General features: G+C 42.6%; 1 protein-coding gene across 4 annotated transcripts; it reads left to right on the top strand.

Annotated features, from left to right (window-relative positions):
* The first annotated feature begins 36,412 nt into the window (after positions 1 to 36,412).
* LOC115197413 (ras and EF-hand domain-containing protein homolog) lies at positions 36,413 to 70,958 on the top strand. Of its 4 annotated transcripts, none has more exons than XM_029758911.1 (18): positions 36,413 to 36,505; positions 45,936 to 46,228; positions 52,216 to 52,327; positions 52,581 to 52,782; positions 55,065 to 55,211; positions 56,434 to 56,524; positions 56,712 to 56,807; positions 57,822 to 58,009; positions 58,497 to 58,568; positions 59,134 to 59,182; positions 59,403 to 59,488; positions 59,910 to 60,267; positions 61,053 to 61,185; positions 62,327 to 62,408; positions 66,084 to 66,198; positions 68,131 to 68,232; positions 70,159 to 70,235; positions 70,711 to 70,958. In XM_029758911.1, exons 1-18 carry the CDS (start codon positions 36,484 to 36,486, stop codon positions 70,796 to 70,798), a joined length of 2,313 nt encoding a protein of 770 aa, XP_029614771.1. In that variant the 5' UTR covers positions 36,413 to 36,483; the 3' UTR covers positions 70,799 to 70,958. The 4 variants fall into 4 exon arrangements, with proteins under 4 accessions (XP_029614771.1, XP_029614774.1, XP_029614775.1 ...); XM_029758914.1 differs by having other exon boundaries at positions 36,425 to 36,505; positions 45,800 to 46,228; XM_029758915.1 differs by lacking the exon at positions 36,413 to 36,505 and adding an exon at positions 36,796 to 36,925.
* The last annotated feature ends 1,131 nt before the right edge of the window (positions 70,959 to 72,089 follow it).

The raw sequence follows: 72,089 nt of genomic DNA, 5'->3' as shown, positions 1-72,089 counted from the left end.
CAGCCTATTTCTGCTGATTGAGTCCAAAAGGATTTCTGCACCAGCTCCAATAACAGAGCTTTGCTTGTGATGTACTTCCTTGTGGAGTTTGTGCTTCATTTGCCAAGACTAGAGCCTGTTTAAAGGCTGTTCCATACAGCACTCAACATGATTAATACATAGAGAGAATGCTCACACATCTCTGCCCTTAACACAACTTCTGGACCAGAAATTGCGGTCAAGAACAGGTCATCCATCATGGATTAAAATTGAATTCATATAAGGTGATTACTTGGGAGGTTGTGCATGCCGCTTACATATGAATAGTCTGTCATATTTCTTTGAGTTGCCCAAGTACATTCATTACATTCACTCCATTAATAGAATTTCAAGGTCATATGTATGTTTTTAAATGCCTCTTTTCCTACTCTAGACTCTGGAGCAGTTGCTTAAGTTAAGGAATGCATCAGCAAAACTGCAGGTGAAACCTTTGAAAATCCGTAGAAAACCATGGCAATGCAATTGGCAACAGATGATGACTGTGATACGGTAACTCAGTTACGGTACTTAATGCACTTAATTTGCTGTTGCTAACACTGGATAAGTGAACCAGATGGATTGGCAAACAAATTAACCAAAGCAAATGTCATAGCTGCCACTGCTGCTGAGTGGTAGCATAAGGCCATTTTGAAACAAGGTTAACGATATTAAATTCCTGTGAGATTTTTAGGGCAGATGTAATCACAGTTTGATCTCTATATTTAAGACAACATCACATAAACCGTGGCCTGTCCAAATCAGTGTTTTAAAAATCTTGCGTAACATCCAGCCAGTGTAATCTTTTTTGTTGTTGTTGTAGGTCTTCATGATATACACATGGTGGCAGCTTGTTTTGAAGCTAAACGAGAAGTGTTTGCTGCAACGCTCCCCAGAATGCAAGAGAGAGCATCCATATAAACCAAAGCTGAAAGTCCCTGCTTTGTTTTTACTGTTGGGTGGATGGCTCCAATGCATGATGTGGTTCTCTTAAAAACATATTGTGCAGCGAAAACATATATATTATAACCTGACTGAACAAGTCCCTAGGGTTTCATTAATCAGAAAACATTTATACATTTGTGCTGATTAATAGGTCATTGTCAGAGATGTTCATTGTTCACTGTGTGAGTGATTTCAGATCCATACTGTACAGTGGAGACTCGGCTGCATCCTAAACACTGTAATGAGTTTCAACCCAATATGTTGCATTTGAGTGTGACACTGACAACTGAAATGTGCTTATGAAAAAATATGGAACATAATATCCTAATCTGTTTACACTGTCTTGTCGCACTTGCAACACTGAAGTTATGTAATGCTATACAGCAAATGCTCCAAAACCAGTACCACACTATGCCACATACTCATCATTGTTAGGCACTTTGGACAGATTTATGTTTGGGTACACTGAAATGTAGGGTTGGTGTCCTAGCTTGTAAAAATATAGTTGTGACAGCTCCCATTGCACTTCTCATGTTTTGACCAAGAGTCACAATTGGTCATTCCTGACATGTCTGGAACAGTAAAATATCTTGATTGACCGAATTTCAAACATAATACGCTAGCTGTGGCATATACATTTTTTCATTATGGCAGTGAGACGCCCAATGTTGACAGCTCAAGTCATTTAAGCATACATCATTTATAAGAAAATCTGATAAAGTTAGATAGGCCGAAACAACTCACAGAAGTAATGTAACTCCAAATAAGTGTAGCAGTACATGAATGGGCTCTTACATGGCACGAAGGCAGCCACTTTTATATTCCTAATATTCATGTCTGCCAATAACTACACTCCTCAGCCAACCATGTCTGGACTAATCAGCTAAGTTATTGCATTTCAACACATTTTGCCATGGTGCAGTGAGAAAAATGTGTTTTGTAATGCTATTCTCAAGATTATTTCACGAGGCTAAAAGAAAATGTTGCAGATTTAAAGCTAATTTCCTGCAATTTACACTTTTTGCCATGGGGCAGATATTTTTGGTTGTTGCTGGTTTATAGCTCATCTGATGCGTTTGTTCACATTTGGCCATGAGGCTGAGAGAAAATGTAGCAGATTTAAAGGTAATTTCCTGCTATTCTACACATGTTGCTATGAACATGAGAGAAAATGTATCAGTTTTAAAGTGAAATCCCTGCAATTCTTCACATTTTGCTATCATATACTATCTGGGGCCTCCCCGACCTCCAGGGGAGCCCCAACCCATAATCAAACAAAAACATATTTTTGGTGGGTTGGGGGCCCCATGGAGGTTAGGGACCCTGGGGCACGTGCCTTGCGTGCCCGTTTGGTAATCCTGCCGTGCAGCCAACAGCAACTCCAGCTAAAGCCATTTAACAGAGTTAGTGACAGTATATTTATCTTTTTTTTATCATCAAAGATATTAACACCACCAAAAGGGTGTAGTCCAACCATCCAACTAGGTATTCATAGGTTACAGCTACCACATTAGGCTACCTGCCTTGAATACTAAAATAACCAAATAAGCCAAATAAAGTTGATATTAAAATCTACTGTAGTTCTTCCAGTGGTAAAGACACAGAATACCCACTCTGATATCAATTATTTCTAGGGCAGAGAAGCAGTTGATTGTGAGGAGTAAAAGTATGCCACCCTCTGGCATTCCTACAGCATCACTACATTACTATTTGCAACTCAAACCACTACCGTAACCTCACAAAGGTAGCTAGGAGAAGAGCCAGTATCTCATGGCCAGTGATAGCATTAGAAGTGTCTCCAAGGCGCAGTAAGAACTGAGTAGGATTCAGTACCATTCTCTCCTCTATAAACGAGAAAGTTCATGGTGAAGGACATTTCCGCAAAGAGGGACATCATGGACTGCTGAGGTTGATAGATACTGTATATGCATCATAGTGATATCAAATCTACTTCTGAAATATGAAGCACAGTTACATACGTGAATGCATGCTTAAATCTAGAAAACTCTTTCAATGCATTGAATTATTACAATGGCTTTATCTTCTGGTTGAGCTGCTAGGTCGTTCCACCAAATGAGTGTCTTTTGCGTCCCTTTGATATTTTAAGTAGAACTTTTGCACCAGTATTGAATTTTAAAAGCATGTTATATTCAATGAAGTGCCCTTTAATACACAGTGAATTCGGAAAGTATTCAGACGCCTTCCCTTTTCCAAATTAAGTTACGTTACAGCCTTAGTCTAAAATGTATTAAATTATTGTATCCCCTCATTAATCCACACACAATACACTATAATGACAAAGTAAAATTGCAATTTCTTTTACAGAAATACCTTATTTACAGTTGAAGTCGGAAGTTTACATACACCTTAGCCAAATACATTTAAACTCAGTTTTTCACAATTCCTGACATTTAATCCTAGTTAAAACCCCCTGTCTTAGGTCAGTTACTATGATCACCACTTTATTTTAAGAATGTGAAATGTCATAATAATAGTAGAGAGAATGATTTATTTCAGCTTTTATTTCTTTCATCACTGTCACGCCCTGACCTGAGAGAGACGTTTAATTTCTCTATTTTGTTAGGTTAGGGTGTGGGGTGGGCATTCTACGTGTTATATTTCTATGTTGTTTTTTCCTTTGATTGGCCTAGTATGGTTTCCAATCAGAGGCAGCTGTCTATCGTTGTCTCTGATTGGGAATCATACTTAGGCAGCCCTTTTTCCCTCCTTCAGTGTGGGATCTTTTTGTACAGCTCAGTAAGCCTGCAGTATGTGACGTTTGTTTTTCATTGTTTATTATTTTGATTTAGTGTTCTGAGTTAAATAAAATAAAAATATGAACACTTACTACGCTGCACCTTGGTCTTCTCCTTACTACGATCGTCACAATCACATTCCCAGGGGTCAGAAGTTTACATGCACTCAATTAGTATTTGGTAGCATTGCCTTTAAATTCTTTCACTTGGGTCAAACGCTTCGGGTAGCCTTCCACAAGCTTCCCACAATAAGTTGGGTGAATTTTGGCCCATTCCTCCTGACAGAGCTGGTGTAACTGAGTCAGGTTTGTAGGCCTCCATGCTCGCACGCGCTTTTTCAGTTCTGCCCACAAATTTTCCATAGGATTGAGGTCAGGGCTTTGTGATGGCCACTCCAATACCTTGACTTTGTTGTCCTTAAGCCATTTTGCCACAACTTTGGAAGTATGCTTGGGGTCAATTTCCATTTGGAAGACCCATTTGCGACCAAGCATTAACTTCCTGACTGATGTCTTGAGATGTTGCTTCAATATATCCACATCATTTTCCACCCTCATGATGCCATCTATTTTAGGAAGTGCACGAGTTCCTCCTGCAGCAAAGCACCCCCACAACATGATGCTGCCACCCCAGTTCTTCAAGGTTGGGATGGTGTTCTTTGGCTTGCAAGCCTCCCCTTTTTCCTCCAAACATAACGATGGTCATTATGGCCAAACAGTTCTATTTTTGTTTCATCAGACCAGAGGACATTTCTCCAAAATGTACGATCGTTGTCTCCATGTGCAGTTGCAAACCGTAGTCTGGCTTTTTTATGGCAGTTTTGGAGCAGTGGCTTCTTCCTTGCTGAGCGGCCTTTCAGGTTATGTCAATATAGGACTCGTTTTACTGTGGATATAGATACTTTTGTACCTGTTTCCTCTAGCATCTTCACATGGTCCTATGCTGTTGTTCTGGGATTGATTTGCACTTTTCGCACCAAAGTACAGTCATCTCTAGGAGACAGAACGTTACATATTTCTTGTTCTACTATGTAAATAATATTTTGTAATTATGCATTATAAAGTCACCTGTGAATACCGTGTTATTAACTCAAACCAAAATCTGACCTTGTTACATGTTACTACAAGGTGCCACTACCATTGAATCCACATTATAAATAGGCTCAGACCTGGTAACAACAATTGTAACAAGGAACACCCTGTCATTACCAGACACAACTACCAGACATTTTCAATTAATTTATTACTATGCTATGACCTGGCTCAAAGGCTATACCAAATCAAATGTAATGTAAGAACGATATAGTTACATAGGAGATACTTGAAGTTATCATGTACCTACCCAGAAGCAAGCAACTTAATATAAAGTGAAACCCAGTAGGGTATAACCTTTGTAATTACTATGCAGTTACAATGTAGCAACTTTTGCAGACAATAGGCTAACGAGGAGAAATTATGAGACAGGACAACATTAGGTATAAACCTTATAGTTACATTGTTCTTACAATGTAACAATCTTTATCAACCAACTCCGTAATTACAATGTTGTTACAAGGGATATACATGTATTTACAATGTACTTACCCAGGAGCAAGCAACTTAATGTGAAATCAAGTGAAATTTAAATTACTTTGTAGTTACAATCTGACAACCTTTGCAGACAATAGGCTAACCAGGAGAAAAAGGAGACAAGATACATTTTTTCAGTTTGACTATTCTTTAAAAATCGGACTCTTTAGGAATCGTTTTTATCCATTTTCGCATAAAATGACATACCCAAATCTAATGGATTTGACTAAGATTCATATTCAAACCCTTGAAATTGAATTCCCCATTTCAGACTCAAAGCAATAACCATATTAGTTAGTAAAATATACTAGCACAGGTTGGTAAAGCTAGCTAGTATTTCCACATTACACCTATTCCCCCAGACACTTACTATAGTCATCTTTTTTAACCTCTTGATATGTTTTTTATTATTGTTGAACATTTGCTCTTTATGACAGAATGTTAAAATGTGTTCACCAAGTTACACATCTCAAAAGGCACCGAATTGGTGGAACGACCCTGCTGTTTTATAAACAGCATGACAAAGCTCCATTCTCCCATTAATCCATGCTGACAGACCCAACAAGAAAATGATGCACCCTCACATCTTTCAACAGAACACAGGGTGTTGAAAATGCCCTGTCTTCCCTCATTATGCCGCCCTGTACATCAACCTTTTAAGCAATTTGGCCTTGGGTTAGGTCTCCTCCCATTTCGTTTGGAACTGTATCATAGGGAGTGTTCTCAAGCTCCTGTCTGACTGATGTCTCGGCCTTCATGAGCCTTAACCAACCAAAACACAGTATTGGCCTGGTTACGTGGGTCTGCCTGTCTGTGAGGTCAATGATTTTTACAAGGGATGCCACCCATAGAGACAGCAATGCCCACTCAGCGTACCAGTGGGTGGTCTCTCTTCCCAAGCAGGGCACAATCGTGGTTGAGAGAGCAGTTTGGGGCTGCCCATTATGCCCACAGTAAATGTGTTGAGAGATACATTGCCTATCACTCTGTAAAATGACTTTCAAAAAGCACTCTATACAGGCCTTTACCGTTACACTCTATTAGCCCTATACCAGTAACTAACAACCCCCAACATTAAATACATTGCTGTTTTGTTCTCCAACAGACTGAAGGTCCCTGAGGATGCTATGTGAGCAGTATTCACTGTGCAGTAAGTATACGCTATGTGAAAAAGCTGGTGTTTTGGCAGAGGTGGTGACTGTGGGCTGGAATGGAAATAATCAGTTGAAGCTGGCTGTAGAAAAGAAGCTGTAGTTCTGAACCGAAGCCCTGTTCTCCCCAGAGGGAGATATGGTTCTCACCATACTCTCATTCTAATAGCTTTCAGCCTGATACTAAACCTATTGTGACTTAAAGGAATCCAGCTACATTTTATATCTCCATGAGGAGAACAAAAGTGGGATTTACCAGTGAAGGAAAATGGCATCAATAGGTTGCCATGAGGAAGAAAAGTAAGAAATGCATCAATTGTCTTCACAATCGTGAAGGTCAATGACAACAACAAAAAATGCATATGAACTGGGGACATGCACAACTATTGTGAGTGGGTTGTAACAACAACCATACAGTAAATGACGATCCTACATCCATCTTTTTATAGAGGGCGTCTCTGACTGTTAGAACTTTACAAAAATTGCCCAGCCTGTAGCATACAGAACTGCATTGAACCCTACTGCCATGGAAACTGAAACCCTTATCAAGCCAAACAGTAAACCATTGACCCAAAGTACCCTTTAAACTTCTGATACCCTGATATCTCTGCTGTTGCTGGTCACAGGAGGCGGATTACATTTTTAGAACTTGGATCATGGAAACTAAAAGAGAAATCTCAGTGTGCAACTCAAGGTATGTACAGTATTTTCCACAGACCCTTCTGTTATTTACAGTCTGTTGCCTATCATTTGACAGGCCTGTGCAGCTCCACAGGTGGATTACACTTTGAAATGGACATACAATGCCATTTTGAAGTGGTGAATAATGTACTAAAGCATCATAACCCTTTTATGAAGCTAACTGTCACGGTTGTCGTCGGGAAAGGAGGACCAAAACGCAGCAGGAATGTGGATGCTCATCTTGATATTTATTGAAACCAAGGAAACACCAAAATAACAAACGACGAAGAACTCACGAACAACCAAACAGTCTTGTAAGGCTCACACACGCAAAACAAGAGACAATCTCCCACAAACACTAAACCAAACACATACCCATATATAGGACTCTCAATCAGAGGCAACGAGAAAGCACCTGCCTCCAATTGAGAGTCCAACCCCGCATTAACCTAAACATAGAACTACAACTAACTAGACTAAACATAGAAATACGTTAACAATGAACAGTGCCCAAAAACCCCGGAATACATAAATCAAATACCCTTCTACAAAAACACCACCCCGAACAACATAAAACAAATACCCTCTGCCACGTCCTGACCAAACTACAATAACAATTAACCCTTATACTGGTCAGGACGTGACACTAACGTTAAACATACCAACAAAGCAAGCAACCGTTTTTATGATACAGCCTAGCCAGAGAACAAGGCTGAGGGCAACATAGACTGCCTTCTCTAAAATCAGAAAACATAGGCCTAAATACCTATTTAGCATGATACCATATCATCTATGTAATTGTATACAATTCAACAGCACAAGCCATCTTCCCTGACCCTGTACTTACTCATGCATTATAGAGACATGAGACATTCAGGAGATCCCCAAACATTATTTTTTAAAACAGTATCCATGACCTTGTATCACTTCTTTAGTTTTTCACCCTCCCCACCCCCATATGACTGAAGTTGTTATCACTATAAGATATGGCCTCTCCCAACATCATATGGTATAGGAGTTAGCTTTATCATTTACATTATATAAACAAATCTGTCATTGTCGATAGCCTACAGTAAGTGTGAGGTTGAAACTGAGAAACCACTGCCAATGAGAAAGTAAACACCTGGTGTGGAGAGAGCCTAAGAAACAGGAACCGGTGGAGCAAGCAGCCTGAAACCCTGTGTGGAGGATAAGTGTCGTCTGTGGCCCCTCCACCACAAGGAGCCACAGGGCTTAAAGGCTGAGTAAGTCCAGAGTTTCTAATGGTGCTTTCATAACCATTTGTGCTCTTACCCTGCATTGATTCCTTCAACAGCAGTTACTATTCATTCCACTGTTCCATTATGAAAAGAATGGTGAGGCAAAGAAAGAGTCCAGGTCGTTAAGAACACTGAAACACTTGGAATTGGTTACAAAACTCTGTGTTTGAGAGTTACGGTGGTCCATAGCTCCAGGAGGAAGTATTTATAGTGCCAGAAAGCAGTTTGATCTCCAATGTACTTATCCTTTGAATCTGAAGATTATGTGATTATGTGGCTATAACAAATAAGAACCAGTAAGCATATGCGACAGCCATTTTGAAATTGTTGTGTAGCTTTTTCCACAGTCTTCATTTGAGTGAATTGAATCAAGCTCAATTTCAAATCAGTACATGTTGTTCTGAGTGGATAGTTCTGTGGCCTCTCAAGCATACCTAAGCAGACCCGAGACCTTGACACAGGATAAATCCACATACAGAATTCTACATGTGCAGTATTTCCAGCGAAACTATTTAATCAGTACTTTTGATGCTGGAAATGTTTTACACTCACACAGGAACAGTGAAGCGAAGCCTCGCTGCTCACTCCATTCTGTTCCCAGGACATTTTAGACTGAGATCTGGGGGAACAAATAAACTATTTATTTGGGCTAAAGGCTGTTGAATAAATCATCCTTTCATTTCTTACCGTTGAATACCAAAAGATGACAAGCTTTTAAAGCTGTGTTTACCCACACCCTATTAAAGAGGGAGGTTTTCAGATCTTGGTTGGTTAACCAAGTCAACTGCACAGAAACACTGACATACTGCTGACTGCAAGGGAAAAACACAATCATTTCAAGTTGTATAGTCCAGGAGGAGGGATACAGAGCTACAGTTATTTCTCATTCATCTATCCTTGATTTCAGCATTTTCCATTTTATACACACTAAACACGCCATCAATAGATCATCTGGTTTCTTAGGTCATCCATCTTGGCATACTGTATATCCTGGCAAACTGCATGTCATTGAGGGGCACTTTGTGGGAGTTGGGACACTGTCTGCAGACCTATTAAACTGGACATATTCCAAATCCAAGTCAGGTCAACAAGCAGACAGTGCCAGGGTACAGCAGTATTTGAACATTGAGGGTGAGCGATCAAACATTATAGTTGGCAATAAAAATATTTCCATGTCAAAAGTTCACAACGGTACGTCATTCACAAGTCACCATGTTAATCATGGCCTCTGCATTCAGACAGGTCACACAATCTACAAAATTACGTTGGCTATCGTTTCTGGTGCACCTGCAAAGTTTATCTCCTCATAAATCAAAGCCATGGCTGGAATGTTAGATCATGGAAACGGGGAGAATAACAGTACATTGGTGTGAGATATCTCCAAAATGATGAGACAGAACAGTAGGTTGATATGCAAGCATTGAGACATCTCGTTCTAGTCATTCATACAGCACCATGGGGTGATTACCAGATGAAGTGTTCAAATCTAATTTAATATGTTACAATTCAATTAGATATGTTGCAAGTTATAATAAAGTAAAGATATCACATGGATTGTCTGAGATAACAAGAGCCTTTTACTTCCAGTACATTAAATATAGAAAAGTGAAATATAGTTGTTCCCTCCTAAACCTTTATACCGTCAGGTGAAGCTTTTGTCCTGCTTTCAGCAGTGTTTATACAGAAAATACGCTTATTTGATCGTAAAATAAATCTCATGGTAGCCTATAACAAGTATATTAACAGAGGTATAGCGATGCTCCATTCTTTTTAGTCTGAAATTGAAATTTATGGCAAAAATGTACTGACACTTTGAGCATGACAGAGGTATGCATGAAATGGATCAAGATACTAAAAAAGTTGTGAGTTTAGGCTGTGAATTTAACCTGACTATGTAAAGTAATTCAACCAAGTCTGATAAAATATGAACAAGTGCCCTCTTGTGCAAATGAAAATATTCTAAGAGGGGAAAAAAACACTTTTATGTGCTGAGTAAAAATGCTGACTACACTACATCTCAGAAAGAGTGGTATCTGACTTTGAGATGCCTTTTGAAGTTGAAAATGCATTTAACAATGACCTGAATACACTGACCCAGGAAGTCCTTCTAACCAGTCAAATGGGAAATATGACCCATCGGGACGGAGTAACGAGCTGAGGCAGAATATAATTAAAATAACATATTAAGTCTGTACGATCTGCGAGAAGGAACAGGGACTATTTCATCTGGCTCGGTATCAGCGTTATAAATCAATCAGTTATTTATGGCTGGGCCTGTAAAGAATATAGTGAAGAATTTCATTTTTTTTACATAGGAGTACATTTTGAAATGTAGAAGGGACTTAAAGGAAGTTGTCTTGAACAGTTGAGGAAATAACAGAGAGTACCCAGCTGACCCCGGTCAACAGTAAGTGACATCATCAGATTTACATTACATTTTTGTCATTTAGTAGACGCTCTTATCCAGAGCGACTTACAGTAGTGAATGTATACATTTCATACATTTTTTCTCCGTACTGGTCCCCCGTGGGAATCGAACCACAACCCTGGCGTTGCAAACACCATGCGCTACCAACTGAGCCACACGGGACTGTAGTGTCAGATGTCAAATGTAGTGTCCAACGACCAACAACCAGACAGAAATATATTTTTAGTGGAATTACTGTATATTGGCTTCCAGGACAGTGCTTTACATTCCAATCACTCAGTGTTATACAGCGCTCTTCCTCACATGCATCCAAATAACACTCATCCTTATCGTCTTCTTAGATGTGATACCTGAAAGTGCAAACCACCGCATTTAACCATGGAAAGGTGACTGGGAATATGGCAGAATACAAACAGTGTAGTTATTCTCTCCGTAAGGCAATAAAACAGGCAAAACGTCAGTATAGAGACAAAGTGGAGTCGCAATTCAATGGCTCAGACACAAGATGTACGTGGTAGGGTCTATAGACAATCACGTACTACAAAGGGGAAAACCAGCCACGTCGCAGACACCAACGTCTTGCTTCCAGACAAACTAAACACCTTCTTCGCCCACTTTGAGGATAACACAGTGCCACCAACGTGGCCCGCTACCAAGGACTGTGGGCTCTCCTTCTCCGTGGCCAATGTGAGTAAGACGTTTAAGCGTTTTAACCTTCGCAAGGCTGCCGGCCCAGATGGCATTTCTAGCCGCGTCCTCAGAGCATGCGCAGACCAGCTGGCTGGAGTGTTTCCGGACATTCTAAATCTCTCCCTATCCCAATCTGTTGTCCCCACATACTTCAAGATGTCCACCATTGTTCCTGTACCCAAGAAAGCAAAGGTAACTGAACTAAATGACTATCGCCCCGCAGCACTCACTTCTGTCATCATGAAGCGCTTTGAGAGACTAGTCAAGGATTATATCACCTCTACCACTTCAATAGGTCCACTGACAATGCAATCGCAATCGCACTGCACACTATCCTATTCCATCTGGACAAGAGGAATACCTATGTAAGAATGCTGTTCATTGACTATAGCTCAGCATTCAACACCATAGTACCCTCCAAGCTCATCATTAAGCTTGAGGCCCTGGGTCTGAACCCCACCCTGTGCAACTGGGTCCTGGACTTCCTGACAGGCCGCCCCCAGGTGGTGAAGGTAGCAAACAACACCTCCACTTCGCTGATCCTCAACACTGGGGCCCCACAAGGATGCGTGCTCAGCTCCCTCCTGTACTCCCTGTTCACCCATGTCTGCGTGGCCATGCACGCCTCCAACTCAATCATCAAGTTTGCCAACGACAGAACAGTAGTAGGCCTGATTACCAACAATGATGAGACAGCCTACAGGGAGGAGCCCTGGGAGTGTGGTGCCAGGACAATAACCTCTCACCCAACGTCAACAAAACAAAGGTGCTAATCGTGGACTTCAGGAAACAGCAGAGGGAGCACCCCCTATCCACATTTACGGGACCGCAGGGGAGAAGGTGGAAAGCTTCAAGTTCCTCGGCGTACACATCACTGACAAACTGAAATGGTCCACCCACACAGACAGTGTGTTGAAGAAGGCACAACAGCGCCTCTTCAACCTCAGGAGGCTGAAGAAAGTTGGCTTGGCACCTAAAACCCTCACAAACTTTTACAGATGCGCAATCGAGAGCATCCTGTCGGGCTGTATCACCGCCTGGTACGGCAACTGCACCATCCGCAACCGCGGGGCTCTCCAGAGGGTGGTGTGATCTGCCCAACGCATCACCAGGGGCAAACTACCTGCCCTCCAGGACACCTACAGCACCCGATGTCACAGATAGGCCAAAAAGATCATCAAGGGCAATATCCACCTGAGCCACTGCCTGTTCACAGAGAGACTGAAAATATATTCTATCTCAAGGCCATCAGACTGTTAAATTGCCATCACTAGCATATTAGAGGCTGCTGCCCTATATACATAGACTTGAAATCACTGGCCACTTTAATAATGTAACACTAGTCACTTTAATAACGTTTACATATTTTTGCATTACTCATCTCATATGTATATACTGTATTCTATCCTATTCTACTGTATCTTAGTCAATGCCGCTCTGTCATTGCTCGTCCAAATATATATATATTCTTAATTCCATTCCTTTACTTTAGATTGTGTGTATTGTTAGATACAAGCATTTCGCTACACCCGCAATAACATCTGCTAATCGCGTGTATGTGACAAATAGAATTTGGTTTGATTTGATTTGACAATGACTGTAAAACACATTTATTCTGAAAAACAACAACAATTACACATTTCATGCTGGCTTTGCTGCCAATACATTTGACAGTTTTGCAAAACCAACCCACTGGGCACAGACGTCATTTCAACGTCTAGATTTTGATTTACATTTGGTTGAGTTGTCAACTAACGTGAATTCACTCTGAAATCAACAAAAACAATCACCATGTCAAAAAAAGAAGACTAAATTCCATTAAGTTGATTTCTTTTTGCAAATCCAATCAGTTTTTCACGTTATTCAATGTCATCACATGAGATGGAAATAATGTTGATTCAACCAGTTTTGCTCAGTGGGAAGTGTTTGCTGAATTTAGAGAGTCACTACAACTTATAGTGCCCTCTACTGGGGGGATCTATGAGATGTATTTTTATATAGGGAAAACTAGTGATCTCATCCCTCCATTCCATCCTCTACCTCATCAAACACCCTCACCTTTTCACACAAAACTGGACAAGGGACCAGTTGTAGAACTAAAAACAGACAACCTGTGGAAATATGGTGTACGTCAAAAACCCCAGCTAAATGACATGACTCATTGGAGGTTGAGAGCATGATGTCATGTGGGAGGACTGATGGTGTCACGGTGCGAAATGAGTGGCACACCAGGCATGACCTCATTACCTATGACCTTACACTTCAGTCGGGAAACATTTTAGTACAGTCAAGTAAACACATTTACACCACTCCCCACTTTCCCAACATATCCAGTGGGAATTGTCATTCTTCAAACAAAAAATGTGCCATGTTACATCTTACCATGCTACGATGCTGTAGCGTAGTGTTTAAGGGACAACAAATACTTGGCACACACCTTGACGAATGTAGAGTTTTCAACGTATCCAAATCCGAGGTGGGAAAAATGTAGAACTAACAACAAAATGATTGGGAATTTTAAATGTGAAATTCCAATGGCTCTAGATCATCTTGAGGCTTTTCTGGTTGTATTTTAATGTGGGTACAGGAGGACAGCGCATGAACTACAAGGACCTGTTTCTGTATAAGGGAGGGGTGCTACAGTTCAGGTTCTCCTCTGGTTAGCTTGACGTGCACAGCCAAAAATCATAAGCTAAGTTTAGTTTGGTTTAACAAGCCTCAAAGACACACTCCAGCTATTTCTGAACTATTCCTGTTGAAAAATCCCACGGCATGTTTAAGTACAGTAATGTACACTCACTTAAGGGTAAAAAACATGTTTTTTTGTTGGAAAATAGCGTTTTTTGTAGACACAAGCGCAAACTTCATGAAGGAGGCCATTCAAGGAGTTGGTCTAATGGTGCCTCGTGATGTCAGCGGTCTCCCATTGCTTGAGGAACAAGTGCTATGTCAGAGGACACCAGGAATACTAACTGAGATGAGCCATTTGTTAAGTAAAACAGGTGATAAATTAGCTAAAAAGGAGACTGATGTAGGACTTTAAACTATTTATCTTAAAACAGGGCTGTGACATGATTGAAATAACACCTGTAATTAATTTCTACATGCAACATTTATCTTGAAGCTGTGCATGCCAAAAAAGTTGTCTTCGAGTATGAGGTTTTGACTCCTGTGGGTTGTTTAAAGGGACTTTTGAGAGGTTGAGCCAAATAAAAGATCCAAATATAATGTTTTCACTTGCCCAGGTTATGGTTGGTGCTGAAATTAAAGGGATTGCAGAAACTCAGACAGATGTTTGAAATTGCACACTTAGAAACTAACTGGAAAAACAGTGGTGCGGGGCTTAAATGTTCTCTTCTGACATGGGGAACACTTTGCAGTATTCCCTCAACCACTATTTGACCCTTTAGATCACCTCAACTATAATTCAATAGTTTAGTGATCCTCCCTATATATGAGCCACGCTACAATTCCTACCCAGTGGGTTAACCCTATTGGCGTGATGCGTAGGATATTTGCCTTTCACGCCAGATGCCTGAGTTTGTTTCTCGTTCGCTACGATGTGTTGGGACCTGGCATTTTTATTGTTTTTTATATAAACAAACAAAAATCTGTAATTTACAGCTCACCAATTGCCACTGCACAACATACAAGTAATGAAGCGATAATGTGGTTGATTCACACTAGATTAGATACTCAGTACACTACGCATGCAATGTGCTACTAACCTCAGAGGCTGGAATTAGTCTATGGTATAAATACAGAGAAAGAGGGAGAGCTGTGGAGGCGTATGAGACACTGGAAAGCCTGAGAGGCCAAAATACTGTACTGAATGGTGGAACACACTAAGCAATGGGAACCATATGTTCTCAAGGGAGAGGCCTATGGGGAGTGCTGCTTACATACAATCATGTCTAATGGCCATAGTCCAGTTACAAGAGGCGATGGAAAACCCTAATGCTAATTCATATACTGTAAGGGTGAGCACAAATACAGGTGCCTTTCCAATCAATTAGCTGTAATTGCAGTATCCTAATCTAGATTGAATCCAGTGTAAGTGGCTGGATTGATAATGCTCCGTAATGGGCAGCTTTGTTCCATATCCCAAAGTAATCTGGCAACTCTGACCTTCCACATCGTATCTGCAGCCAGGCTGAAAATGGGGTGTGTAATAGCTTGTCTTGCACAATAAGACTGTGTGTGATAAGAGGCGATAGCAGCAAGGAAAGCAGCCTACTCTGCATGCAGTCCTAAGCGTTAACTTGGCTAGAGTTAGAAGCCAGGTTGTCACATGACTGCAGGCCAACCATGACTGCATCCTTCAATGTGAAATCAAAAAATACATTTCACCATTGTCATTGGATTTCGATTAAATTTGGGTGAAAAAAATACAAAATGCCCTTACTGTATGTTGATGACTTTTTACAAATCCAAACAGTTTTCCACATTGATTCAACGTATATATAACTATCTGCCCCTTACACAGCAAGCAAATTTAACACTGGGCCAGTGTCTATACGAGTCCACAATTTTCAGTGTTAAGTTAACACTGTGCTTAGTGCTGACACTGTTACACTTTGTCAGTGCTAGGGAATTAACATTTTAGCATTTAACACTAGGAAGTGTATAAAGTTTACACCAATGGTGTTATGCAATAACACCCCATATAATATTTTTAACCAGTACACAAAGAGATCCAACTCATGTTGCATTAAGGACATAACAATAATATTTGCAAGTCTTTATTTTCATATGCTCTTATGTGCTGATTTCAAAAGACTTCAGGACTGGCAGCAGACAATCTCAAACTTTAATTAACATATCCATTGACCACTTAAACTAGTACAACACTTCCACTCATGGCTGGCCAAAAACAATGACTTGAAAGCCACTCCCCCACTAAGCCACGCCTACATTATAATGCCTTGCCTTTTCGAGTGAATTGTAACGTTACCACCCATGACTGCTTTGTTAGTGAGAGAGACATGGTTGTTAAATTCGGTCATTTTCAATCCTGTGGATTTCACTACGTAAGTTCCTTCTGGAGGCGGATGTTATCATTCAAATCAAACTCTTTAGGACAATACATTAAATATATAATAATACCTTACTTTAAGGGCCAAGTTCTTCCTTAACACAGTGGTGTTAGGAACCTCCCTGGTTCACAGGCCACATCAGGCCTGCAAGTAACATTACGCTGGCTTACAAAGTGGTGTGTAATTCCTATTGCAATCCAGCAGGAGTTAGGACATCCAACAGTGGTCATTTTTATTCACCTGCAACCTGCATTCAGAATGACTGTCAGGATTAGAAAGATTGTGAGGAGACTAGCTAAACCATTTAAACTGGGACAACCATTTCAGTAACGGCTGCAATAAATCTAACAAAATTAGTGGATTAGTTTAGACACATTTACGTTATTTATCTTTGTGTAGCATAATATCAATCAATCAATCAATCAATGTAGGCCTTCATGCAAAAACAAATATAGTGAAAACAATCCTAAAAATGTCTACCTGCAGTAGAGCATGGTGGGAAATCTGATAATGATGGGCATGGTTTGATGGGAATGTTTTACTCTCCACGGAGTAAAACTGACATATTCACATTCTCACACTCAACACTGGTTATTAACACCAACGCTGGGGTTATTTTACACCACTGCCTGTTAATTTCACTTTTACAGAGTTAATTTAATCCCTGAATCAACACTAGAAATGTTACACAGAAAAATCAACACTACAGTATGTAACACTGGCCAATGTGCTGAGTACTGTACATCCACAAAGTCAAAACAGTGTAATAGTAGTATTAGATTGATTAATTTAATATATTTGTTTGTCTTCAAGTCATAAAATGTTGCTCTAATATAAATTGAAGAAAATTTAAAGTGACATATTCTTGCAAGGGAGAGTCAGGGTTCAAGTGCATGGAAGCCTTTGGCAGTGTTTGCAACAAAACAGGTGTTCAACCCAATATTCTGCTCCCAACATCATTATCACTGCTAAAGATTGCCACCTAGGGGTCGCACCAAGCAAATGATACCAATATATTTCTGCTCTCATATTTCCAATGTTTCACATGCACAGGAACACTCTTCAATGACACATTTCATGCCCTAAAAACATCACAATGATTGATTGATATTCAGCCACTGCTCAACAATAGTTTGTCTGATTCAAATGCCTCAATATCTATTTGCTTCATTGTCTTTTCCTGGGGGGACTGCAACTCAACGATTTACATTACACTACCTAAAACTTGCCTACTTATGTTTTGTTTTAGTGCTGATAAAAGTAAATATATCAAACCCAAGAACACTATCAAAAGTTGCTAAAAAACAGATGGCAATCACACGAAACAAAACAGTAGAACGGTGAAAAAGAACCAGGATGCGTTAGTAAGGCCCTCCAAGTACATGGCTGAGGACACTCACTGTATCATAGCTGTCAAACTGGGGCTAAATTTGGAGGCCTCATGCCAGAAATTAAGCAATCCTTCAAAGTGTCTCTGACCTACTTGAAAGCCTTACATTTATTTATTTGCAGTGCAGACTGCAGTGGTACACGGAAAAAAGGCATGGGTTGCTCATTATAAAGTTTTGATGACTCTTGTCTTCCTTTTTGACAGAAAAGGTCAGATGTGAATTAATAAGCGAGACTGCCGTAACCGTAAGCCATGTCATTTAACATACTCCTCCATCTCTCAGTGCATTTATTGTGTTGTAACACTAAAGGAGAAGTGGGCTTTTCTCCTGGATCCTGAAACAGGAATACCAGGGTGGGTCCTCGGGCCATGGTCATTCTCAGCGAGGTAGAGGGACACTCCAAGAGTGATGTCAGTCCTTCCACGCCCTTTAAACCTGTGCCGTGTGACTCTGGCCTGGCGGCGTTATTACTCTCTTCATGCGGCCTGCTTTTCCTCTCCCCTAAATCAGATGGTTCCCAGGGGTCTAGTAGTCTTTGATATGTTTCAGATGACTTCTTGAGCTTCCTGTTCCTCTCCTGGGCTCTTCCCAGGGTGTTAGGGATGGATGAGTCAAAGCTGTAAACCTTGAGCCCTTGGAAGACAGGGGAAACCAGTGCTCTCCACAGCCAGAGTCCATCGATTGTGTAAGCACAATAAGGAGGAGGCATATAGCCTTTCTTCTAGTGCAATCACCACCACACTCTTCATCAGTGCTGTACATCATTTACCTAATGAACATGAAGTAAATATTCCCTGTGATCTTTACATTGGAGTAACATTGTCAATCCAATTTTTTTAAAATCAAAACTCCGTACATGCATCTGGCTTTAGAATCTTATTTGGAATCCCACCTGTATCTGTCAGCAGCACCAGACTCACAACACAACATTTTAGCACAGGGTTACCCAGCTGGCGGCCCCCAATGTTTCTATATATATACACAGTACCAAAGGTTTGGACACACTTACATATTCAAGTCTTGATTTGAACTATTTTCTACATTGTAGAATAATAGTGAAGACATCGAAACTATGAAATAACACATGGAATCATGTAGTAACCAAAAAAGTGTTAAGACAATCTGGTGAAAAATTTCAAAAACTTAGAAAGTTTCTTCAAGTGCAGTAGAAAAATGAGGACCACCACAGGAAAGGAAGACCCAGAGTTACCTCTGCTGCAGAGGATAAGTTCATTAGTTACCTGCACCTCAGATTGCAGCCCAAATAAATGCTTCACAGAGTTCAAGTAACAGATACATCTCAACATCTACTGTTCAGAGGAGACTGGGTGAATCAGGCCTTCATGGTTGAATTGCTGCAAAGAAACCACTACTAAAGGACACCAATGAGAAGAAGATACTTGCTTGGGGCAAGAAACATGAGCAATGGGCATTAGACAGGTGGAAATCTGTCCTTTGATCTGATGAGTCCAAATGTAAGATTTTTGTTTCCAACTGCCGTGTCTTTGTGAGACGCAGTGTAGGTGAACAGATGATCTCTACATGTGTGGTTCCCACCGTGAAGCATGGAGGAGGAGGTGTGGCGGTTCTTTGCTGGTGACACTGTTTGTGATTTATTTAGAATTCAAGGCACACTTAACCAGCATGGCTACCACAGCATTCTGCAGCAATACACCATCCCATCTGGTTTGGGCTTAGTGGGACAATCATTTGTTTTTCAACAGGACAATGACCCAAAACACACTTCCAGGCTGTGTAAGGGCTATTTGACCAAGAAGAAAAGCGATGGAGTGCTGCATCAGATGACCAGGGGCGTCATTTATAAACATTGAATAGGCGTACGCCCCTTTCTAAGCAAACTTTTGGATTTATAAAAAACAAACTTGACAGGAGAATGTGTGGTCCTCCACAGACACTTTGGCCCATACGTACGCACATAAACTGGAGAAATGAGAATGGATGAAACTTGAAAAACACTTTGAAATTGATACCATTGTGTAAAATAAATTGACATTTTACCTCTCACGTATTATATATGAAGTGCACACAAAAAAACATGATTTAGGATAATAAATACAAATGGAGATCTGTTTTTGCAAAAGAACCCCTCAAATATGTTTTACAGTTTAATCGGGAATCATATTTAATTGGATCTGTAATTACTAAATAATACTTGCATGTTATGCTTATAAATAATAAGGTGAACAGTAAGACAAATTACATTTAAACTGAGCTGTTTTCGATGCCTCAGTCAGGCAGATACAAGTGCACAGTTTCATATATTTTTATCACATGTTCGTTGCGCAGAACTGTCAATGTGATAATGGCCCTGCCATTGTCAGTTACAATCAGGGTAAGTTCCACACCTGAAGGTGTTACGCAATTGGGTAGCTTTGACAAACAAATGGGTGGGTATAAAAAGGCATGCAATTACAATGCGTAATGACACGCAATGGCTGATTTGGCACTGTTGGAAGATTTGGCGAATGGAAGAATTCGAAGAGAGTGAAATTTCAGAGACCAGCAAGATTTACTGGCCAATGATGATGAGTGGCTTATGAGCCAGTTTCGATTACCTAGAGCTGTTCTCCTTGATCTCTGTGCTGTAGTGGGCCCAGCTTTACAGAGAAGCACCCGCAGAAACCAAACCGTGCCTGTCCCACTTCAACTCCTTGGCAACCTCGTTAATAGCATCAATAGTGTCTCTTTGCATTTGCAGGACTACATCTGTGAGGACACTGCCACTAGAGGGTTGTGACGCACGAGTTGCAGTGGAGACACCGGGGCTGGGCGCACTAAGCTCCTGCTCAGCTGCAGCACCACCGACCCCGCTGGAACACGCAGTGACTAAAAACAATAGAAAATGTCACAATTGTTTGTGTAAACAAATGTTTAAACACAACATGAATGCATTTGGTTTACTTTTTTCAAACGCGGGAATACTAATTACATACCTGGATCATCCGGTGTGTCTTGCATGTCCGTGTCCCCCTCCACCTCCGTCACTACTCCACTCAGGAAGGATTCCCCTACAATACCGGCAAGTCGCTCATCAAGGGGGTTGAGCTCCGGTGTCCCCTTTCCCCCGCCTGTGGCACAAACACTATGCGCCTTTTGGCCTCCACTTTTATGTCTGAACACTTATTTTTTATTTCTGAGAGGGTCCGACCTTCTCAGAGCCAGCAGCATTCACAGCGTCCGCCACATGCTGTCACTCTAACACCTTTTTGGCATTTGTAATGCCCACACAATATATTTTTTCTTGCTTCAACCTCCCCTACAAGAACTTCCATTTCACACCGTGTGAATTTTTTTATATTTTTTTGCCTTTCTGTCGGGATTTGCCGTCATTGTCGTCATGCAGTCAGTATGGATGAATATTAATTAGGAGCGCTTCACTGACTATTTATAGGCAACTATTGGCATTAAAAGGGTGGGACAAGACGCTCGCTCACGTGCGCCAAATTTCGAGTTGATTGTGATTTATAAATGGAAACCGGCGTGGGACGTGCGTGCGTACTGTGTTACAAATCAGAATATTTTTGTGCGTAAGCACTTTCTGTGTTTCGTCCATACGCCATCTTTTGACGTGAATACGCCGCACAGTTTTATAAATGAGGCCCCTGGCCTCCACAATCACCCGACCTCAACCCAATTGAGATGGTTTGGGATGAATTGGACTGAAGAGTGAAGGAAAAGGAGCTAACAAGTGCTCAGCATATGTGGGAACTCCTTCAAGACTATTGGAAAAGCATTCCAGGTGAAGCTAGTTGAGAGAATGCCAAGAGTGTGCAAAGCTGTCATCAAGGCAAAGGGTGGCTAGTTTGAAGAATCTAAAATGTAAAATATATTTTGATTTGTTTAACACTTTTTTGGTTACTACATGATTCCATGTGTGTTATTTCATAGTTTTGATGTCTTCACTATTATTCTACAATGTAGAAAATAGTACAAATAAATAAAACCCTTTAATGAGTAGGTGTGTCCAAACTTTTGACTGGTACTGTACAATCTATATACCAAATATTATTAAGACCTGATCATTTAAACATGTATTCACATGACCTGCTTCATGAAATGTGCAAAAAACAGTAACCCCATGTGTCCAAAGACTAAGTATAGTATGATACTGAAACGGCTGTAGTTCAGAAACGACAATGAATTTAATCAAATACATGTATTTGGCATATAAGGGCTTACAATTTTTTCAATGTTGGACATAAAATATTGTAAAACACCAGGAAATCAGCTCCAAGTGATTTTGATGTAAGAAATCTATTCCCAAGTATAATAGAGAGACACGTGATCGTATACAAATGTGAGCATGGTTTGAAATTATTATGTTTTAGTTAAACATTATATCTCTTTGGGCTTCTTGGGGTCAATATGCAATCTACACATTATTTGCAATTATGTTCTGCCCCCCCGACCATCTGCTCAGGAACAAATTGGCCCACGGCTGAATGTAGTTGATGATCGCTGTTTTAGAAGATGTACAAAGCTCTAGCCTTAATCATCACAAGATATGAGGAACATTCACAAGCCCTAGTCAAGTCCAAAACCTGGGAGACAGTGACAGACATGGATGCCGTGAGATGGAGCAGACAAGTTTGAAACAGCCACGTATAAAAGAGCACTTTTGGCAGGTTGATGAACATGTCACCCGCTTATTCACATACTAAAGAATGATCAAAGAACGGTCAAGTATCAAGTAAAAATGTGATCACATTGTTTATGGATGCATGCCAGTTTTACTGTAAATTAAATGACTTTGTTTGTCAGACTAAATACAGTTGCTGAGCCTGGAGATGCTGCTACTGAATGCTAAGTTTGACCAATTTAGGAATTTCTATAGATACAGCTTCATAAGCCATCTAAACCATGGAACCATTCTTTACTCTGATTTATTGGTCTTTGATTCTCTCAAAGACAAATTAATTCTCAATTAAGGCTATGAAAGACTTGGTCCAGTTAACTTTAGAGGGTAATTCTGTTTTCATGATAATGTGTTCTTCCACATCAAAGACTAATGCAGTTTCCAGATGCTCGACACAAACCTCAGTTTTCCGAAAACAATGCCTTGAAGAAAAGATGCATAACATCTCAGTTTCTTAGTCACAAAGGCCTTCATACGTTGGCCCTAAGATGCAAACCAGCTTTCAAAATATTACGATGCGAAGTTTGGTAATAGGCTGCAAAATATTTCAAAGGCCTGCGAAATATTTCGGACAGTGAAATATTTCAGCCTGTGAAGCTTGGTAAAAAGCTGAAAATATTTCAAAGGCCTGCAAAATATTTAGCTCTGCAAATATTTTGGGAAAGCATAATATTTCAGGCTGTGAATTTTTATAAAAAGCTGAAAAATATTTCTAAGGCCTGTGAAATATTTCGGCCAGCGATATACTTTGGACTGCGAAGTTTGGTAAAATGCTGCAAAATATTTTAAAGGCCATGAAAAGACCCAAAAAAAATTCTAAGGCCTCCAAACATTTTCAAAGACCTGCCAAATATTTCAAAGAACTGCTAAATATTTTGAAGGCCTACTCCTAGTACAGCTAAATATTTTGAAGGCCTGCTAAATATTTCAAAGACCATCAAAATATTTCAAAGACCTGCGAGATATTTGAAAGGCCATCAAAATATTTCAAAGGCTATCTAAATATTTCAGGCTGTAAAGTTCATTAAAATGCTGAGAAATATTTTTGCCTTCAAAGTTAGCTATCTAAGTCCGTAGTTGTGATAACAAGTTAGCTACAACGTCAGCAGCGCTAACTAGTCAGCTTCATTGTTACCGACGCTAGCTTACAATGCTAGGTAGCAATATTAGCAATGTGGTTAGCAGTGCTAGATGTCCACAGAAGAGCGTGTGGAGGGTCATGGTCATGTCCTGTGAAGTCCCACACATGTACATACACACTCACCAAAAAGTCGTAAATAAAGGCCTGCAAAATATTCCAAAACCCTGTGAAATATTTCAAAGTCATCAATATATTTCAAAGAATTGCAAAATATTCCTAAGACCTGCTAAATATTTCAAAGACCATCAAAATATTTCAAACACGTGAAATATTTCAAAGACCTGCTACATATTTCAAAGGCCATCAAAATATTTCAAAGGCTATCAAAAGATTTCAAAGGCCTGCAGAATATTTCAAATGCCTGCTAAATATTTCACAGGCCTGCAGCATATTTAAAAATGATGCAAATATGTAAAAAACCAGCAAAATATTCCATAGGCCTGAAAAATATTTGAAAGGCCTGACAAATATTTCAAAGGTCATCAAGTATATTTAAAAACCTGAGAAATATGTAAAATGCCAGCAAAATATTTCAAAGGTCATCTAAATATTTCAAAGTCCATCAAAATATTTCAAAGTCCTGCAAAATATTTCAAAGCCATGAAGATATTTCAAAGCCATGAAGATATTTCAAAGACCTGCGGAATATTTCACAGGCATGCAACATATTTCAAAGAGCTGAAAAATATGTCAGAGACCTGCTAAATATTTCAAAGGCCTGCAAAGGCCCTTCTTTGGACACTGTGTTAACAAACCTCCAGACGAGCTTCAATGCCATACAACACTCTTCCATGGCCTTCAACTGCTCTTAAATGCAATTAAAATTAAATGCATTGTCTTCAACCGATCGCTGCCCGCACCCGCCCGCCTGTCCAGCATCACTACTCTGGACGGCTCTGATTTATGTGGACAACTACCTAGGTGTCTGGTTAGACTGTAAACTCTCCTTCCAGACTCACATTAAGCATCTCCAATCCAAAATTAAATCTAGAATCGGCTTCCTATATCGCAACAAAGCATCCTTCACTCATGCTGCCAAACATACCCTCGTAAAACTGACCATCCTACCGATCATTGACTTCGGCGATGAAATTTACAAAATAGCCTCCAACACTCTACTCAGCAAATTGGATGCAGTCTATCACAGTGCCATCCGTTTTGTCACCAAAGCCCCATATACTACCCACCACTGTGACCTGTACGCTCTCGTTGGCTGGCCCTCGCTTCATATTCATCGCCAAACCCACTGGCTCCAGGTCATCTATAAGTCTTTGCTAGGTAAAGCCCTGACTGATCTCTGCTCACTGGTCACCATAGCAGCACCCACCCGTAGCATGCCGCACTCCAGCAGGTATATTTCACTGGTCATCCCCAAAGCCAACTCTTCCTTTGTCCGCCTTTCCTTCCAGTTCTCTGCTGCCAATGACTGGAAGGAATTGCAAGAATCACTGAAGCTGGAGTCTTATATCTCCCTCACTAACTTTAAGCATCAGCTGTCAGAGCAGCTTACCGATCATTGCACCTGTACACAGCCCATCTATAAATAGCCCACCCAACTACCTCATCCCCATATTGTTATTTATTTTTTGCTCCTTGCACCCCAGTATTTCTACTTGCACATTCATCTTCTGCACATCTATCACTCCAGTGTTTAATTGCTAAAATTGTAATTATTTCGCCAATATGGCCTATTTATTGCCTTACCTCCCTAATCTTACTACATTTGCACACACTGTATATACATGTTTCTATTGTGCTATTGACTGTACGTTTGTTTATGCCATGTGTAACTCTGTGTTGTTTGTCTCGCACTGCTTTGCTTTATCTTGGCCGGGTCGCAGTTGTAAATGAGAACTTGTTCTCAATTGGCCTACCTGGTTAAATAAAGGTGAAATATATATAAATATATAGTTTTTATAATAAAAAAGGATGCAAAATATGTCAAAGACTAGCAAAATATTTCATAAGCATGCAAAAAATTTCAAAGGCCATCAAAATATTTCAAAGGCCTGCAAAATATTTCAAAACCCTGCAAAATATTTCAAAGCCATGAAGATACTTCAAAGACCTGCAAAAATGTTCAAAGACCTGCTAAATATTTCAAAGTCATAAAAATATTTCAAAGACATGCAAAATATTTCAAAGACCTGCCAGATATTTCAAATGCCATTAAAATATTTCAAAGGCCTGATGAATATTTCACAGGCCTGCAAAATATTTCAAAGGACTGAAATATTTGGAAGGCCTTTGAAATGTTTTGCGAGCATTTATATATTTTGCTGTCCATTGAAATATTTTGCCACCATTTGAAATATTTTGCACGTCTATTTTGAAAGCTGATTTGCCCCTTAGGGCCACCACACCTTTACCATACTGTTTTGTACTTCATTCTTGAAAGCACCAGTGTACATACATTTTTTTACAGGCTATGGTACATGCTCCTCTAACGCCCTTATCTGAATATTGTTGACACTACAAATGTCATACCTCTGATCTGATCTGTACAGTCACCATAAAAATACCACTCTGTAAAAAATAACATTGAGAGTGACATTATAACCAACCTTTTTTTATTATGAGCAGCCTATTCTGTCATGGTCTAACTACTATACTAATGGCTTTGCATTGTTCGAGTTCCATCAAATTGATGTGTTGTTTCATTTGACACCACTTGGTGGCACCTTCATCTAAGAATCTGCATCCCATTTGAAGCATCTCTGCATGCCAAGGGGAAAGTTGACAAACGGACAAAAGCCAAGAACCTATTTTCAATAATTTTCTAGTTAATGACATTTCTCTACATTTTGAGATGGAGTAGGCCTAAATGTCTTATTTTTTTACGTCATACTTAGGTATTTTGATAATCAACATAGACACTAATTAATTTCTAATGCACTGTCTCAAATGCAGAGAAGAGTAAACCAGCAGGAATTATTGCCGATGTCAATAAGCATTTCAAAGTTATCTATGGCTTTGAAGTGGAAAACTGTCAGGGTTGTCAGAGCTCTTTATATTTATTTTAATTCACCTTTATTTAACCAGGTAGGCTAGTTGAGAACAAGTTCTCATTTACAACTGCGACCTGGCCAAGATAAAGCATAGAAATTCGACACATACAACAACACAGAGTTACACATGAACAAAACAAAACATACAGTCAATAATACAGTAGAGCAAAAGAAAACAAAAAGTCTATATACAGTGAGGGCAAAGGAGGTAAGTTAAGGCAATAAATAGGCCATGGTGGCGAAGTAATTACAATATAGCAATTAAACACTGGAATGGTAGATGTGCAGAAGATGAATGTGCAAGTAGAGATACTGGGGTGCAAAGGAGCAAGATAAATAAATAAATTCAGTATGGGGATGAGGTAGGTAGATAGATAGCCCATCTGTAAACAGCCTATGTACAGGTGCAGTGATCTGTGAGCTGCTCTGACAGCTGGTGCTTAAAGCAAGTGAGGGAGATATGAGGCTCCAGCGATTTTTGCAGTTCGTTCCAGTCATTGGCAGCAGAGAACTGGAAGGAAAGACGACCAAAGGAGGAATTGGCTTTGAGGGTGACCAGAGAGATATACCTGCTGGAGCGCGTGCTACGCGTGCGCGTGCTTTACCTAGCAGAGACTTGTAGATAACCTGTAGCCAGTGGGTTTGGCGACGAGTATGAAGCGAGGGCCAACCAACGAGAGTGTACAGGTCGCAATGGTGGGTAGTGTATGGGGCTTTGGTGACAAAACGGATGGCACTGTGATAGACTGCATCCAGTTTGTTGAGTAGAGTGTTGGAGGCTATTTTATAGATGACATCACCGAAGTTGAGGATCGGTAGGATGGTCAGTTTTACGAGGGTATGTTTGGCAGCAAGAGTGAAGGAGGCTTTGTTGCGATATAGGAAGCCGATTGTAGATTTAATTTTGGATTGGAGCTGCTTAATGTGAGTCTGGAAGGAGAGTTTACAGTCTAACCAGACACCCAGGTATTTGTAGTTGTCCACGTATTCTAAGTCAGAGCCGTCCAGAGTAGTGATGCTGGACGGGCGAGCAGGTGCGGGCAGTGATCGATTGAATAGCATGCATTTAGTTTTACTTGCGTTTAAGAGCAGTTGGAGGCCATGGAAGGAGAGTTCTATGGCATTGAAGCTCGTCTGGAGGTTAGTTAACACAGTGTCCAAAGAGGGGCCAGAAGTATACAGAATGGTGTCGTCTGCGTAGAGGTGGATCAGAGAATCACCAGCAGCGAGAGCAACATCATTGATGTATACAGAAAAGAGAGTCGGCCCAAGAATTGAATCCTGTGGCACACCCATAGAGACTGCCAGAGGTCCGGACAACAGGCCCTCCGATTTGACACACTGAACTCTATCAGAGAAGTAGTTGGTAAACCAGGCGAGGCAATCATTTGAGAAACCAAGGCTGTCGTGTCTGCCAATAAGAATGTGGTGATTGACAGAGTCGAAAGCCTTGGCCAGGTCGATGAATACTGCTGCACAGTAATGTCTCTTATCGATGGCGGTTATGATGTCGTTTAGGATCTTGAGCGTGGCTGAGGTGCACCCATGACCAGCTCTGAAACCAGATTGCATAGCGGAGAAGGTACAGTGGGAATCGAAATGGTCGGTAATCTGTTTGTTAACTTGGCTTTCGAAGACCTTAGAAAGACAGGGTAGGATAGATATAGGTCTGTAGCAGTTTGGGTCTAGAGTGTCTCCCCTTTGAAGAGGGGGATGACCGCGGCAGCTTTCCAATCTTTGGGAATCTCAGACGATATGAAAGAGAGGTTGAACAGGCTAGTAATAGGGGTTGCAACAATTTTGGCAGATCATTTTAGAAAGAGAGGGTCCAGATTGTCTAGCCCTGCTGATTTCTATGGGTCCAGATTTTGCAGCTCTTTCAGAACATCAGCTATCTGGATTTGGGTGAAGGAAAAATGGTGGGGGTTTTGGCGGGTTGCTGTGGAGGGTGCCGGGCAGTTGACTGGGGTTAGGGGTAGCCAGGTGGAAAGCAGGGCCAGCCGTAGACAAATGCTTATTGAAATTCTCAATTATAGTGGATTTATCGGTGGTAACAGTGTTTCCTAGCCTCAGAGCAGTGGGCAGCTGGGAGGAGGTGCTCTTATTCTCCATGGACTTTACAGTGTCCCAGACCTTTTTTGAGTTAATACTACAGGATGCAAATTTCTGTTTGAAAAAGCTAGCCTTAGCTTTTCTAACTGCCTGTGTATATTTGTTCCTAACTTCCCTGAAAAGTTGCATATCACGGGGGCTATTCGATGCTAATGCTGAACGCCACAGGATGTTTTTGTGCTGGTCAAGGGCAGACAGGTCTGGAGTGAACCAAGGACTATATCTATTCCTAGTTCTAATTTTTTTGAGTGGGGCATGCATATTTAAGATGGTGAGGAAGGCACTTTTAAAGAATAGCCAGGCATCATCTACTGACGGGATGAGGTCAATGTCATTCCAGGATACCCCAGCCAGGTTGATTAGAAACGCCTGCTCGCAGAAGAGTTTTAGGGAGCGTTTGACAGTGATGAGGGGTGGTCGTTTGGTCGCAGACCCATTACGGATGCAGGCAATGAGGCAATGATCGCTGAGATCTTGATTGAAAACAGCAGAGGTGTATTTGGAGGGCGAGTTAGTTAGGATGACATCTATGGGGGTGCCCGTGTTTACGGATTTGGGGTTGTACCTGGTAGGTTCATTGATAATTTGTGTGAGATTGAGGGCATCAAGCTTAGATTGTAGGATGGCCGGGGTGTTAAGCATGTCCCAGTTTAGGTCACCTAGTAGCACGAGCTCAGAAGATAGATGGGGGGCAATCAATTCACATATGGTATCGAGGGCACAGCTGGGGGCAGAGGGAGGTCTATAGCAAGCGGCAACAGTGAGAGACTTGTTTCTGGAAAGGTGAATTTTTAGAAGTAGAAGCTCGAATTGTTTGGGTACAGACTTGGATAGTAACTCTGCAGGCTATCTTTGCAGTAGATTGCAACACCGCCCCCTTTGGCAGTTCTATCTTGGCGGAAAATGTTGTAGTTAGCGATGGAGATTTCAGAGTTTTTGGTGGTTTTCCTAAGCCAGGATTCAGACACGGATAAGACATTTGGGTTGGCAGAGTGTGCTAAAGTAGTGAGTAAAACAAACATAGGGAGTAGGCTTCTAATGTTAACATGCATGAAACCAAGGCTTTTACGGTTACAGAAGTCAACAAATGGGGAGTGGGAGTGGACCTAGGCACTGCAGGACCTGGATTAACCTCCACATCACCAGAGGAACAGAGGAGAAGTAGGATAAGGGTACGGCTAAAGGATATACGAACTGGCCGTCTAGGACGTTCGGAACACAGAGAGTAAAAGGAGCAGGTTTCTGGGCACGATAGCATAGATTCAAGGCATAGTGTACAGACAAAGGTAAGGTAGGATGTGAGTACATTGGAAGTAAACCTAGGCATTGAGTAATGATGAGAGAGATATAGTCTCTAGAGACGTTTAAACCAGGTGATGTCATCGCATATGTAGGAGGTGGAACAACATGGTTGGTTAAGGCATATTGAGCAGGGCTAGAGGCTCTACAGTGAAATAAGACAGTAATCACTAACCAGGACAGTAATGGACGAGGCATATTGATATTAGAGAGAGGCATGCGTAGCCAAGTGAACATATGGGTCCAGTGAGTGGTTGGGCTGACTGGGGACACGGCGATTCAGACAGTTAGCAGGCCGATGCTAACAAGCTAACAGTTAGTAGGCCGGGGCTAAACAAGCTAGCAGTTAGCAGACCGGGGCTGGCAAGCTAGCAGTTAGCAGACCGGGTTAGCAAGCAAGCAGTTGGCAGACTGGGGCTAGCAGTTAGCAGACTCGGTCAAGCAAGCTAGCAGTTAACAGACCGGGGCTAGCAAGTTAGCCTTTGGGGGACGTCGCGATGGGGGTAAGTCTGTTTTTGCCTCTTCGTGCGGTGACGTCGATAGACCAGTCGTGGAATTAGTAGGGTTCCAAGTAGCTCTAGGTAGCTAGTAGGCCGCGGTCAGCAGAATGGGCCTTCAGCGGACGTCGCGCCTGAGGGGCCTGTTGGAATCCTCGGGCAGATTATGTCAGTATTCCAGTCATAGAGGATCAGTGGGGTTCCGTGCCCCTTACCGGCAGTAGAAGGATATTGTAGCCCATGTGTAACCGATGTGAAATGGCTAGTTAGTTAGCGGTGGTGCGCGCTAATAGCGTTTCAATCGGTGACGTCACTCGCTCTGAGACTTGAAGTAGGGTTTCCCCTTGCGTTGCAAGGGCCGTGGCTCTTGTGGCGCGATGGGTAACGTTGCTTCGGTGGGTGTCAGTTGTTGATGTGTGCAAGGGTCCCTGGTTTGAGCCCGGGTTGGGGCGAAGAGAGGGACGGAACCTACACTGTTACATTGATGCTGTTGACCCGGATCATTGGTTGCTGCGGAAAAGGAGGAGGTCAAAGGGGGGGTGAGTGTAACCGATGTGAAATGGCTAGTTAGTTAGCGGTGGTGCGTTTCAATCGGTGACGTCACTCGCTCTGAGACTTGAAGTAGGGTTTCCCCTTGCGTTGCAAGGGCCGTGGCTCTTGTGGCGCGATGGGTAACGATGCTTCGGTGGGTGTCAGTTGTTGATGTGTGCAAGGGTCCCTGGTTCGAGCCCGGGTTGGGGTGAAGAGAGGGACGGAACCTATACTGTTACATGTGTAACAGTGTAGGTTCCGTCCCTCTCTTCGCCCCAACCCGGGCTCGAACCAGGGACCCTTGCACACATCAACAACTGACACCCACGAAGCATCGCACCACAAAAGCCGCAGCCCTTGCAACGCAAGGGGAAAAACCACTTCAGGGGCCTGTTGCACAAAAGTAGAATTAAGACATCCGGGATAAATGACTCAGCTGAGCTCAATGAAGCCAAAACATGTGCGTCCAGGCTTAATTGGTTGCACAAAGACCAAGCCAGGATGAGCAGACACGGATTCATTAAGCCAGGTGAAACCAATCCTGGATAGGTGCGCGCTCACGGCTCACTCAAATAGACCCCGCCACAGATCACAGATTAACTGATTTACCATGGCAACTAAAGCCGCGTACTTTTCCCCGTCGGAAGCACAAATCCTCATGGAGGCATACGAGGAGGTAAAAGATATAATTAAGAAGAAAGGCAACACCGCCACAGTGATAAAGCAAAGAGAAAAAGCGTGGCAAAGTATTGCAGACCGCCTGAATGCGTAAGTAGTGCACAATTACACAGTCACCGCTCCGCTGAAACATCACAATTACAATTCAAATATTTAATTCACATCTCCAAAAATGCAGTTGTACTGTAATTATGAAACGGTTACATTTTTAATTGAAATGCACTGCAGATATGAGTGAAATTGTGTAAAGTAACTCCATCACACTGTATAAAGCTATGATAGATTTTTTGATATTTTTACTGAAAACAAGACAAAAATACCAAGTATTTTTTTGCAGTGTGACTCCATTAAATGTGTGTGTGTGTGTGTGTGTGTGTGTGTGTGTGTGTGTGTGTGTAGATTAAACATGAACGGGCCAAAACGGACATGGCAGCAGGTCAAAATCAAATACAAGAACATTCTGCAGAATGGTATGGTCCCTGACTAATATTTAACAAAGCACAAGCATATATTGTACCCAGAAGGTGCCTGCTCACACATTGTCTGTACTGTTTTAGCAGTGAAAAAGAATACCCACAGACAAGGCACGGGTGGTGGGTCACCAAAGGCTGACCTTACCCCAGCAGAGGACATGGCCTTGGAGCTAAATAAAGGCAGGCCCGTCTTAGAGGGGATCCCTGGGGGGAAAGAGACGAGCATAGGTTCCTCCCAAGATGCCACCCGCTTCATTCAAGGTATGTCCTTCCATCTCTACATGGGATACAACCACATTCATATTGAATCAATTTGGACTGTCTGACTTTGGTTTACCTATTGCCTTGCAGTGTCTGGCAGCACTGTGTTCCTGTTAGAGCCACCAGCACAAGCACCAGACGATGCTGATCCAGTGAGTACTCCATCAAAGGCATACTGTAGGCCTGGCATGTCTTGTCTACTAGCTTCAATATGAATCCGATTAAATGTGATAGGGTGAAGGCCCCAGTGCAGCAGCAACAGCACATGATGGAGACGATGATGAGGAGGAGACCATCTCTCTGGATTCCAGAAGGCATGAGGTATCATGTTAAGACTGTGAAAGTACTATTTACTCTACAATGGTGAGGAGTCCTCATCAAAATCAAAAAATCTAATTTCTTTTACAGGACCCAGATGCTATACAGTGGGAAAACCAGCCTGGCAACATAGTGCGTATTAATAAAAGGACACCACATCCTGCCAAATTCCAGCTGCGCTAATTGTATTGTGTTCACAGAGCTCACAAGCTATCAGAAAGTTGTATGGCAACCACCTCCGGCGCCAAATAGAACTGGCAGACATAGACATTCAGTACAAGAAGAAAAAGATGGAAAATCTTGCACTGGAGTCCGAAATAAAAAAGAGGACAATTAGGAAACTGGACCTTGAAATAAAAAAACTTGAGAGGGAGGTGAGATATGCCTTCAATGTACACTGTATGCTAACTGTAACACAAATGTATTAATCATTATTTTTCTTTCCTCCCCCAGCTCCAAGAAGATGACACAGCTCAAAATAAAAATTAGGTATATTCTCGTAAAGTCAAGTGAGCCATGACATATGAGCTCTTATTGTGAGCACACAGGACGGTGGCATCTTTCTAAGGTTTTTTTTATTTTCCCAGCAATCAGTACAACCAAGTCATCGTTATAAGGCATCGCCCTCTTTTGCCCACCCCCCCAGCACCAGGTGTGGCCACTAGCCTATATGAAGGCCCAAAATTGTGTGTTCCTTTCTGCTCTGACAATGGCATGCCCATTCGTGCGAGATGTGGTGGATGAAGAAGCACTTGTGCTGAGGAGAGCCTTCAGGTGAGAAAGGGTCTTCAGGGACCGGTTGGACCCACTGGCCTTCCCTGATGACCATCTATATGAAAGATACAGGTTTTCTGCAGATGGCATCAGGTATCTATGCAGACTACTGGGTCCCAGGATTAAGCACCGCACTGCACGGAGCCATGCACTGAGTGTGGAGCAAATGGTTTGTGTGGCCTTGCGCTTTTTTGCTAGTGGAGCCTTCCTGTACTCAGTGGGGGATGCAGAACAGCTGAACAAGGCCACAATTTGCCGCACAATAAGGAGTGTGTGTCTGGCTATCAAAGCATTAGCAGATGTCTTCATCTCCTTCCCTGGCCACAGAAGACTCTGTGACATCAAAGAGGAGTTCTATAGGATTGCAGGTAAGAGGATCTACAAATTACAGGACAACTGTTAACACATAGTAGGATACTCATTACTTTGTGTGACAGGTTTCCCCAATGTCATTGGTGCAGTGGACTGCACACACATAAGGATAAAAGCCCCCTCAGGTGCCCATGAGGCCGATTTTGTGAATAGGAAATCCTTTCACAGCATTAATGTTCAGGTGAACATAACTTTTTGATATTGTCCATTGACGAACACTCTGCATTGCCAGTGATGTGCATTGATTGGTGTAATATTCCTCATCTTATGATTTCAGATGGTCTACAATGCTGACTGTGTGATCAGCAATGTTGTGGCAAAATGGCCTGGCTCAGTCCATGACTCCAGAATCTTTCGGGCCTCTGAAATCTATCAGTGCCTATCACAAGGTAAGCCACACAACCCCTATTTATAACCATCATGGCTGTGTCAAGAATATCACTGTGTTTATGAGGTAGTAATGATGAGATTTTGTGTTGACAGGTGAATTCTCTGGTGTGTTGCTGGGAGACAGGGGGTATGGCTGCCAGCCTTTTCTCCTGACACCTTTCACAGACCCCCAGGAAGCACAGCAGGCCTACAACCATGCCCATGCCAGGACCAGGGCCAGAGTTGAAATGACCTTTGGCCTCCTGAAGGCACGCTTTCACTGCCTTCACAAATTAAGGGTCAGCCCTGTTAGGGCATGTGATATTACTGTGGCTTGTGCTGTCCTCCACAATGTGGCCTGCCTGAGGAAGGAGAGGGCCCCCAGAGTGCCACCAGCCATGGACTGGGACAATCCGGCAATCTTCCCTGATGACGACAGTGGTCGGCTGCTGAGGGACCAATATGTGTTGAATTATTTTAGTTAGTATGTGTGCTTTCAATTTTGGTTAAATATGTCCTGCGGTGGCAGAGGAATTTGTTTTTTTTTGGGTTCGTTTTTTTACGAATTTGGCCTCTTATGATGTTTGTGCGGTATACTGTGTGTAATACAAGGCTGCAGGGAGGCTACTGCATCCATTCATTTGTCTGTTCAGTTGATGTGTATGGATTTGTCCTGCATTTATTTTAGTGTGCAGACATGCAGGGTGTGTTATATACAGACCTTTGAATGTGTATGTATCATTTTGTATAATATGCTTGGATTCTGTGCTTTCCATCTTGTAGTCACTGTGACTTCAGTTTCGAAAGGAGCTGATGGTTTACCTGCTTTGTTTTGTCCTTATTCAATAAAGGAACATAATGTTACACATTGTGTTTTTATATTCATATGGAATGTGTATTTGTTTATATGACAGAGTACTAGGGCCACACTGAAGAAAAAGGATAAAGTCATAAATTTATGAGGCTGGTTCTTTCTGCAGAAAAGCTACATATTGTTTTTACAGTTTTGATACTTATGACAATGTGATACTTAATATTCTGGCACATCAGCATGTCTTTGTTTATGAAACCATACTGAAGTACAATTTCACGAAATGCCCCACATCTGTCATTTTAACAACTGTCCTCCTTTAAAACAACCGGTTACAATATTATTACTTGTGTTTTTTTCCCCTCTGTGGCCCTAATATTCTATCATTTTATATATAGCCTTATAGTCTATGGGAAACTGTAAATTATCTAATGATAGCAACATAATCTAAAAATTATTTTTTATCCAAAATCATTGAAATTAATGATCACAAACGTTTAAATAATGACAGTGGGTCTAGTTATATGTGATAACAATGTATAGTGAGCAGTGAAATAACTATTGGTTTCCATTTGTGGTGACTGCTGACTGACATTAGGGATGAGATTAAATAGATCCTGGAATTTAGCCTGGTCTGGAGCAGGCTAGCTCCACAGAATAAATCTCCATGGTAATTTATACCATAACATATCCTCCTGCCCCCTATCCATCTTTAGTGCAACCGGATTACGGATCAATTGAGCCAGGATCACCAACATATCCTGGCTTAATCCCTTATCCTAGTTTTGTGCAACAGGCCCCAGGTCTCAGAGCGAGTGACGTCACTGATTGAAATGCTATTAGCATGCACCACCTTTAACTAACTAGCCATTTCACATGGTTACACTCACCCCCCTTTTGACCTCCTCCTTTTCCACAGCAACCAATGATCTGGGTCAACAGCATCAATGTAACAGTATAGGTTCCGTCCCTCTCTTCGCCCCAACCTGGGCTCGAACCAGGGACCCTTGCACACATCAACAACTGACACCCACGAAGCATCGTTACCCATCGCACCACAAAAGCCGCAGCCCTTGCAATGCAAGGGGAACAACCACTTCAGGTCTCAGAGCGAGTGACGTCACGGATTGAAACGCTATTAGCGCGCACCACCGCTAACTAACTAGCCATTTCACATCGGTTACACCCAGGAGTGGGCTTCGGTGGTAGCACAGGAGCCCTGGCCGGGCTAGCTTCAGGCTGTGAATGGGATTCAGCTGCAAATGGCATGCATAAGAATCAGAGGTAATGGTCCATTTTAGATATACAGTGTAAAAGCCAGGCCTAATTATGATGTAAAAAGATCTAGCTAGGCTAATTACAAATATCAATTTATTTTTTATTCTCTGGATAGTGGAGTGAATTAATTATTTGTCTCAACCACATTTGGCACATTGCATTATGTCTTGAGAAAGTCCAGCTGTGGCATGGGGAATTTCCGACCTGTTCCCCCAGGTTGTCCCACGTAACTTCTGCGTGGAAAGGTTAATATAGCTACAGACGATGCGCGAGTCTTGTCAGCTTTCTTGAAAGTTCCTCCTCCGCAGGCAGTTCAGTGAAATTCCTCCACTGTTACCTTGTAAACAGATGAAATACAGCTGTATCAAATTGTGACAAAGATACACTTTTGAAGTCGTCTACGACTATCTTTGCTGCCTTCACATGGTAACGTATTACTTTACTTTATTTTACTTTTTTAGGCTACTTTAGCTAGTTGGACTGTACAACTGTCTATAGTGGCGGGTAAGTTAACGTTAACTTGAGAAGGATTTGACGGATCATTACCCTGGCTTGATATTAACTTTATGTCGGCAACTCTTTCATTGCGGTGGTGCCAGCGGTTTTACCTTACACATATAAATATGTTTTTCTTAGGGAGGAAGAACATTTTCTATTTTAGTAACGAAAGTCACTTACGTCGCCTATAAGTATGACGTGATCAGGAAGTGTCGGTTACATTTTGTTTCAGGTGTTGTGAACAGAATGTTTCACATGCCTTTGCTTGATGATCTGTTAAAATAAGTAGTGTAAACCATTGAAGATTAAGGTATCTGTCTGTCTCATAGTGTTAGGCATTGTGTTGATTGATTTTCTACATGAATGGTCAATGAGTCATTGACCCATTTGAGATTGAGGGGAAAAAACAATTGAGGGGAAAAAACAATTGAATCAATTTTAGAATAATGCTGTAACGTAACAATGTAGAAAAAGTGAAGGGGTCTGAATACTTCCCGAATGCACACACTCTCTTACACACACACACACACACACACACACACACACACACACACACACACACACACACACACACACACACACACACCTCTAGAGTACATGCAGTATAAACAAATCTAATGGAAGTCAATGGAGACTGGATAGTGAGTAATTTTACAGTGTTTTCTGTCTTTCTCAGATCTTAAACATTTTGAAATCATAATAGTTGGCTGGACAAATATATATAAAACAATGTCAAAAAAATGTCTACTCACACACACTCTTGGTGTATGAATTGGCATGGTAGGAGGCAGAATAATGCTCTGTTTGTTATCACATTTTGTATACAGTTGGAGTCGGAAGTTTACATACACTTAGGTTGGAGTCATTAAAAGTCGTTTTTCAACCACTCCACAAATTTCTTGTTAACAAACTATAGTTTTGGCAAGTCGGTTAGGACATCTACATTATGCATGACACAATTAATTTTTCCAACAATTTTTTACAGACAGATTATTTCACTTATAATTCACTGTATCACAATTCCAGTGGGTCAAAGGTTTACATACATTAAGTTGACTGTCCCTTTAAACAGTTTGGAAAATTCCAGAAAATTATGTTGTGGCTTTAAAAGCTTCTGATCGGCTAATTGACATAATTTGAGTCAATTGGAGGTGTACCTGTGGATGTATTTCAAGGCCTACCTTCAAACTCAGTGCCTCTTTGCTTGACATCATGGGAAAATCAAAAGAAATCACCAAGACCACAGAAAAAAAATGGTAGACCTCCACAAGTCTTGTTCATCCTTGGAAGCAATTTCCAAACGCATGAAGGTGCTGGAGGAAACAGTAAAACGAGTACGATATCGACATAACCTGAATGCCGCTCAGCAAGGAAGAAGCCACTGCCCCAAAACCACCATAAAAAAAGCCAGACTACGGTTTGCAACTGCACATGGGGACAAAGATTGTACTTTTTGGAGAAATGTCCTCTGGTCTGATGAAACAAAAATAGAACTGTTTGGCCATAATGGCCATCATTATGTTTGGAGGAAAAGGGGGGGCTTGCAAGCCTTGGAACACCATCCCAACCGTGAAGCATGGGGGTGGCAGTATCATGTTGTGGGGTGCTTTGCTGCAGGAGGGACTGGTACACTTCACAAAATAGATGGTAGGCATCATGAGGAAGGAAAATGATGTGGATATATTGAAGCAACATCTCAAGACATCAATCAGGAAGTTAAAGCTTGGTCGCAAATGGGTCTTCCAAATGGACAATGACCCCAAGCATACTTCCAAAGTTTCCAAAGACTCAGTTACACCAGCTCTGTCAGGAGGAATGGGCCAAAATTCACTCAACTTATTGTGGGAAGCTTGTGGAAGGCTACCCGAAACATTTGACCCAAGTTAAACAATTTAATGGCAATGCTACCAAATACTAATTGAGTGCATGTAAACTTCTGACTCACTGGGAATGTGATGAAAGGAATAAAAGCTGAAATAAATAATTCTCTCTACTATTTTTCTGACATGTCACATTCTTAAAATAAAGTGGTGATCCTAACCGACAGGCAATGTTTACTCGGATTAAATTAGTTTAAATGTATTTGGCTAAGGATTATGTTAACTTCCGACTTCAACTGTACATTTATCCTGTTTCCACAATCCAGTAACCCTACGTGACTTTTTGTCTCTAGTACAGGCTGGTTGGCTCTGTAGCTGTTTTGTTGTACTTGAAAGATACGTCAGCTAACTGTATGCAAAGTAGTACAGCAGGTTATTTTCCGAAGTTGACAGTTGAAACAAGCCAATGAAATGTAGCCTCTGTTTGAAATGCAATTGTTATGGAAACTGTACTAGGCCTAGGCTATGCTGTTCTACTTCTCTCATTAGCTGACATTGTAGGTCATAGAGTCATAGTTAAGACGTACAGGTTTCTGTTTGCATTCAACAGTGGGTGTACCATGTGTCATTCATTGCATTATAAATAGCCTATGTCTTTGAGTTGGCGATGTGTCATCATGCTGTGTGTATTTTTATAAGCCTATTACATAAGTTGTCATCACAGTCTTCAACTTCAAAGTGTCAAATATTGTCTTTGAGACTGGTCCGATCCCTGGCTCGAGATACATCCATGATAATGAGATTATCGCTCAAGCTCTCAAACTGACTAGGCCAATTCATGATAGCCTATAGGCCTGTGTTTTTCAGACCTTGTCTCGGGGACCCACAGACATTTCACAATGTTGTTTTAGCCCTGAACTAGCTTACCTGATACACCTAGTCAACGGCTTGATGATTAGTTGACAAGTTGAAACAGGTGTGCTAGCGGTGCAATAGTTCATATTCAAGGAAAGGCTGGGCGTCCCCGAGGAGACGTTTGAAAACCCCTGGCCTAGGCGAGAGGGTAGTTGTGTTGTGTCAACTGAAAAGTGGTAGGATTACTGGTCCTTTGTAAAATAAAACAGTGCAACTTTAGCACTTTAGAGTGAAATGCACAATCAAGTGTTTCATATTGGATCATCAGTAGTGTTGAGGATATCTTCCTGGTTAGCTTTCAGGGTTTGGCCGACAGGGTGTTTGTTCCCTTACTTTGGAGTGAGCTATTTTTTTGCCAACAAAATAACCATCCAAAAATTCTAATGCGGAGCATCAGAGTGGTTGGAGCATGAGGAAGAATAGGGAGTGTGTGTGTGTGTCTCTCTCTGACTGCATGCATGTGTGGTGGTGCTCTGTCTGTTCTCTGCCTGCCCTGCAGTGACTCAGTCTGCAGCCTACGGGCTAGGGGGACAGCTCCTTGAAGGCAGTCTTCCATACCAGTGCACACAGGAGCCCATGTAGGCCTAACCACTAACCACTGTGTGGCTTTACCAGTCAATATTTCCAAGAATCCCTTCCAGACAGTCCAAAGAACTCCTCCAACTATGGCTCAACTTGTTGCCCATCATCAATCCCATCACTCATACTTGCTGTAGTCTTGATGTGTACCGTACCAAGCGAACAGCACTACTGTAGTCTTTTGTGGATGCACAACACACAGTGGGCCTTGTTGGATTGAGTTTTCAACAATGTCCTATGTTATTGCATTGCATGATACTGTTCTGTAAGAATTTAGTAGCATTTGAGGCTTTTGCCTCTGTGGACTGGATGCTTCATTCAGAATAATAAGTATCTTTCCTGTTAGCCTGTTTACCCTGAGAAACCAGTAAGAATTGGCCAAGCCTAGTGCCAACCTAACTGTGATAGAGAGAACATGATACTTCCCACTGAAAGGGAAAGAAACTAAGCTCATACATCTGCCTTCTGCTCCGGTGAATGTACTGAATGGCTTTCTATAATTAATATATCTTTACACGCGTATCTCTGTGCTCCTCTTTGTCCCTTTGTTGATGTTTTCAAATAGTATTCAAGTAGGCTAACTTTCTCCTTGTGAGCTTTGAGCTTTGCATCTGTCCTTCTAGACTTGTTGAACTGTGTGTTTTTTACATTGTTAGTAGGACTGGAAAATTCCATGGATCTCATGATACGATATTATCACACTACTTAGGTGCCGATACGTTATTTATTGTGATTAGGGTTACAAAGGGTCGGAAACCTTCCGGTATACTTCCATAATTTACCTGGAAATGTTCCATGGGAATTTTTTGTTGTTGTTGCTTAAATTCATCAAAAAAGTTAGTTATAACATTATACATTTTTTTGTGGGATACACATAAGGCAATTCTAGTTCTCGTGGCATATTTTGGTTAAACTATCCCCAATTCAATGGAATTGCAACCCTCTGCATGCACAGTGCATTCTTCCATCACATGTACAGCTGAATCTCAAGATCTTGCACAGTAATGGGATGCTCTTGAGCCCACACTAGTACACTGTCTGAGCCAAGAACTATATGCTTTCTGGTAAGTTTTGATTACAATACTGGATGGGGTGAATATATTTTATATGACATACATTATTCTTTTGTTAACTAGTAAATAAACTCAGCAAAAAAGACATGTCCCTTTTTCAGGACCCTGTCTTTCAAAGATAATTTGTAAAAATCTAAATACTTCACAGATCTTCATTGTAAAGGGTTTAAACACTGTTTTCAATGCTTGTTCAATGAACCATGAACAATTAATGAACATGCACCTGTGGAACGGTCGTTAAGACACTAACAGCTTACAGATGGTAGGCAATTAAGGTCACAGTTATGAAAACTTAGAACACTAAAGAGGCCTTTCTACTGACTCTGAAAAACACCAAATGAAAGATGCCCAGAGGGCCTCCTCATCTGCATGAACGTGCTTTAGGCATGCTACAAGGAGGCATGAGGACTGCAGATGTGGCCAGGGCAATAAATTGCAATGTCCGTACTGTGAGAGGCCTAAGACAGCACTACCGGGTCGACAGGACGGACAGCTGATCGTCCTCGCAGTGGCAGATCACGTGTAACAACACCTGCATAGGATAGGTACATCCGAACATCACACCTGCGGGACAGGTACAGGATGACAACAACAACTGCCCGAGTTACACCAGGAACGCACAATCCCTCCATCAGTGCTCAGACTGTCTGCAATAGGCTGAGAGAGGCTGGACTGAGGGCTTGTAGGCCTGTTGTAAGGCAGGTCGTCACCAGACATCACTGGCAACAACGTCGCCTATGGGCACAAACCCACCATCTCTGGACCAGACAGGACTGGCAAAAAGTGCTCTTTTCTGACGAGTCGTAGTTTTGTCTCACCAGGGGTGATGGTCGGATTCGCGTTTATCGTCGAAGGAATGAGCGTTACACCAAGGCCTGTACTCTGGAGCGGGATCGATTTGGAGGTGGAGGGTCCGTCATGGTCTGGGCGGTGTGTCACAGCATCATCGGACTGAGCTTGTTGTCATTGCAGGCAATCTCAACGCTGTGCGTTACAGGGAAGACATCCTCCTCCCTCATGTGGCACTCTTGCAGGTGCCTTGGTGGAAGAGTGGGGCAACATCTCACAGCAAGAACTGGCAAAGATGATGCAGTCCATGAGGAGGAGGTGCACTGCAGTACTTCAATGCAGCTAGTGGCCACACCAGATACTGACTGTTATTTTTGATTTTGACTCCCCCCCTTGTTCAGGGACACATTATTCAATTTCTGTGGAACTTGTATGTGTCTCAGTTGTTGAATCACATTATGTTCATACACATATTTACACATTTTATTTTTTTACCTTTATTTAACTAAGCAAGTCAGTTAAGAACAAATTCTTATTTACAATGACAGCCTAGGAACAGTGGGTTAACTGCCTTGTTCAGGGGCAGAATGACAGATTTTTACCTTGTCAGCTATGGATTCGATCTAGCAACCTTTTGGTTACTGGCCCAACGCTCTAACCGCTTGGCTACCTGCCACCCCGTTAAGTTTGCTGAAAATAAACGCAGTTGACAGTGAGTGGACGTTTCTTTTTTTGCTGAGTTAGTAGCCAACAGCAAAGTATTTTTAAATCATTTATAACTTGTTAACAATTTCTGCTAGTTAGTTTTTGCTACCGTGTAGGTTTAGCTTGCTAACTGAGGAGTGTTAATTCACCTGTTTCCATACATGTTTCATTTTATCTTACAAAGGAGTTGTTTAATCTAACTGCTTAACTGCTTAATCTTTCCAGGAAAATCTGATGTGTGGAGACATTTCACTGCAGCTAATGTTGAACGAAAAGCTGTGTACATTTGCAAATACTGTGCCAAATTATATGTGAAGAATGCAACAAAGATGCAGAATCATCTGGCCAAGTGCATAAAGTTCCCTCAGCGCTCACAACAAGCAACCTCTGACAAAAGTCCCTCTACTTCTATTCAAGGTGAAAATGATGAATCAGACACTTTATCGATAGCAACAGCTCATGGCCCTCCTGGAATCAGAGAAATGCTGATGAATGTCTTGCTCGAGCTGTGTATGCAACTGGTTCACCTCTGATGCTCACAGGCAATGTGTATTGGAAGAGATTTCTGAATGTTCTTCGCCCAACATACACATCTCCAACCAGACATGCTTTATCTACTCATTTGCTAGATGCAGAGTTCAACAGAGTTCAAGTAAAGGTCAAGCAAATCATAGATAAAGCAGACTGTATTGCAATCATCTCTGATGGGTGGTCGAATGCTTGTGGCCAAGGAATAATTAACTATATCATCTCCACCCCTCAACGGGTATTCTGCAAGAGCACAGACACAAGGGATAACAGACACACCGGTCTATACATTTCAGATGAGCTGAAGGAAGTCATCAATGACCTTGGACCACAGAAGGTATTTGCATTGGTGACAGACAATGCTGCAAACATGAAGTCAGCTTGGTCTAAAGTGGAGGAGTCCTACCCTCACATCACACCCATTGGCTGTGCTGCTCATGCATTGAATCTGCTCCTCAAGGACATCATGGCACTGAAAACAATGGATACACTCTATAAGAGAGCCAAAGAAATGGTTAGGTATCTGAAGGGTCATCAAGTTATAGCAGCAATCTACCTCAACAGCAAAATGAGAAGAATAAGAGCACCACATTGAAGCTGCCCATCAACACCCGTTGGGGTGATGTTGTCATCATGTTTGACAGTCTCCTGGAGGGGAGGAGTCTCTCCAAGAAATGGCCATTTCACAGTCTGCCAATATGGACTGCCCCATCAAGAGGATCCTCCTGGATGATGTATTTGAGAGAGAGTGGTAAGCAGCCTGAAACTCCTGAAACCTATAGCAGTAGCCATTGTACGGCTTGAGGGAGACAATGCCATCCTGTCTGATGTTCAGACTCTGCTTGCAGATGTAAGAGAAGAAATCCATACTGCCCTTCCCACTTCACTGTTGCTCCAAGCAGAGGAAATTGCAGTTCTGAAATACATAAAAAAGCGTGAAGACTTCTGGCTGAAGCCCATACACGCCGCAGCGTACATGATGGACCCCAAGTATACTGGCAAGAGCATCCTGTCTGGTGCAGAGATCAACAAGGTCTATGGTGTCATCACTACTGTGTCTCGCCACCTTGGCCTGGATGAGGGCAAGGTTCTTGGCAGTCTGGCTAAGTACACTTCCAAGCAAGGGCTTTGGGATGGAGATGCAAAATGGCAGTCGTGCCAACATATCTCATCAGCTAACCTAGTGGAAGGGATTTGTGGATCTGAGGCTCTCCCCTGTTGCCTCCATCATCCTCCAAATCCCACCAACATCAGCCACCGCAGAACGCAACTGGTCCTTGTTTGGGAACACACACACCAAAGCACGCAACAGGCTGGCCAATACAAGGGTTGAAACATTGGTGGCCATCTGGGCAAATTTGAGGCTTTTTGAGCCTGACAACAAGCCATCCTCAACAAGGTTGGAAAGTGACAGTGAAGAATAGGCCTCAGTCTGATGTTCAAGAGGTGGACATTGAGGAGGTCCAGGGAGAAGACATGGAAGCCTGAGAGGAAGACAACCAAAGCTTTAGTTTCTAGACTTTTTACAGATGTATGTTGAAAATGTTTTCGGGAGATGCAATTGATCGTTGGGGATCATTCAATATTCCCTTTCTTTTGTTGTTCAGTGAAGTAATCCCATGTGAAGAGTCAACTCATTTAATTAAAGTTCAATTCGTAACTAAATGTTTTTTTAAATTTCTATTGGAAGGACTTAATAATTTGCAATTATGTCTACTTATGATAAGGTAAAAGGTTTATGTTTCTGTCGCCATATGATATGATAAATATAACAATGCAAAAAACATTACATTTAAATGGTATTAATTTGCATATATTTCCACGGAAAGTTTACACCTCTGAATATTCCCCAAAATGTGCAACCCTAATTGCGATTATCACGATTCTATATGTATTGTGATTCGATACTGTGATTTTATTCCAATTCGATGTTCCAAACATATTGCTCAACATATGTCTGCAGCAGAGGGACAGAGAGCCATGAGAAAATTTGTTTTGATCAGTCATGGATATAAAAGTGTTGAAAACAATTGGCTCCCTTTTTAAAAAGAAGATGAAGAACAAGCTAGGAAGGAAAAATACTGGAGTTTTGGTGCCTGTACAACCAACTAGAGAAAAAATTATATTGTGATTTTGTCGAAATGATACAATATATCGTCAAAAATAATATCCCGATATGTAACTGTATCGATTTTTTTTTAGCCCTCATCACTAATTGTTAGGCTACATGTCATTATATTCTAATGAGATCTAGGTTATGTTATCTAGAGAAAATGAACAACATAAAAATGCTATGTATAGAAAGACAATAGTCTGACATGCTCCTTCATTCAGAGAGGGTTATTTAAAGGGATCTATTTTACCTTTGCTTCCTTCTTGTCTATCTCTCTCAGACTAGGCTTCATCTACTAATTAAAGAGGCGGTTGCTAAGAGATAACAAGCAGTGACATCGCTGCTGAGAGCCTCTGATGTGCTGCAGCCTGAACCTGCATCTCTACTCTGGGTCTCTTCTCTCAACCCCCATCTAGACCTGAGTGCACCTGACCCATGTGAAGGAGTAGGGGGAGAGAGAGAGAAAGTGGAGCCACACCACATACCACACGCCATGGCAGCTTTCACCAGTACCCCGAAAGTGAGTTCCGGGAGTGCTCCTCGCCACGGGTTCAGGGAGGAGAGCCCAGCGGAGTGTGACTGGAAGGACTGTGACACTGGAGGCAGCGAGCGGTCTAGAGGACACTGCACCATGCTGGAGAAGACCCATGACTTCTTCCAGACCTGTGACATTGAGGACAAGGGCTTCATCACCCGCCGGGACATGCAGGTAAGATCACCTATATGGGATCACCGAGTCTGACAGAATCATCTCATGGGAAGTTATTGAAATGTTTAGGCTACACCAGACATGCATTATGTATGTTCCAATCCCTACTGTGTAGTTACCTAGTCATGTGTCGATGTTACTGTTATGTCAAGAGTACCAAATATTTCAAAGCTCCAACTTTTGATACTGATTTTTACAATGCAATAAGTTATGACCGTTTTGTTTTGAACTGTGATTCATGCTGAATGTTGTTTTGCCGCTCTGAAGGTTCAAAATAATTCTGAGTTGTAGTCGGTTGGTTGGAGTTGTGATGGATATCTGTAGATGTATTCTAGCCTACACACCTGGTCCCGTAACTCACTATTGTTATCATTCAGGCTTTTGTAAGGGCATTTGAATGACTGCTGTTAACAATCGAATACACAAAACAATGAGGAAATTATAGCAATCTAACAACTGCAACAAATCCTCCATAGATGTTTATGTTAGATTTGGAGACAAATATCTGGTCATTTCATTAGGCTGCACATGGAGGACAGAGACTGTGTGTGCTCCCTGTGTGTCCTCCTTAGAATTAGCTAGAACACTTCTATATCTCTGTGGTGTGCTCATTAGAGATGTTTCTGAGGACATACTCTCCTGAATTAGAATGATAGAGACTATGTGAAAAGAGTGCCAGGAACCCACAACACCTACGGGCAGCAAAGAGCCAAGCGGATCCACGCTTTGTCATACATCTCCTTCAGCTGCGTTATTGTGCAGATCCAGAAGCCTTTCACATTCATCCATGGCAGTATTATTTTGATGGAGCACTTGTGAGCCCACACCGTGACAAGGGTCTCTCAATAGAATAGATGGGTTCCTTTGATCATTGCTTACGGGAATATATAGAAAATTACCTTATACCCATACGTTTTCAGACCCTTTGCTATGAGACTCGAAATTGAGCTCAGGTGCATCCTGTTTCCATTGATCATGTTTCTACAACTTGGAATTCAATTGATTGGACATGATTTGGAAAGGCAAACACCTGTCTATATAAGGTCCCACAGTTGACAGTGCCTGTCAGAGCAAAAACCAAGCCATGAGGTCAAAGGAATTGTCTGTAGAGCTCCGAGACAGGATTGTGTCGAGGCACAGATCTGGGGAGGGTACCAAAACATTTCCGATTGTGTTTTTTTGTTTGTTTATTTGCGTTTTTTGTTACTTATTTTGTACATAATGTTGCCGCTACCGTCTCTTATGACCGAAAATAACTTCTGGACATCAGGACTGCGATTACTCACCACAGACTAGCAGAATCCTTTTTTTCCTTTAATGAGTCTGACGAGCCCGACGCGAATGATATACTGCTTTCTTGGGAACAGGCCCAGATCCCTGTGTTTGTGTGAAGAGGAGGTGGAGAAAAAGGGGCCAAAGGGCGGGCGGGCTGCCTAATGAGAATTCGTAGGCGATCCAATAAACCCCCACTTCCTTCCATTCTGCTAGTACACGTGCGATCTTTGGAGAAGAAAATAGATGACCTACGCGCAAGATTAAACTACCAACGGGACATTCAAAACTGTAATATCTTATGCTTCACGGAGTCGTGGCTGAATGACGACACTATCAACATACAGCTGGCTGGTTATACGCTGTACCGGCAGGATAGAACAGCGGCGTCTGGTAAGACAAGGGGCGGCGGGCTCTGTATTTTTGTAAATAACAGCTGGTGCACGATATCTAAGGAAGTCTCGAGCTATTGCTCACCTGAGGTAGAGTATATCATGATAAGCTGTAGACCACACTATCTACTTAGTTTTCATCTGTATTTGTCATAGCTGTTTTACATACCACCACAGTCAGAGGCTGGCACTAAGACAGCATTGAATGAGCTGTATTCCACCCATAAGCAAACAAGAAAACGCTCACCCAGAGGCGGCAGTCTTAGTAGCCAGGGACTTTAATGCAGGGAAACTCAAATCTGTTTTACCAAATTTCTATCAGCATGTTAAATGTGCAACCAGGACCACCTTTACTCCACACACAGAGACGGATACAAAGCGCTCCCTCGCCCTCCATTTGGCAAATCTGACCCTAATTCTATCCTCCTGATTCCTGCTTACAAGCAAAAATTAAAGCAGGAAGCACCAGTGGCTAAATCAATAAAAAAGTGGTCAGATGAAGCAGATGCTAAGCTACAAGACTGTTTTGCTAGCACAGACTGGAATATGTTCTGGGATTCCTCTGATGGCATTGAGGAGTACACCACATCAGTCATTGGCTTCATCAATAAGTGCATCGATGAAGTCGTCCCCACAGTGACCATACGTACATACCCCAACCAGAAGCCATGGATTACAGGCAACATCCACACTGAGCTAAAGGCTAGTGCTGCCGCTTTCAAGGAGCGGGACTCTATCCCAGAAGCTTATAAGAAATCCCGCTATGCCCTCCGACGAACCATCAAACAGGCAAAGCGTCAATACAGGACTAAGATTGAATTGTACAACACCGGCTCTGACGCTCGTCGTATGTGGCAGGGCTTGCAAACCATTACAGACTACAGAGGGAAGCACAGCCGAGAGCTGCCCAGTGACACGAGCCTACCGGATGAGCTAAACTACTTCTATGCTCGCTTCGAGGCAAATGGCACTGAAACATGCATGACAGCACCAGCTCTTCCGGAAGACTGTGTGATCACGCTCTCAGCAGCCGATGTGAGTAAGACCTTTAAACAGGTCAACATTCATAAGGCCGTAGGGCCAGACGGATTACCAGGACGTGTACTGCAAGCATGCGCTGACCAACTGGCAAGTGTCTTCACTGACATTTTCAACCTCTCCCTGTCCGAGTCTGTAATACCAACATGTATTAAGCAGACCACCATAGTCCCTATGCCCAAGAGCACTAAGCTAACCTGCCTAAATGACTACCGACCCATAGCACTCACGTCTGTAGCCATGAAGTGCTTTGAAAGGCTGGTCATGGTTCACATCAACACCATTATCCCAGAAACCCTAGACCCACTCCAATTTGCATACCGCCCCAACAGATCCACAGATGATGCAATCTATTGCACTCCACACTGCCCTTTCCCACCTGGACAAAAGAAACACTTATGTGAGAATGCTATTCATTGACTACAGCTCAGCGTTCAACACCATAGTGTCCTCAAAGCTCATCAATAAGCTAAGGACCCTGGGACTAAACACCTCCCTCTGCAACTGGATCCTGGACTTCCTGACGGGCCACCCCCAGGTGGTAAGGGTAGGTAACAACACATCCGCCACGCTGATCCTCAACACAGAGGCCCCTCAGGGGTGCTTGCTCAGCCCCATCCTGTACTCCCTGTTCACTCATGACTGCATGGCCAGGCACGACTCCAACACCATTAAGTTTGCCGATGACACAACAGTGGTAGGCCTGGTCACCGACAACGAAGAGACAGCCTATAGGGAGGAGGACAGAGACCTGGCCAGGTGGTGCCAGGACAACAACCTCTCCCTCAACGTGATCAAGACAAAGGAGATGATTGTGAACTACAGGAAAAAGAGGACCGAGCATGCCCCCATTCTCATCGACAGGGCTGCATTGGAGCAGGTTGAGAGCTCCAAGTTCCTTGGTGTCCACAGCACCAAAAAACTAACTTAGTCCACGCACACCAAGACAGTTGTGAAGAGGGCACGACAAAACCTATTCCCCCTCAGGAGACTGAAAAGATTTGTCATGGGTCCTCAGATCTTCAAAACGTTCTATAGCTGCACCATCGAGAACGTCCTGACTGGTTGCATCACTGCCTGGTACGGCAACTGTTCGGCCTCCGACCGCAAGGCACTACAGATGGTAGTGCGAACGGCCCAGTACATCACTGGGGCCAAGCTTCCTGCCATCCAGGACCTCTATACCAGGCAGAGGAAAGCCCTTGTCAAAGACCCTAGCCACAACAGTCATAGACTGTTCTCTCTGCTACCGCATGGCAAGCGGTACCGAAGTGCCAAGTCTAGGTCCAAGAGGCTTCTAAACAGCTTCTACCCCCAAGCCTTAAGACTTCTGAACACCTAATCAAATGGCTACTCAGACTATTTGGATTGCCACCCCCCCCCCCCCCCCCTTTTTTTACACCTCTGCTACTCTCTGTTGTTATCATCTATGCATAGTCACTTTAATAACTCTACCTACATGTACATATTACTTCAGCTAACCGGTGCCCCCGCACATTGACTCAGTACCGGTACCCCTCTGTATATAGTCTCGCTGTTGTTATTTTACTGCTGCTCTTTAATTACTTGTTACTTTTATTTCTTGTACTTATCCGTATTTTTTTAACTGCATTGTTGGTTAGGGGCTCGTAAGTAAGCATTTCACTTTAAGGTCTACACATCTGTTGTATTCGGCACATGTGGTTTGATTTGACTATTCAGGATTGTGCGAAAGATGAACGGAGCAAAGTACAGAGAGATCCTTGATGAAAACCTGCTCCAGAGTGCTCAGGAACTCAGACTGACCCTAAGCACACAGCCAAGACAACGTAGGAGTGGCTTCGGGATAAGTCTCTGAATGTCCTTGAGTGGTCCAGCCAGAGCCCGGACTTGAACCCGATTAAACATCTCTGGAAAGACCTGAAAATAGCTGTGCAGCGACGCTCCCCATCCAACCTGACAGAGCTTGAGATGATCTGCAAAGAAGAGTTGTAGAAACTTCCAAAACAGGTGTGCCAAGCTTGTTGCGTCATACCCAAGAAGACTCAAGGCTTTAATCGCTGCTAAAGGGGCTTCAACAAAGTACTGAGTAAAGGGTCTGAATGCTTATGTAAATGTGATAGATGTTTTTTTTTAAATAAATTTGCAAAAATTTCAAAAACCCTTTTTTTGCTTTGTCATTGTGTGTAGATTGACGAGGGAAAAAAACGACTTAATCCATTTTAGAATAAGGCTGTAACCTAACAAAATGTGGGAAAAGTCAAGGGGTCTGAATACTTTCCGAATCCACTATATACAACCAGAGCAGGTGGTACAGGAAAGTCATTTTGATTTAGTCAGGCATTTACTATGCCTGATAAGGCAACCCTTGTTTATCCACAAGGGTTAAGAATCTGGTTAAGTGGCACAAGAACCCTTTTTTAAAATATGTTTCATTTACTTTCATAACGTATTCTAGTAAATGCCAGCATTGCCATAGATGTGCACATGTAGCATTTTGTGCTGATGCACATACTGTACAGCCTGTACAATGCTTTTCACACCATGACCTAAAGGTTGGCAGTGGTGTGTCTCAGGCTGTGAACTCTGTTTGCTGACATAAGGGATGTATTCAGTCCAGATAACAGAATGTACAAGCAGTGGACAGCAGACTAGGCCTCATAGAGTTCCTACTATGAATTTCACAAGTGGTTTCAGTGTAAACATTGACATGCACAGCTCACAGAGGTGTGGCAGCATTTGGCTTTTCAGAATCATTCTGGTCTTTACTGTTTATTTTCAGTTTTAAGTCTGTTTGCTTGTCTATATTCCAAACAGTTTTTACACTCTGCTTGGCCTTGGTGTGTAAATGGTGGTTTGGGCTATGTATTAACACAGATTAAGATTAAGGTTTATGTTGACTTTTTTTTGCTGTTTTTGTTGACTGGGCAGACGTGTTAATTTCTAAAATGTTTGGGTTGAATCCGAATAAAGATGTCACAGGTTCATTAATATAAACATTTTATAAAACAAATAGAGTAGTTATTTACGATTCGTTCATCATGAACAGGTTTACATCCATTAGATCAGTTGTGTGAGTGCAAATAATACACTATCCTACTCCTTATGAACATGAAGTTCTTACAAAGTCCTGTACTTGGATACAAATCTCTTCTGATGCTAATCATAGTGTTGAGTGTTTTCCCAGGGGCTTATGCCTGGCTGACAGCTGTTGTACCATGTACTGTATTGTTAATGTAAATACTCCAGAATCCTTCAGGTCCCCAGTTGTTTCAATGGCACCTGACAGTGTGTCCTGCTCCACAGAGGCTCCATGGAGAGCTGCCCCTCAGTGCCGAGGAGCTGGAGAACGTCTTTGACACCCTGGACTCTGACGGCAATGGATACCTCACCCTGGAGGAATTCTCCTTGGGCTTTAGTAGGTTGACTATGTTCCCTTCTCACTTTCTACTATCCACTGTATGTTTATGTGCTGTGATTGTTCCGTTTTGATGTCAATATTAGTGTCTTCTATTTCCACATAATAATATCAACAGTGCTAGTGCACCGTGCAAACGGAGTATGGTAGCTCAGCGTAGGTGCAGGTGCAAGTAGAGAGAAAGAGAAGGGAAAGAGTGGAGAGTGAGAGTAAAGGATATTATGAATCATCTCCTGGACTCTTGTTTCTCTAGGTGAGTTCCTGTTTGGCCAGAGGAACTCTGCAACAGAGGGGATGGGGGAGGCCAGCCCCATTGCCAAGGAACCCACTCAGGGCCCTTCAGACTCCCTGTACCAGACCCAGTGGGAGGAGCGGTTGGTGGGCAGCGAGGACGAGGAGGAGAAGCACTTCTGCATGCTAATGGGGAGCTTGGGAGACAGCAACGTCTTTGAGGAGTGAGTGTTTGTTTTTGTCTTTGACATCCATATTATGCAATCCTTTGTCCACCCCTCAACAATGCCCTCAAATGACCTATTTGTCTATTCCATTAGATTGGTCAGCTGTGCAAAACAAAAAGCACTAAGTTGCCACTCCTTAGTAGTGCTAGCCACTCTACTTGCTGTTTCAATCTACTTGCTTTGATATTTCTCTGGAAATTCTGAGCTTAACAACCAAGCATAGAACATAGATTAAATCCTGAAGTGTACTGTCTTCTTCCTCAAAATCATCAGACATACGAAAAGTTCATCAAAATTGATTTGGCTTGCTTAACCTTCGACAAATCATTACAGTCGACGACATTCATGTCTATGGAAGTAAATGTCAGGCCTCGTATAACGCATGACTAGACTCACCTTTAGCAAACAAGTACAGCTCAATAAAGATAAACAGTAGTAGTGGAGGATGTACATTTGATAAGGACATCCTGTTGACTGTGTAAACCTGGGTTAGAACCAGAGAGGAATGCTGATCATTTACATCAGATCGGTTTGTGCACCAACCTCCGGTGTGTCTTCCTGAAGTTGACATGGCGTAGGAGTCTACTGTAAGGAGTCTTCCAGAGGTCTGCGAGTCAAGTCAACAAGTCCACATTTCTATGAACAGATCCATCAAACATATGCATTGCATGGCGGAGGATGATTGTTTTGTCTTTCCACACATTCACCTGCATTTTACAATACAATGTTCAATAGCAGTCGTTATCTGAACACTGACGTGAATACCTGGGCACAGACAAAGATGGCTTTAAACTGTCAAAATAGTTGTTTTCTACTAACCGGAAAGGGGATTTTCAAGGCCAAGATCATCTTGTCCAAGTGTACATTTTAAACAAATATGTAAGCATGGTTGCAGGCAGCCCACAGCCACCCACTGCCTGCCTGCCCACAGCCACCCACTGCCTGCCTGCCCACAGCCACCCACTGCCTGCCTGCCAACAGCCACCCACTGCCTGCCTGCCCACAGCCACCCTCTGCCTGCCTGTCCACAGCCACCCACTGCCTGCCTGTCCACAGCCACCCACTGCCTGCCTGTCCACAGCCACCCACTGCCTGCCTGTCCACAGCCACCCACTGCCTGCCTGCCCACAGCCACCCACTGCCTGCCTGCCCACAGCCTGCCTGCCCACAGCCACCCACTGCCTGCCTGCCCACAGCCACCCACTGCCTGCCTGCCCACAGCCACCCACTGCCTGCCTGTCCACAGCCACCCACTGCCTGCCTGCCCACAGCCACCCACTGCCTGCCTGCCCACAGCCACCCACTGCCTGCCTGCCCACAGCCACCCACTGCCTGCTCACAGCCACCCACTGCCTGCCTGCCCACAGCCACCCACTGCCTGCCTGTCCACAGCCACCCACTGCCTGCCTGTCCACAGCCACCCACTGCCTGCCTGTCCACAGCCACCCACTGCCTGCCTGTCCACAGCCACCCACTGCCTGCCTGCCCACAGCCACCCACTGCCTGCCTGTCCACTGCCTGCCTGTCCACAGCCACCCACTGCCTGCCTGTCCACAGCCACCCACTGCCTGCCTGTCCACAGCCACCCACTGCCTGCCTGTCCACAGCCACCCACTGCCTGCCTGTCCACAGCCACCCACTGCCTGCCTGCCACAGCCACCCACTGCCTGCCTGCCCACAGCCACCCACTGCCTGCCTGCCCACAGCCACCCACTGCCTGCCTGCCCACAGCCACCCACTGCCTGCCTGCCCACAGCCACCCACTGCCTGCCTGCCCACAGCCACCCACTGCCTGCCTGTCCACAGCCACCCACTGCCTGCCTGTCCACAGCCACCCACTGCCTGCCTGCCCACAGCCACCCACTGCCTGTCTGCCCACAGCCACCCACTGCCTGTCTGCCCACAGCCACCCACTGCCTGTCTGCCCACAGCCACCCACTGCCTGTCTGCCCACAGCCACCCACTGCCTGCCTGCCCACAGCCACCCACTGCCTGCTCACAGCCACCCACTGCCTACCTACAGCCACCCACTGCCTGTCTGCCCATAGCCACCCATTGTCCTAATTGTTCACATTGACCTTGTCTTAAAATAAAATCTATTCATGGCTCTATTTCTATGTCCGTGTCTCCATATAATTCTACTTCAAGTATAATTCAATGTCTTTCCTCCAAGAAGAACCACAGTACAGTTCTTCTACAGAAATCTAACTGCAGTATACAGACTGTATTCCAGGTCTTGTCATTCAGGCTAATCTTTGTTCTGACCCGTTTCCCATCAGCCCTGGCGAGGTGCGTAGTCTTTGGGCCCAGCTGAGGAGGGACGAGCCGCACCTCCTGTCCAACTTTGAGGAGTTCCTGGCCAGGGTAATTTTACAGATCACAGGGGCCAACCAGGAGAGGATGGAGATGGAGAGCGCCCTTAAAAGGTTAGTAGCCTACTACTTCATTCATCAGATATTGGTGCACATTGTGGATTTAGGCAATTAGCAGCCCACTGTTGCCTGGTCCCAGATCTGTTTGGGCTGTCTTGCCAACTCCTATGGTCATTGGCAAGGCAGCACCAACAGATCTGGGACCAGGCTAGCTCAAAATGTTCCTTTACAGAAAACCTCATTGCCTGAGTAATGAAGGGCGAAGTAGCCTACTGCATGTACTTGCTATGTGTGCCAGTTAGACCTTTATGGCATGAGGGCATCTACAGAATGGTCGTCCCCAGGTATGTATCTGTTTTTTCCCCGTTTTTTCATTCTATTACTAAAAGCATCACTTTTTCTTTCAGATTTGTAGTCCTTAGTTAAGCCAGCTAAATTCACACATTGAGTGTTAGTCCTGCCTTGGGAGGGTAGAAGTGTTAAAGTTTTACAGTGTGGGCGCAACAAACATTTACTTCAAGAGACACATTTACTCAACCTTCTAGTTCCAAAGCCTTATTAAGTGTTTGTGAATGTTCTCCCTAAACACCAACTTTCTTGAAATCATGTTGGGCAATATGTATGGCAATTTTACACAAGGAATACTACTCCACAATCTCTACCTACAGTACTTGTTTATTATGTCATGTTTCAACTGAGCACAGCTTTTGTACCACAGTGGTCCATTATCACAGTTTCACATAGTTGAACAGCATCTAGTTCGGTGGGCTGACAGAAATTCTGACAGAAATGAATGCAAATGTTGCATAAGGCTGCTATGTGGCTCACACTTTGCAGCTGTTTCAAAATGTATTGTCAATGTCTTTCTTGCTGTATTCTGAGCTGTAGACACGCAGGGATGTTTGATTAAAGCTGATCAGAGTAGTCAGGCGTGGAATGGTTCAGTAATTACAGTTATCCCTTTTATCTTCAGATGTGAACTACATGTAATGCTAGACTGATAATAAGTGTTATTTTTTCATGGTACTCCCTTGAAAATCTATTTGTTGCTGTGCCTGTTTGGAATGCATCACAATAGGTTACAAATACCTACTGTATGATTGAAATGGCAAACTGGAAGCTCATGTAAGATCTCAAGTACGGCATTTATGTGCTGCCTGTGCATGTGATTCTATGCCTATGCATATGATTCTATGCCTATGCATGTGATTCACCAAACTAACGGAATATGCTGTATTAGCATTAACAAGATGAAAATATTTCTAAATCCGAACAGAAAATCAGCAACACATGACGATGAGATCCATCGCTTATATGAAGAAATGGAACAGCAAATCAAAAGTGAGAAGGACAGGATCTTACTGCAGGTAAAGAGATCCCCCACTGAATACAACACACTTATTAGTAACTTCAGTTTTCTGAGATCTCTCTTTCTCTCTCACACACTTTCTCTCACGCTCTTTCTCACTCTCCCTCTCACACACTCTCTCTCACACTGTCTATCTCTCTCACACTCTGTCTCACACTGTCTATCTCTCTCACTCTCCACTGCAGGACTCTGAGCGCTTCCTGTCTAGGAGTCAGGATCTGGAGCATCAGCTGTCCAGTAAGGAAAGGGAGCTGGATCGGATCTTCCAGAAACAGAGGAGGGTGAGTCGGGACACCAAATTGATCATCACTGGCATCACAGTAAAGGATAGAATTCTAATGTACAGAACGTATTATTATTATTATTTATTAAATCACATTTTCCTGAAAGTGTTTGGAACAATGTGAAATATCAACTCTGATTGATCTGGAATGAATTGTGACCAGCCTTTTTAGTAGACTTGAAGCCTAAGAGCTGTCCCTGAGTGTCTGCAGCTTACTCTCAAATGGAAATTAAATGATAATAATACGCAACAATAACACTATCAAAAACAGAACTCCATGGAAGCTTTTAAAACAAATTAATCAAATGGAAAGGAGTCTTACCAATGCGTCTTAATTTGCTTTACAAAAGGAAACAAGGCCATAATTCGTAGTGTCCAAGTCACCAAAGCCTTCACTCAGACCTCCCTGGCACCATCCACATTCCTCTCTGCCAACCAGAAATTGAATGGCAGAACATTGACTGGATTGGGAATGTCCGTTGTAGATATTCTATTTCTATGGTGCCAACACGTCTCTGTAGAGCAGGCATCCAGGCGCTATGCTGGCTAGCCTAATCACAGTGTCGCTAGATAACACGTCTCTTATGTTGTTGTGTTGGATCCGTTGTGACACTTGGGCTTATATATTTAGAACAGTGATAGTAGTGTTTGAGGCTGCATTCAGACAATAGCCTTATCTGCGTGTCCTCACGCAACCCCTGGCTTCAATGGATGCGTGCGTGTCAGACCAGACCAGTATGTGTTTAGAAGATATCACTTGTTTCACCCTTTGATTCATCAGTGCTTGGTGTATCATAGCACATTGATCATACTCTACCAATCATAGACCCCAGACCATGATTGTTACTGCATAGTAGCATCTGGGATATGGTGACCCCAGATCAACTGGCCTTGCCATTCTTCAACACAGATATGAATGAAATGAAAGTGCAGGTTATTGTAGTGCGTCTGCTTTAGGCTGTAGTGTTGTTTCGTGTGTTGTCACCTCTGTGTGACCATGTCCCCTACCCAGTGGGAGCATCAGTTCCAGGAGCTGCACAGCGAGCAGCACGTCACCAAGGTGGAGAACGTGGTGCTGAAGCAGACCAATGAGGAGCTAGCCCAGGAGCTGGAGCACACCAGTCAGGAGCTGAGCCTTGCCCAGGAGCAGCTGGTCCTCCTGCAGGAGCAGTCCTCACACCTGAACCAGGAGAGGGAGATGTAAGTCTATCTGGCTGGCTGGATGTCTGGCTGTGTCTGGGATCCTGTTTGGGTGTTTCATTCTCCTTGTGAGTCCACATCTTAGACCAGTGGTTCCCAACTCCGCTCCTTGAGTACCCCAAAAGCCCCGGACAAGCATACCTGATTCAACTCATTGAGGGCCTGATAATTAGTTGAATCAGGTGTGCTTGTCCAGGGCTACAATAAAAATGTGTACTGTTTGGGGGTACTCAAGGACCCGAGTTGGGAACATTCAGTAGCGTCTATAAATCATGATACTGAAGGCATAAATGTATAAAAGCCTCTATAACTAATTTACGTTGATGTAGTTCTGTCCTTGTGATGTACTTGTCTGTTAATGTTCTGTATTATATCATGTTTTATGTTCTGTTTGGACCCCAGGAAGAGTAGCAGCTGCTAGCTAATTGGGATCCTAATGAAATATTGATATGATAACATGAATATGTGTATTTGTTGTCCAACACAGGGAGATGTATCGGGTCACAGAGGGATTGCAGAGGGAGCGAGCGAGCCTGCTGAAACAACTTGACCTGCTGAGGTAAAAGTGGAGATGGAACAGACAAACACACACACACACACACTAGGAGAGAGGCAGTGGGTTACTGTATATCAGTTCAGAGCCACTACTCTCCAAATCAAGGAGCAATGATCATACTGTACAATACTGAAGGTTATGTTATATTCACTAGAAAAACCAAGGCCACACATCAATCCAACAGATAACATTGACCTCAGGCAAACTCCTCAAGCTGTTTTATACTAAAGCAATGAGGCACGAGGGGTGTGGTACATGGCCAATATACCACAGCCAAGGGCTGTTCTTAACCACGACGCAATGCGGAGTGCCTGGAAACAGCCCTTAGCAGTGGGAAATTAGTCATATACCACAAACCCCCGAGGTGCATTATTGCTATTATAAACTGCTTACAAATGTAATTAGAACAGTAAAACTAAATCTTTTGCCATACCTGTGGTACACAGTCTCGTATACCATGGCTTTCAGCCAATCAGCATTCAGTGCTCGAACCATCCAGTTTATAATAGTGCTTAGAAAGTATGTATTTCTGTTGCAATGAACCCCTTCCTTGTTATATTATCTTCAGGGAAATGAACAAGCACTTACGAGATGAGCGAGACATGTGCTCTTATCAAGTAAGTATACACATGTGCAATGTATTTATTAATCATTCTCTTTTCGTGAAATCCCCTTCTATCTATCTACAGTATCTGTCTGTCTGTCTCTATCAAGTTTGATAGATACTAACCTAAAAACATGATTCCTTGAAAAGCATGGAATCTAGAAAACATTTTCAATCAAATCCAATTGCAATCAAATTGCAGATTAATTTGTTTTTGTTTTGTTTTTTTGCAGAAACTGAGGAATACTGTTAAAAATCCTGCTTGCAACCTGAGGCCTGGATCAAATACTCTGAATCCCTTTGACAGAAAGGCCTTTAGGTATACTATTTGCTTAGAAAGGCTTTTAATACAAATTGAATGGATAGTGCCTGGTGCTGTCACGGAAGCCTTAATTGATACAAACGTTCAATTCACCTACAATACACTCTTGTTCAGTATGAATATGACTGTAGTTTGAATAGTTATTAATAGTGAATGATTCATATTTTCTAAGTAGGTGGCATTGCAAAAAGTCAAACAAAGCACATGAAACAGAATTCACATGTTGGACAGAAAGCTGCTCAATAGGGCTGCAGTTTTAGTTCTGTGTAGAACGTGTCTGTACAGTATTTACATTGTTCTTAATATATACAAATGCCTGTAAGTCAATTCACATTCTACATCCATACCATTGTACTCCAAAAAAAGCATTTGTGAGCCAATTTCCCCATCAATTTCCATCTCATCCCTGTCTCTCCAGTGAGGATGAGGAGGTAGTGCTCCCCCACTCTAAGAGGAAGAGTCCAGGTGGAGTGAATGCCTACAGCCTGGAGGACGTGGTGGCTTCCAGACCCCTCCACAGACCCCTCCACAGACCCCTCCAGAGGATCATCTCCATAGAGGAGGACCACCTACCCCAGCTCCTACAGGATAACTACCAGACTCAGCTCTGGGAATGGCATGAGGAGGCCGAGGAGGAAGAGCACATAGAGCTACAGATGACCTCTATAAATCCTCCCAGTTCTCCAACGATGGAGCAGCAGCCAGTTGACACCAGAGAGACAGAGATGCCTACATCCCCCAGGGGCCAGCCTGTCGGAAAGGAGACTATGGGGAATGTAAGCATGTAGGACCAGGGCTCAGATAGACACATCAGTGTTGGTATGAAATTATGTGGAGAGACATTGTCGTCCGTCTACTGAATAGACTAGAAGGATTCAGTTGGCTTGGCATAATTATCCTCCATTTGAAGTGAAAGAGATTGTTCAGCATTTTCACTTTGTTCCCTCCAGGGTCGTTTGTAGGTCACCAGGTTTTTGTTTGTTCTCCTGACCCCGTAAAGAGAGGTGTGGGGGAGGAGTGCAGGTGGATATACAACACAGTGTGTTCAAAGCCCTGTTTTTCCAACAGACCAGACCTGAGATAGGTACAAAACAATCACAGGTGTTGGCTTTCTCACTTTGAGTGAGTTGACCCCGCAGTGAACCTCGCAAACAGGATTACTTACTTGTATTAGTGTTTGTTGAAAGAGTGTTTCCATGATTTACTGTCGATTTTAGAAAAGGACTGTATTTCAAGAACTTTGCAACTTTGTTTTACTATAACAGAATAATATAATAGGATAATAGTTGTGGAGTTTCTTGAAATTAGGGGGCTAATTATGCAGTGTTCATAATATGTTCAAATATGCTGCTCAATGCTCAAATATTTGTTGCCATGTCATTGTTTGTAGTGTACTCTCTCCCAGTATATATCGAATTGGATACTTGCAATCTGAAATATCCTGGTAATTACTTGAGGAAAAGTAGACTTGAGTACATAGTGAGTTTGGAAGAGTTGGATGAACTTATAATATGAACTCTTAACACACACATCCCTCTATCACTCTGTGTTGTGTTTCTAGGAGGAGGGTGCAGCATTGGCCCCAGACCGCCTGTTTAAGATTGTCCTGGTGGGCAACTCTAGTGTGGGGAAGACCTCCCTCCTCAGGAGGTTCTGTGATGACTGCTTTTACCCAGGCACCTCTGCCACCGTCGGTGAGTGGCCTTTCCAGGCTTCCTTTTCTACAGCAGAGCAGGGTTGTGTTCATTAGGCACCAATGGAACAAAACCGACTGAAACAGGAACTACCTGGAATTGTTGTATAAGAATCTCTCATTTAATTTTACATTGAAAAATGTTTCGCTACGGTGTGACCTAATGAACACGACCCAGAGCCGAGCCCCAGTCCTGTGGCTGGTTGACCTCACCCTCCCTCTACAGCCTAATAAGCAGAGAAACCATATTGTGGTGCTTTATATTGACTGACATGACTCACACCGACCATGACTTGGATTCTTCCGACTGGCCTTTCTGTTGTACTATAAGTTAATGTTGTACACCCAAAACGAGTTTGAGCATACTCAATTATGTCACCACTCAACTGACTCACCATACCATTTTATATTGGTTTAATTAAATAACATTTTTTCAGTCATACAGTGCTGTGCAACCCCATCATAAGTCAGTGCACCATTCTGTACACATGAATCAAGTGCACTGTAAGTGTATTGGGGATCTTGTAGTTTTAAACCAGTAGAGCTGGGCAGACCAAACAGCGCCACATGAAACAGCTTGTGAAGTCAGTGTTCCTCTCCTGTCATGTTGCAGCCTGGTACAAACAGCTCCAGATTTCTTAATATCCTCTCTATTTAGGCCCTGTTTGGAAGCATTTGATTCTCAAAATAGTCATACGATTCTGAGAATGTATTTTTGTTGAGAAAGTCAGATGGATTTTGAATTGTGTGGTCCCTTTAGAACAATATACAATATCCGATGAACTCCTGTTGACGCAAGCATTGACAAAAAACATGTTGTTCCTCCGTTTCTATTTGAGCACTGGGGACAAATGTAGTCGATTGGAATCATCAATGGATAAGTAACATTTCAGAAACTCAGAGAAGGACATTGCCATATAAAGTTCTACGTTTTATCCAGATTTAGCCCAGAAATCAATTGTTGGTACCTTTCATAATTTTTGTATCTTATTACGTGCCCATCATTTCTGAAAATTGGTTTGCTTTTGAAAATGAATATGGATAAAAAAAATTACAGGAACAAAATAGTATTGTAAGGCAAAAGATAGTAAATGACTATAAGTGACATTAATGATATCTTGTCCGTCCTGCATCATCAACAGGCATAGACTACAGTGTGAAGACGATACGGGTGGACAACAGCCAGGTGGCGCTGCAGATGTGGGATACAGCAGGACAGGAGAGGTGGGAACTCGACTAGGTGGATTTACACATGTTCAACCTTTTGCCTCAGCAGCTTTTGTTTTGCTACATGCAATTAGGCTGTATGGCACACTACTGCTACTATGGTTAAATGCCAGTATTTTTACATATTTTAATAATGAGACAAAAGTTTTAAAAGATCAAATGACATGTAATGTTGTGCATGAGGATAAAGTACAAATGGGGGAATTCTCAGTCTTACGATTGCTCCCTTCATCACCACTTCTGGAGAGGACTATCAGAATCGTCCTGCAATAGATAGCAGCCGTTTTACAGGCTCCTGAACAATTCTACTATTTAGTGTTTTTTTTGTGTTGATCGTAACTTTTTTTGTACATAATGTTTCTGCCATCGTTTCCTATGATTGAAAAAGGGCTTCTGGACCCCAGAACAGCGATCAATAACCTTGATTTGATTTGGATGAAGATTTCTACTTCAACAAGTCGTAGGCACAGGACATACTGCTCATCCCGGACCAGACCCTAATCCCAGAGAAAAGAGAGGCTGGCATGTGGGCACCCTGACAAAATTGGCGAGTACATAAACCGCCTCTACAATCAATAGAGAACCAACTGGACGAGCTCTGTTCAAGACTATCCTATCAACGGGACTTGAAGAACTGTAATATCTTATGTTTCTCAGAGTTGTGGCTGAACAAGTACAAGGATAATATACACTGAGTGTACAAAACATTAGGAACACCCCCTTTTGCCCTCAGAACAGCCTCAATTCATTGGGGCATGGACTCTACAAGGTGTCGACAGTGTTCCACATGGATGCTGCCCATGTTGACTCCAATGCTTCCCACAGTTGGCTGGATGTCCTTTGGGTGGGGGACCATTCTTGATACACACAGGAAACTGTTGAGCGTGAAAAACCCAGTAGCGTTGCAGTTCTTGACACACTCAAACCAGTGCACCTGGCACCTACTACCATACCCAGTTCAAAGGCACTTAAATCTTTTGTCTTGCCCATTCACGCTCTGAACGGCACACATACACAATCCATGTCTCAAAGCTTAAAAATCCTACCCTTCATTTACACTGATTGAAGTGGATTTAAAAGGTGACATCAATAAGGGATCGTAGCTTTCACCTGGTCAGTCATGGAAAGAGAAGGTGTTCCTAATGTTTTGTACACTCAGTGTACATCTAGCTGGTTTTTCCATGCATCGACAGGACAGAACAGCAGCATCAGGTAATCTCGAGAGGGGAGGTGTCTCTTTGTTAACAGCTGGTGTGCAATCTCGAGGTTCTGCTCGCCTGAGTTAGAATACCTAATGATAAGCTATATATAGACCATACTATTTACCAAGATAGTTTTAATCTATATTTTTCATAGTAGTCTTTTTAGAATCACAAACCGATGCTGGCACTAAGACTGCACTCAATGAGCTGTATAGGGGCCATAAGCAAACAGAAAAATGTTCATCCAGAAGCGGCGCTCCTAGTGGCCTGTGATTTTAATGCAGGAAAACTGAAATCCGTCCAACCTCATTTCTACCAGCATGTCACCTGTGCAACGAGAGGTGAAAAAACTATAGATCATCTTTACTCCACACACAAAAACGCATATAAAGCTCTCCCTCACCATAACTCTATCCTCCTGATTCATGCTAACAAGCAAAAACTCAAATGAAGTACCAGAAGTGGTCCAATGAAGCAGATGCTAAGATACAGGACTGTTTCGCTAACACAGAGTGGAATATGTTCCGCCATTCATCTGATGGCATTGAGGATTGTACCACATCAGTCACCAGCTTCATTAATATGTGCATCAACGACATCGACGAGCCATCAAACAGGTAAAGAGTCAATACAGGACTAAGATCGAATCCTACTACATCAGCTCTGACGCTCGTCGGATGTGGCAGGGCTTGCAAACTGTCATGGATTACAAAGGGAAACCCAGCCACGAGCTGCCCAGTGATGCAAGCCTACCAGATGAGCTGAATGCCTTCTATGCTCACTTCGAGGCAAGCAACACTGATCCATGCATGAGAGCACCAGCGTTCCAGATGACCGTGTGATCACGCTCACCGTAGCCGATGTGAGTAAGACCTTTAAACAGGTTAACGTTCACTAGGCCGCAGGGCCAGATGGATTACTCAGAGTATGCGCTGAGCAGCTGGCAAGCGTGTTCAATGACATTTTCAACCTCTCCCTGACCCAGTCTGTAATATCTACATGTTTCAAGCAGCCACCATAGTCCCTGTACCCCAGAACGCCAAAGTAACCTGTCTAGATGACTTGCGCACTGTAGCACTCACATCTGTAGCCATGAAATGCTTTGAAAGGCTGGTCATGGCTCACATCAAACACCATCATCTTGACACCCTGGACCCACTCCAATTCACATACCGCCCCAACAAATCCTCAGATGACGCAGTCTCATTTGCACTCCACACTGCCCTATCCCATCTGGACAAGAGGAATACCTGTGTAAGAATGCATTCCATTGAATACAGCTCAGCTTTCAACACCATAGTACCCTCCAAGCTCATCACTAAGCTCAGGGCCCTGGTTCTGAACTCTGCCCTGTGCACTGGGTTCTGGACTTCCTGACGGACCAACCCTAGGTGGTGAGGTTAGGCAACAACACCTCCACCATGCTGACCCTCAACACGTGCTTAGTCCCCTCCTGTACTCTCTGTTCACCCACAACTGTGTGGCCACGCACGACTCCAAAACCATCATTAAGTTTGCAGACGACACAACGGTGGTAGGCCTGATCACCGATGACGAAGAGACAGCCTATAGGGAGGAGGTCAGAGACCTGGCAGTGTGGTGCCATGACAACAACCTGTCCCTCAACTTCAGCAAGACAAAGGAGCTAATCGAGGACTACAGGAAACGGAGGGATGAGCAAACCCGTATTCAAATCGACGGGGCTGTAGTGGAGTGGGTTAAAACCTTCAAGTTCCTTGGGGTCCACTAAGGATCTCTCATGGTCCACACACACCAACACAGTCGTGAAGAGGGCACAACAACGCCTCTTCCCCCTTGGGAGGCTGAAAAGTTTTGGCATGGGCCCTCGGCTGCACCATGGAGAGCATGTTGATTGGCTGCATTACTGCTTGGAATGGCAACTGCTTGACATCTGACCGCAAGGCATTAGAGGGTAGTGCGTACTGACCAGTGCATCACTGGGCTGAGCTCCCTGCCTAATGATCAATCAGCCTTTTAAAATGATAAACTTGGATTAGCTAACACAACGTGCCATTGGAACACAGGAGTGATGGTTGCTGATAATGGGCATCTGTACCCCTATGTAGATATTCCATTAAAAAAATCTTCCGTTTCCAGCTACAATAGTCATTTACAACATTAACAATGTCTACACTGTATTTCTGATCAATTTGATGTTATTTTAATGGACAAAAAATGTGCTTTTCTTTCAAGTACATTTCTAAGTGACCCCAAACTTTTGAACGGTAGTGTACATATCTACCTCAATTACCTCGTACCGCTGCACATCGACTCCATATTGGTACTGGGGTGTCAGATGGCGTATATAGCTAAGTTATCGTTACTCTTTGTGTATTTACTTTTATTTCTCTATTTTCTTTCTGTCTGCATTGTTGGGAAGGGCCCGTTAGTAAGAATTTCAGTCTTAGTCTAAGAAGCATAGGACGAATACTATTGTATTTGATTTCAGGTATCGCAGCCTCACCAAGCAGTTCTTTCGCAAGGCCGATGGTGTGGTAGTCATGTATGACATCACTGCTGAGCAGAGTTTTACCGCAGTGAGGCAGTGGCTGACCAGTGTACAGGTAGGAAGTGCCCAAACACTTTACTGCTCACCTCTGACATAGTACTACATACAGTGGCAAGAAAAAGTATGTGAACCCTTTGGAATTACCTGGATTTCTGCATAAATTGGTCATCAAATTTGATCGGATCTTCATCTAAGTCACAACAATAGACAAACATATATGTTTAAGCACACTAACACACAAATTGTATTTTTCTTATCTATATTGAATACAGCATTTAAACATTCACAGTGTAGGTTGGAAAAAGTATGTGAACCCCTAGGCTAATGACTTCTCCAAAAGCTAATTGGAGTCAGGAGTCAGCTAACCTGGAGTCCAATCAATGAGACGAGATTGGAGATGTTGGTTAGAGCTGCCCTGCCCTATAAAAAACACTCACAACACTCACAACATTTGAGTTTGCTATTCACAAGAAGCATTGCCTGATGTGAACCATGGCTCGAACAAAAGAGATCTCACAAGACCTAAGACTAAGAATTTTTGACTTGCATAAAGCTGGAAAGGGTTACAAAAGTATCTCGAAAAGCCTTGCTGTTCATCTGTCCACGGTAAGACAAATTGTATATAAATGGATAAAGTTCAGCACTGTTGCTACTCTCCCTAGGAGTGGCTGTCCTGCAAAGATGACTGCAAGAGCAGAGCACAAAATGCTCAATGAGGTTAAGAAGAATCCTAGAGTGTCAGCTAAAGACTTACAGAAATCCCTGGAACATGCTAACATCTCTGTTGACGAGTCTACGATACGTAAAACACTAAACAAGAATGGTGTTCGTGGGAGGACACCACGGAAGAAGCCACTGCTGTCCAAAAAAAACATTGCTGTACGTCTGAAGTTTGCAAAAGTGCACCTGGATGTTCCACAGCGCTACTGGCAAAATATTCTGTGGACAGATGAAACTACAGTTGAGTTGTTTAGAAGGAACACACAACACTATGTGTGGAGAAAAAAGGCACAGCACACCAACATCAAAACCCCATCCCAACTGTAAAGTATGGTGGAGGGAGCATCATGGTTTGGGGCTGCCTCAGGGCCTAGACAGCTTGCTATCATCGACAGAAAAATGAATTCCTAAGTTTATCAAGACATTTTGCAGGAGAATGTTAGGCTATCTGTCCGCCAATTGAAGCTCAACAGAAGTTGGGTGATGCAACAGAACAACGACCCAAAACACAGAAGTAAATCAACAACAGAATGGCTTCAACAGAAGAAAATACGCCTTCTGGAGTGACCCAGTCAGAGTCCTGACCTCAACCCGATTGAGATGCTGTGGCATGACCTCAAGAGAGCAGTTCACACCAGACATCCCAAGAATATTGCTGAACTGAAACAGTTTTGTAAAGAGGAATGGTTCAAAATTCCTCCTGACTGTTATGCAGGTCTGATCCGCAACTACAGAAAACAGTTGGTTGATGTTATTGCTGCCAAAGGAGTTATTAAATCCAAGGGTTCACATACTTTTCCCACCCTGCACTGTGAATGTTTACACGGTGTGTTCAATAAAGACATGAAAACGTATAATTGTTTGTGTGTTATTAGTTTAAGCAATAACACACACATTTTATGACCAATTAATTCAGAAATCCAGGTATTTCCAAAGGGTTCACATACTAGTTCTTGCCACTGTAGCTCATAGAAATGTAGATCGCACCGAGGGCCTCCTCCTGCTCAATAGCACATTCACTGTATGCCTACATTACATTGATATACAATACCAGATCAAATGCACTACTTATTGTAATTCATACTGGATCTCTGTAGAGGCACGATACATGTTACCATTCAATATCGTTACGCATTCGGTGACACAGTTCAGAGTACATCATGTCCACTATACTGATAAAGCCAGCTTTGTCATGTACTACCTGAGAGAGAGAGATCTAGCCCCAATGTAATGCCTCTGTGTCCATCATCTCTCTCTCTCTTCACAGGAGGGGGCTGGCGAGGACATTCCTATAATGCTGCTGGGGAACAAAATGGACAAGGGGAGTGAGCGGAAGGTTCAGACAAGAGTGGGCGAAAAATTTGCCAAGGTCTGTCTATCAGCCATTCCCTGGGCGTTGTTAATGGTCCAGTCTTCAACCCACAGGATTCACAGATCTTCTCATTGAATAAGTAAAAGCAACAAAATTAGGCTTTTTAACGAGACGTGTGATCTTATTAATCTCTATGGGACCGGCGGGACGAATTCGTCCCACCTACGTAACAGCCAGTTGAATCCAGTGGCGCGATTTTTAAAACGTTTGAAATACTATTACTTCAATTTCTCAAACATATGACTATTTTACAGCTATTTAAAGACAAGACTCTCGTTAATCTAACCACACTGTCCGATTTCAAAAAGGCTTTACAACGAAAACAAAACATTAGATTATGTCAGGAGAGTGCCCAGCCAGAAATAATCAGACACCCATTTTTCAAGCTAGCATATAATGTCACAAAAACCCAAACCACAGCTAAATGCAGCACTAACCTTTTATGATCTTCATCAGATGACACACCTAGGACATTATGTTATACAATACATGCATGTCTGTTCAATCAAGTTCATATTTATATCAAAAAACAGCTTTTTACATTAGCATGTGACGTTCAGAAAAAGCATACCCCCCGCAAACTTCCGGGGAATTTACTAACAATTTGCTAAATTACTCACGATAAACGTTCACAAAAAGCATAACAATTATTTTAAGAATTATAGATACATTACTCTTCTATGCACTCGATATGTCCGATTTTAAAATAGCTTTTCGGATGAAGCACATTTTGCAATATTCTAAGTACATAGCCCAGCCATCACGGGCTAGCTATTTAGACACCCACCCAGTTTAGCCTTCACCAAAATCACATTTCCTATAAGAAAAATGGTCTTACCTTTCCTGTTCTTCGTCAGAATGCACTCCCAGGACTTCTACTTCAATAACAAATGTAGGTTTGGTCCCAAATAATCCATCGTTATATCCAAACAGCGGCGTTTTGTTTGTGCGTTCTAGACACTATCAGAATGCTAAATCACGGTCGCGCGCATCGCGCCGAACGTGACAAAAAAATTCTAAATATTCCATTACCGTACTTCGAAGCATGTCAACCGCTGTTTAAAATCAATTTTTATGCAATTTATCTCGTAGAAATGCGATAATATTCCGACCGGGAATCTGCAATTAGCTAAATAGCCGAAGGAAAATACTCCACGGGGTGGAATCGCGCACGCGCCTAATTCTATTGTCCTCTGATGCGACACTTGGAAAAGGGGATTCTGTGTTTCAGCCTGAGGCTGCCTCGTCATCGTTCAGGTTTTTCCCGGGTTCTGAGAGCCTATTGGAGCCCTAGGAATTGTCACGTTACAGCTAAGATCCTGACTCTTCAATAAACAAAAGCAAGAACAACAACACCTTGTCAGACAGGGTACTTCCTGCATGAAACCTTCTCAGGTTTTTGCCTGCCATAGGAGTTCTGTTATACTCACAGACACCATTCAAACAGTTTTAGAAACTTTAGGGTGTTTTCTATCCAAACCTGAATAATATGCATATTCTAGCTTCTGAGTTGGTGTAGGAGGCAGTTAAAAATGGGCACATATTTTTTCCAAAATTCTCAATGCTGCCCCCTAGCCCGTAGAGGTTAATAGGCCCAGGATTTTTTTCTACTTCCTACATCCTTATTTCATCTATGTTTTCTTTTTCCTTTCTTTGGGTCTGTAGTTTCTATGGTGATAGATAATTGCTAAGTGTCTCAGATCAGTCAAGAGCTGCTCTTCTTTTTCATTTTGCTCCTCTGGCCATTAGTCCAGACGATGTTTACCTTAATGCTACTAAAGAGTCCTGAGTACTAGGAGATGACTGTGTGGGAGAGGAGACTGATAGACCTTCTACAGCCGCTTCCAATCACGGCGCTGTACTGTACATCCCATTGACTTCATGTTTGTCATCCGGTAAAGACTTATCAAATCTCCTTTGCAGGACTGCCAGTTGATTTTCTACGAGTGCAGTGCTTGCTCTGGACAAAACGTGGTAGACTCAATGGTGAATTTGGCAAGGTGAGTTGAGTAAAGTGCTGTGAGGGATTTTTAACAGGACATAATTCCTACATTACTATTGTCTTAACACTATTTGTAATTTTAATTTAGGCCATTAATTAACAAGGCTATATATGACGGGAAAACAAATGTAATACTGTCAGGCCAAACATGTAATAACTGTCTGCTTGGACATAGTCCAAACTGGGCTTTATGAGGTCTGCAGTGACTCACATTAAGCCAAATGTGTCACGGCAAGATTAAGAAAACAATGACCAATCTTATCATTCCTAAATATACACTTTAGACACGTAGTACATAACTTTATCCTAGAACTTCAATAATAGGATCAGAATCTTATATTGTGTGCAATTTCTCTCTAGTCAAGTCACTGTAATAGAGGTTGAGTTCTTACTCTCAAGAATAAACAATTAACCTAAAGTATGTGTGTGACTGGTGTATTTCTGAGTGAAATCTCTTCTGCTGTGTCTTCTAGAATTCTGAAAGAGCAGGAGGACAGAGAGAAAGAGAAGACGATCCATCTGGTGAACAGCCCTTCACAGAAGAAGAGGTCCTGCTGCTAGCAACAAAATGGCTATTAGTTACTGCCTTCACAACACCATAGTGTACTCATGTGTACCTGTTCAGATGTTCACTGTACATTTTAACCTCCGGTCCTTAGGAACTCAAGGATCTATAGCACAATGCAGTTGAAGTCGGAAGTTTACATGCACCTTAGCCAAATACATTTAAACTCAGTTTTTCACAATTCCTGACATTTAATCCTAGTAAACATTCCCTGTCTTGGGTCAGTTAGGATCACCACTTTATTTTAAGAATGTGAAATGTCAGAATAATAGTAGAATTGAATGAATAGTAGATTGAATGTTTTATTTCTTTCATCACATTCCCAGTGGGTCAGAAGTTTACATGCACTCAATTAGTATTTGGTAGCATTGCCTTTAAATTGTTTAACTTGGGTCAAATGTTTTGGGTAGCCTTCCACAAGCTTCCCACAATAAGTTGGGTGAATTTTGGCCCATTCCTCCTGACAGAGCTGGTGTAACTGAGTCAGGTTTGTAGGCCTCCTTGCTCGCACACGCTTTTTCAGTTCTGCCTACAAATTTTCTATGGGATTGAGGTCAGGGCTTTGTGATGGCCACTCCAATACCTTGACTTTGTTGTCCTTAAGCCATTTTGCCACAACTTTGGAAGTATGCTTCGGGTCATTGTCCATTTGGAAGACCCATTTGCAACCAAGCTTTAACTTCCTGACTGATGTTGAGATGTTCCTGACTGACTGAGATGTTGCCTCAATATTTCCACATAATATTCCTGTCTCATGATGCCATCTATTTTATATAGCGCACCAGTCCCTCCTGCAGCAAAGCACCCCCACAACATGATGCTGCCACCCCCATGCTTCACGGTTGAGATGGTGTTCTTCGGATTGCAAGCCTCCCCCTTTTTCCTCCAAACATAACGATGGTCATTATGGCCAAACAGTTCTATTTTTGTTTCATCAGACCAGAGGACATTTCTCCAAAAAGTACGATCTTTGTCCCCATGTGCAGTTGCAAACTGTAGTCTGGCTTTTTTATGGCGGTTATGCAGCAGTGGCTTCTTCCTTGCAGAGCAGCTTTTCAGGTTATGTCGATATAGGACTCGTTTTACTGTGGATATAGATACTTTTATACCGGTTTCCTCCAGCATCTTCACAAGGTCCTTTGCTGTCGCACCAAAGTACATTCATCTCTAGGAGACAGAACGTGTCTCCTTCCTGATGGGTATGACGGCTGCGTGGTCCCATGGTGTTTATACCTGCGTACTATTGTTTGTACAGATGAACGCGGTACCTTCAGGCATTTGGAAATT

This window comes from Salmo trutta, chromosome 7 (assembly GCF_901001165.1).
Source record: "Salmo trutta chromosome 7, fSalTru1.1, whole genome shotgun sequence".
Taxonomy (NCBI): domain Eukaryota; kingdom Metazoa; phylum Chordata; class Actinopteri; order Salmoniformes; family Salmonidae; genus Salmo; species Salmo trutta.
This window is presented reverse-complemented; position numbering and strand designations above follow the sequence as displayed.

What these genes read in the sequence shown, in the direction of transcription:
- LOC115197413 (XM_029758911.1), top strand. Translation starts at nt 36,484, where the DNA reads ATGGCATGCATAAGAATCAGAG. An exon ending in GGCATGCATAAGAATCAGAG is followed by an intron (nt 36,506 to 45,935) that starts GTAATGGTCCAT and finishes ACCCCCATCTAG; the next exon opens with ACCTGAGTGCACCTGACCCA. An exon ending in GATACAGCAGGACAGGAGAG is followed by an intron (nt 62,409 to 66,083) that starts GTGGGAACTCGA and finishes ATTTGATTTCAG; the next exon opens with GTATCGCAGCCTCACCAAGC.